This window comes from Cydia pomonella, unplaced genomic scaffold, assembly GCF_033807575.1.
Source record: "Cydia pomonella isolate Wapato2018A unplaced genomic scaffold, ilCydPomo1 PGA_scaffold_31, whole genome shotgun sequence".
In the NCBI taxonomy this organism is placed as follows: Eukaryota; Metazoa; Arthropoda; class Insecta; order Lepidoptera; family Tortricidae; genus Cydia; species Cydia pomonella.
This window is the reverse complement of record NW_026907866.1, coordinates 61,929-134,017: the sequence shown is the minus strand read 5'-3', so window position 1 is coordinate 134,017 and position 72,089 is coordinate 61,929. Positions and strand designations below refer to the sequence as shown.

The following is a 72,089-nucleotide window of genomic DNA, read 5'->3' as shown; positions in this document are numbered from 1 at the left end:
CGATCTTGAGGCAAGTTGTTGGTTGACTTGGTATCTTAAATAAGTGACGATGGCATCTGCGACTAAAAGGTGATCAGAAGAGCTCATATGGCTAAAGCTGCGGTGAAACGACTCGCCAGGATATGCATATGGAATAACATAAAACAAGGATCAGACTAATGCGGGCGCCTTGGTTTCTCGATTATATTCTTTACATGTCCGAAACCTAGACCATTGAAACTGAAACCCATCATAGGACAGATGCATTTGAGATATGGTGCTGGCGAAGAATGCTTGAACGTTACTACGGTACAACTGCTTCAACTCTTGACAAACTCGACATCACCGAGGTTATCCACTGTTTGTACCCATAGCGTTCTTAGTTTCTTCGGCTATCGAGGCCGAACCAAGAAAGGAAGAGCCAAGGAAGCGTAGGGATGGACGTATGGTCACACGTCGTTGGGCGAACAGAATAACATTAAAGATAAATCCACATTACAGGCTAGCATACACCGCCCAAGAAAGAGCGGCTTCGAGTGCACTGGTGAAGAACCACACAGGACAGGTGTCCACAGTGACTTATGACGATACGGCAACGAATAAATCTGTCTTGTGACTATTGCTACTGTAGGAGTCGTACATAAAACAATTACGGCTCCTCTTCCCGCCAAATACCGTAAAACTAAGTTACTCAGAACCATATTTTATATTAAAGATTGATACTTTCTGAGCAGCAAAAAATATATAACAATCTACAAGATATGACCAACGATATATTTTTCTGGAAATCTATTTTAATTTACACAAATATATTTCTTTCAGTTAGATCGGTATTACTTCTGCAAAAATATGGAACTTTACAATCATTCTCACAAGACACTATAAAATGATTTGGTTTTCTTGCTTTTTGCAATTTCATAAAACTATGCCTCAATTCCTAAAAACAATAAGCCTAAATCCGCCTAGATTCCTACCATTAGCCCCCTCTGCGGAGGCAGTGCGAGGCAAGTCGTATTGCTAGACGGACCTGTGCTGCATTTCACGCGCGAGCAAGCGATATTCTATTTCGAACGCATAGCTCTGCGCGCTCGATCTTTTGCAGCGGGTGGTGCGGTGAGGGGTATATAGCTCCGCCCACACGCGCGAGGTCATTGGCGTCGAGTGCAGCCTTAACACTACGATATTTCACGGCAATATTAAAATGAATCAAGAAAGATATCGAACTTCCTTATATGACATCTGATTCTAATTGTGATTATGATTCTTGGGATCATAGTGTAGCTCCAGTCTGCATTTCAATCCGATTAAATCTGATAAACAAACTAACAAGCTGAGGTGTCCCGATCAATAATTATCAATAATTATTTGGCTTATGATTAATCTCTTCCTTTTAAAGGTTTAATGGTCTGAGCTTTTGCATACTAAAATAATTAATAATAAAGTCTTTTTTATTGCTTCTAAAGATGATATTATACAACATAGATGATATTATATCTGAATTCCTTCTGTCATTACATTTATGAAAATAACACAATACTTGAGAAATTCTGATCTTATTCAGAAATGTATCCACCATGGTCTTCTACCGCCTTTGTAATTATTACTATGAGTATGTAGGTTGAAGGTACTTAATATTTACATCTACGACGAGTAGACTCGTTTGAGTTGGCGACATCAATTAACATCTACTGCTCGATTCCACTTTCATTTAACAAAATTAAAATAGTTATGCATGGCTAGTGACTATTCTTTAAATTATCTACCACTCCCTTACCTGTTTTTGTTCGAATAAAATAGATAATAAAGAAACCACTAGCCCATTCAATTAGTATGCCTTTCATTTGAAGTCTTCTCAATAATAATATATTTTAATATTTTTAACCCTAGGTTTGGGTCATCGCATGTACATGACATATATACATACACAATTCAGAAGTTAAGTTAGTATGTATCTAATTAGTTTATACCAAATCGCTAATCTGTGACTGTTCACACTATGAATCAATGGTTGAATAATAATAGGAAGTCATGCTTAGGTGCAAACATATTATAATAGCCTGGTGGCTTATACTAAACAGTTTTGCCTTTGCAATTTACTGTTATACAAGTTGATATTTACTGATTCTGATACTGGTTGAAATGTTAATTGGGATTGAATCAAGATACTGTGCTGAGTTACATGAACAGAAAAAGTAAGTGAATATTATTTAAACATAATATATTCGGCAGTTCTTTATTCGTTTACAATCCTTTTAACCGTTTATTTTTCAGGACAGCAATATCATGCATGCCAACTGTTAAATCTAGCGAGAGCCCCATTATTGGCAGTTTGCTGGTGCCATTGGAGTGGCTGCGCGATTCTGATTGGGTCTGATGGTCCTGGTCCTTTGAGTTGAGCCATGTACATATTATGACATCAAATTGTAATCTGATTTCAAGTGCCTCCTGCATTTTCACTAAGGCACGTTACAGGTTACTACATCTAAATGATACCTATAACTTCTAAGAAACCAACCCGTACCAATACCTTACAACTGTAACAACAAACAACAATGAGGCAAGGCATTCCTTAACATCTCTTATGTTATGAGTGGTTCTAGTCCTTCAAACGAAGTGAAAGAGTTAATTTCGAATTTTGAATTACACGCAATGCGAATGCTTCTGATTTTAGCTTAGTGAAGATATGGATGCGCAAAACATACGATTATAATAGCCTAGTTTGGTTGTTTGGGAGATATTGCTCTTCAGCGATAAGACCGCTTGTTGTGCACCATAGTTTGAGTTATGTGCTTAATCTGTATGTTATTTTCGTTTTTATATTGATGAGCAACAAATAATATTTGTACTGTATTATACTTCGTATCCAAATCCAAGACAACATATATAATTTACTAGCAGCAGTACACGTTATCGTGCAGTCCAAGTCACACATTTTAGAGATTATAGTATTTAAAAAACAAGTTCGCGCTGTCCCTCTCACTCGCTACGCTGCGTTCCTGCTTCGACATCGCTCCTCCAGTACTCATTACATGTTTTTGTGTTAGTCCGAGTCACACGTATTTTCGCCAAAATAGTGTTCCTCTAAATATGTGTACCTAATTGTGTTTCGATTAATGTTTATTGTGCGCTGAATAAGAAGTATAGAATCAAAACATTATTTGAACTGCCGACCGCCGTACCCTCGAACGAAAAATTGATGTTTATTCAGCTCGGCAAGTCTAGTCTCGTTTGCCATACTTACATGGCAGTTAAACTTTCAATTTAAAATTGTAGGTATATTCGTTTAGCGTAATAAACTTATTACCTAAGAAATCAAGTAAGTAATTTTTACGTTCATACGAAATCACTTACTACAACTACCTTCTTTTTTGAATAAATAAATTACGGAAAAAATAAGTATGAGGCTACAAATAGATTACAATTTGAACTTTAAATAATTGTAATACGTACTATTATAGTATTATTTACTAATATAATATTATTTAGATTTCATTTTATGATTGCATAAAATGCAATGTTCACTCACAATTTTTTTTTTTTTTTACGAGATGCTTTCGCGTACAGATTTAAATATACAAACCATATCTAAATAAAGTTAATATATACTAGGTAATCGTTTCACGAAAGCGGCTTTTACCATGTCCGATCTACCCTACCATACAATAAAACAGAAAACAATGGTAATCCTTGCCGATTGGTAATAAGTGCCTATGAATGATAACAAAACGCGTCTTTATGCAAATGTACATACACAGTACCAACAAGTTTAATGAGCGTCTTATGAGGATACATATAGGTATAAATATACAGGAGTAATGTCAATCAATACACAATCTATAAGACATTGGAAGACTATTTAGTCTGATGACAGTTTAAAGTGTTTAATGCCATTAATCGACGTATACAAACGGGACGTGCTATGCGTGCTCCGATACCGTGCGCCCCATGCCCCTTATGAGGGCCATAGTGAATCTATCGCATGGATCATGACGGATTAGGTAGTAGGCTTTAATCGGACATCGCGGTATCGTCGAGTCTTGGGTCCAATCGATGTGGTCGCCTCCTAAATTTGATCATCAGTTAGTTACCCGCTTTGTTATTATTAGACAGCTTTGATTAACATAATATAATATAATTTTAAAATGAAATATATTATGGAAAGATATACTTGATTTGTGTAATATTGTGGACTCCGTCTAATAATAATTCTCCTTTCCGTGAGTACTTAGAAGCTTAGGTTTACTGTGCAACAAGATATTCATCAAACAGAAAATCGGTATTAACTGTGTTGATTAAAGTTTTAATGTAATTTTATAATGCACATTAATTAATAGTTCAAAATTAAAACACATATTAAATAAATATTTTCTTATAAATGAGATGTCGACATGGTACTATATTTGCCCCACTTTAATAGTGAAGAGGCTATCATTACTCCACAATCATTGTGTCGAGGGCTCCGCTTTCACAGCGTCGAGGTTATATTTGCCCCACTTTAATAGTGAAGAGGCTATCATTACTCCACAACCATTGTGTCGAGGGCTCCGCTTTCACAGCGTCGAAGCTATATTTGCCCCACTTTAATAGTGATGAGGCTATCATTACTCCACAATCATTGTGTCGAGGGCTCCGCTTTAACAGCGTTGAAGCTATATTTGCCCCACTTTAATAGTGATGAGGCTATCATTACTCCACAATCATTGTGTCGAGGGCTCCGCTTTAACAGCGTCGAAGCTATATTTGCCCCACTTTAATAGTGATGAGGCTATCATTACTCCACAACCATTGTGTCGAGGGCTCCGCTTTAACAGCGTCGAAGCTATATTTGCCCCACTTTAATAGTGAAGAGGCTATCATTTCTCCACAATCATTGTGTCGAGGGCTCCGCTTTAACAGCGTTGAAGCTATATTTGCCCCACTTTAATAGTGATGAGGCTATCATTACTCCACAACCATTGTGTCGAGGGCTCCGCTTTAACAGCGTCGAAGCTATATTTGCCCCACTTTAATAGTGATGAGGCTATCATTACTCCACAATCACGGTGTCGAGGGCTCCGCTTTAACAGCGTTGAAGCTATATTTGCCCCACTTTAATAGTGATGAGGCTATCATTACTCCACAACCATTGTGTCGAATGCTCCGCTTTCACAGCGTCGAAGCTATATTTGCCCCACTTTAATAGTGAAGAGGCTATCATTACTCCACAGTCATTGTGTCGAGGGCTCCGCTTTCACAGCGTTGAAGCCATATTTACCCCACTTTAATAGTAAAGAGGCTATCATTACTCCACAAATATTGTGTCGAGGGCTCCGCTTTCACAGCGTCGAGGCTATATGTACCCCACTTTAATAGTGAGGAGGCTATCATTACTCCACAATCATTGTGTCGAGGGCTCTGCTGTCGTAGTGTTGAGGCTAAGTTTGCCCCACGTCATAGTGAGGATGCTATCATTACTCCACAATAATTGTGTCAAGGGGTCCGCTGTCGCAGCTGTCGCAGTGACGAAGATATATGCCGCACTTTAAGTTATATGTACTATACAATTCCACAATAATCGTATCGAGGCCTCCATTTCCGCAGCGTCGAGGCTATATGTGCTTCATTTTAAGTGTCGAGGTTATAATGCTTCGGTCATTTGGTTCTTCGGTTGCTTTGCTCCTTTTGGTCGCTTCGCTCTTCGGTCGCTTCGCACTTCGGTCGCTACGCTCTTCGGTCACTTCGCTCTTCGGTCTACAGTCGGTCATTATACATATCTCAAAATGATATCGTCAAAGATATATAACGTTGCTCTACTATAACAGTGTTGATGCCAATGTAATGATTGAAGACTTTAATAGTATTGGAAGTAGCTTTACGCATGTAAATATAAGGCACTAAAGAGCAAAAATATTTAAGGTTGAGCTAAAGTTTACAGCACTTGTAAAAATAATGAAATATAAAGGAGGTTCTTGTTACGCTGAGGTAATTTAATAGGTGTTAATGCGGCCTAAAATACCTTAAACAAAATGTACGCAATGTCATTGCCCTTACAGACAAAGAAATGCTGTATGTAAACAACATATAGGAAAAAATATATCTGTAAACCCTTTAACCCAAATTTATGATTCGTACTCATATCACGCTGTTATATACTCCTAATAACTTCAAACGTCAGCTTTGATATGCTGTCAAAGAATATACCATATCAACGAGCCTAATGTAATAAATCCGGTACAATTTACTTACGGATTCTCAGCTCCAAACTTCAGGGGAACATCGCCGCATCAAACAAGAGGTGAACCGCCGTTGAATGCACTATCCCGCGACGCGAAATAAGTGCTGTAAATTGTGCAACCATGCAACTAGAGTTATGCTGCCACGTGTTGCAGTCGCTTGCGCTAAGTAGCTAGATTAATAATCGCAATAAAGGGTTGAAATCCTTTAACAATAACATTATTATTGTCTGAAATGTAAATGCTCGGGTTGTCATATTGTCTTGCTGTAAAAGAAAGCTTAAATAGTTTTCATTTTTCGTCGCAATGCACACTGTACAGTTTTATTGTAGGTAACGTTAAAAAAATGTTACTCCTTAAAATGAAGTACAAGTACAAGTCATGCCAGATATTTTGTTCACAAATATATCATAACTCAACACATAATCTACCTAAGTTCCTTGCCACTGGTTAGCGTAGTAGCCATCATCGTTCAGATACGCATAAGCAGATGAGATTAGCTATTTAGTTATTAATAATATCATATTACTATTTCTTGATCTGTGGTAATAACTAAAATTAGTCCATCTATATTTTCAAAGTGATAAGTTTCAAATACTTAATACCTACAGGATACTCTACTAGTAATTGTCCAGACTTAGTTTTAAAGTACTTACATATAGCCTTGATATTTATGGTAGCTTACAATGAAGAAAATTCTCCTTTATCTACCTCACTCAAAGGCTATTTACCGAGGAAAGTATTGATTGCTGTATTCAAAATTAACTTTAAAGTGTCGTAACATAAAATTAGATTATATTTTAGGGTCAGTAACGCGCATGTAATATACCTCTGCAGTAGCGGGCATTCATTACGGTGATTGTTTACCATCAGGCAGGCCGTATGCTTGTTTGTCTCCGTTGTAATTACATCCAGAGAATGGTTGGTAAATTCTAAATTATACAAAATGGTTTGTTTATATGGTTACAGACAGAAAATACCCATCTAAAACTTATTTAGAGCCAACTAAAGCTTGAAAACACATTTACACTTAATGGCGTCCTGGCTTGTAAATGACATAAAAATAGTTGTACCTTGTGAATATTAAGATATATACAACTTTATCAATATACTACAGTGAAATCAAAGAAAGTTTTATACTTTTTTAATATTAACGAAATGAAATACCAAGAGCAATTTCACTCCTTAATTTTATTATGCTATACATACATTTTACATTTATACTATGTGGATACATAAATAATTATTTAAATTGGATATAAATTAATAACTTCTAGGTGGTACGTTGTTCTTTTTAGTCAAAATCAATAATATCAGTATGTTCGTAACATACTGATTTGATATCGATATTTTATTTTATTTTCGCATTCAGGATTTGAATTTAATACAAAGCTCTGAACATCTGCTAGTAAATTATATTTGTTGTCTTGGATTTGGATACGAAGTATAATTAATAATCAAACGAACTTACCTGTGAAGTTTGATTACAATTATGCGAGTATCCAAATCCAAGACAACAAAGACCCGCCCCCATCCCCAAAAATGAAAATAAAATAGTCTCTGTTAATAACACAAAATAACTCTGAAATAATGAGTACTGGAGGAGCGATGTCGAAGCAGGAACGCAGCGTAGCGAGTGAGAGGGACAGCGCGAACTTGTTTTTTAAATACTATAATCTCTAAAATGTGTGACTTGGACTGCACGATAACGTGTACTGCTGCTAGTAAATTATATTTGTTGTCTTGGATTTGGATACTCGCATAATTGTAATCAAACTTCACAGGTAAGTTCGTTTGATTATTAATTATTTTATTAATCTTGATAAAATAAATTTTGTTTCATTCTAAGAGAATATTTATGGATCATATAAGTATAACGAACGAATGTTAAATCTGGTTCCTACCTAATACGTTAAACATGATACATTCGTTTTCTAAAAAGACATACAGTATAAATTGTTTCCATACACCACGCACACTTGCGCGCACGACGAGTCAAATCAGGGCTGAGCTGATAATTTGTGATAAAGCGGATATTCTGCAAGCAATGCGTGTTATACAAAAGCATCATGATTCATAAGAGATTATGGTCCTTTTCACAAAATATTATAAACACCAATATAACTAGATCCCGAAGTTACAGAAAATATACCAAATCGGAGGTCAGACCTAAACTGGTTTGTAAGCAACAACAGTCGGCAAGGCATTATATTAACTATCCGCATGATAAATAAACTTTAAATTTGATACTATTAACTATAACAACTATTCCGCCAAACAGAACAATGAATGTGAGATTTTGATTCTTATTATTTTAATTCAAAATGTCGTAAATGTTTATTAGTGCATGATTTTATTTTATTTATATCAAAGATTGGTCAGGCAACTAAATCTAAACACGTAGGTAAAGTACCTTGTCCCCTACATAATCAAATATAAATATCAAAATTAACATAACGTATAGGTACCTAAATATAGATTATAGTTAAACCTCTTGTTCAACTAAAACTTAGGTTTGAGCATTTTGACCTGTTAGGTATGAGCAGGTATGTTAATGGCACCATTCATTCATAGGACATTTAAGAGAACAATTGGATAATAGCTGACACTTCACTGATAATTGAAAAAAATTGAGTTGAATGTCCTTTCACCTTTTATTATTTTCGACATGTTTAATGAAATATGTAGTTAGGTACTTGGTTTCAATATAATGAAATGTGAGACTTAAGAGTTCTAAGGCTCTTGTTGAAGGTAAAATGTTACTAAGTCAGTGTTTAAAAACTGATGATAAATACTTGTTTTATAGGATTTATAGTAAACACGAATTACGAATGTTTACTGAGACCTACCTGATTCATAAATGATTACTGATTACCTTTTATTATTCAGTAGAGATAACTATATTTTCTGATGTGACAATCTTTGCCACTCTCTCATTCTTTTAACATAGAAATGTTGAATCTGTTTAGTAACGTCACATATAATCATGAGCGTAAAAGTAAAATCTTGAGCGTTGCGAGTGTTTCAAGGCACGTGAGTTGAAAACAAACTTTGCTGCTCTGGTAAAACACAAACATTTTTATCACATCAATTAGTGACAAATACTGGTTCTAAAACATAAAAATTTAAATATTTATATCATTCAAAACCATAACTTGAAATTCCATTCCACTGCTTATAGCTGCTATAGGGCTAATAAACACACTGTTTTCAAAGATTAAAGAGAGCTTTTTAATTCAGACTACCCTTTGTCGCAAAATATTAATAATCGTGAAAGTATGTATTTATATATCTGCTTTTTATAAACTATATTATGATACCTACTGACACTTGCAATCTCTTGTATATCAAAGAGCAAGAATGTTCAGTTAAAATGTATGTAGGTACTCACTCAATTGCCTATGTGCTCAGGTGAACCACTAACATTCGCCTGCTGAATACCTTTTTGGTAGAAATAATATAAATATGGGCTTCATGGTTGAAATAAAACATTAAATTGAATTAAACAAACCAAATATTGTAGCTCTTTAGTTGTACGCGCGTAAATAGATTGACTTTTCATATGTTAGAGATAAACTTATGTTACTTTTGATGATGATAACAGTGCATGTGAATAAAAATTCCCAGCATGCTCCACCATGTCGTCAAGCTCACCATACTTATTAACCTATCGAATGAGCTAATGCTTTTACGGATACTGGAAAGCGATATGTAAATGTACTACATACCTATACGAGGCCTGGATGTTAGTGAGATGACGATATGAGTTGTGCTGGTGTCCGACTTTATTACCTACATATAACATGAGTATCACATGATTATCCACCTGGTTTCTTGAGCTTAATAGTCGCCTCCAAACCTCCCCTTATAGCGACCCCATTCCTCACACAAAGTTTACCTTAAGTTCATATTAGCCTCACTGGATCACTGTTCACTCTGAGTACTGATAACGTTGGTCACAATATACCAGAGACACATCATTATTCTAATAACACCATAAGAACGTTCTTGACTTGATCTAAAAGCGAATATCACTGCCGCGTCGATCTGTTCGCACACAACCTCCTTTTTCCTACTGTCGTTCTCATCTACCCTCTCAACTTCCCTCAAAAAATCCCAATAACCTAGAAGCGGCTACTTAACTTAAACGTGACTACTAGCGCCATCTACTCCATGACGTTGGCAAATATTAGCTGGTTCGCAATACGTTCGCGACAGTGTGCTATCTCATTGTAAATATTGCAAACTTAAGCATAATACTATTTTGCATAAACATGTTGATAAAGCATCTTCTAGCAGTGACGTTCCGGTGCCAGATGTTCACTTTAACGGCAATATACAAACAAAAGTGTTTACCCCTACTGAGACTTCCGGACTACTGTCCACAGCGTTGGTGCACGTGAGTGACGCGAACGGAGTGCTTCGTGAGGCGCGTCTGCTTCTGGACAACGGTGCTTCCTCCAACTTCGTGACGCGAGATCTGTGCGGACAACTTGGGTTAGCGACACGCAGCGCGGGAGCTACGATCACAGGTATCAATGAGCAGCTTTCACATTGTCCGGAGTCTTGCAATATTACAATTCAGTCACTCAATAGTAACTATACGACGACCGTAAACTGTTATGTTGCCGAAGTAATAAATAAATCTCTGCCGCCATGTCGCATAGATCTTACCAATATACCTATTCCTGCCGGCATCACATTGGCAGACCCATCATTTTATGAGCCTTCCGCTATTGATCTTTTGGTCGGGGCGGAAGTAGTTTGGGACGTCTTAGGTTCCGCGAATATAAAATTAGGTAAAAATAAACCTCAATTACGTGAAACATCGTTAGGTTGGATCGTGTGCGGTTCCATACCTGCCTACAATATAAATACAAACGAATCTTATTTTTGTTCGTTCCTCACACATAATGAGGAAACTAATCTTACTCGATTTTGGGAATTAGACTCGGTGTCTTCTAAACATTGCATGTCTCAAGAAGAGCAAGCGTGCGAAAAAAGTTTCTTAGATAATACCATTCGCGATCAAGATGGCCGCTTTGTTGTGACGTTACCTTTAAAAGAGTCATCGGATGTACTTGGCGACTCATATCAAATGACCAAGCGCCGTTTTTTGGCATTGGAGAAACGGCTCGCACGCGATCCTGTCTTAAAAGCCTTATATATTTTGATTTTATTCGCGAATACATCGACTTAGGCCACATGAGCGACAATCAATCACCATCATCATTTAACTCACCTATAGAACGACGACCGGTTGGCCTAGTGGGTAGTGACCCTGCCTATGAAGCTGATGGTCCCGGGTTCAAATCCTGGTAAGGGCATTTATTCGTGTGATGAGCATGGATATTTGTTCCTGAGTCATGGGTGTTTTCTATGTATTTAAGTATTTATAAATATTTATATATATTATATCGTTGTCTAAGTACCCTCAACACAAGCCTTATTGAGCTTACTGTGGGACTTAGTCAATTTGTGTAATAATGGCCTATAATATTTATTATTTATTATTATTATTATAGAAGTTCATGTGCACGTATTTACAGATGTGTTCTGACACATGCATACGGCACCTCTGTCTATGTCAGGACTGTGGACGGTAGCGGAGCAGTTTGCGTTCGCCTTATGGCGTCAAAAAATAAGGTCTCCCCCCTTAAACCCTTCACAATACCAAGGCTGCAAATTTGCGGCGCGTTGCTTGGTGCAAGACTCTGGGCAAAGGTCATTTCGTCACTGACCGTGAAGGTTGATCATAGTTACTTTTGGTCTGACTCTATGATCGTGCTGGGCTGGCTCGCAGGGCCGTCTAATCGACTGAAACCGTTCGTTCGCAACCGTGTGAATGAGATTCAAGAGAACACTCGTGGACAAAACTTGGAGCTATGTACCTTCAAAGCTGAACCCGGCAGATCTAGTGTCACGAGGAATGAAGGCTGATGACCTCAGCATCTCCACACTTTGGTGGACAGGTCCAGATTTTTTGCATCATTCCATTATTCAATTTCCTATGACACCTAATACAAACGCAGATAATGTTTGTTGTTAGTAGTAAAAATAAATGGATATTAATAATTATAAGCAAAAAAATTATGACAAATGATCATTCTGATCACAAATCGTTATTATAAACAATAATATGACAACTAATTTTATGTGAGCCAATATGGACAGTGACAGGATTTTCCAATCATTTTTGTTTAAAATTAAAATCAGTATGTAAAATTTTATGAAAAAAATTTTCGGAGATTCAATAATCGAATTTCCAATTTTATTACTTTAAATCGATATGTCGAACAATAATATATGCATCAATTTTAGCAATAGAGATATTTATGAAGAATGACATTATGAATATAATAAATTCGAAGTTGCAATCATTATTGTTTAAAATAAATACGTGTAATGATCATTAGAATGTAAAATTTTATTAGAAACATTTTCGGAGTTTCAATAATCGAATTTGCAATTTTATATGAACTTTGGCGCACCCATCGTGAGGAAACCGGACTAATCCTACCAAGGCCTAGTTTACCCTCTGGGTTGGAAGGTCAGATGGCAGTCGCTTTCGTAAAAACTAGTGCCTACGCCAAATCTTGGGATTAGTTGTCAAGCGGACCCCAGGCTCTCATGAGCCGTGGCAAAATGCCGGGACAACGCGAGGAAGAAGAAGAAGAGCACAGGCAAACATTAACGAAAATGACAATTTTATAACTAACCTTATCACTAACAATTCAAAACTTACAAAACTAATACGAATCGTAGCATATATTTACAGATTTATACATAATTGCAAAAATAAAAATAATAAAACCACATTAAATTTAACATATACAGAAATAAAATCAAGTAAAACTAAACTTCTACAATTCGCACAACAGGAATCATTTCCTGAAGATTACAAACTCTTATCTTTGGGCAAGCCCTTACAGTCGAAAAGTAGACTGCTTACGTTAACACCCTTCTTAGACGATCAGAAATTAATACGTGTCGGTGGTCGTCTTAATAATGCTTATTATAGTTACGACATTAAGCATCCAATCTTATCGTGTAGCAGGCATCACCTTACCAAACTGCTGTTTAACATGCAACATATGGCATTAATGCACGCCCCACCTCAGCTGTTGCTAGCAAGCGTTCGGCACAAATACTACCCACTCGTTGGAAGAAACCTGGCGCGCCACTTAGTGTATAAATGAGTTCGCTGCATCAGGTTCAAGGCTAGCCTTTCAAGTGTCAATGGGCAACTTGCCTATCGATAGGACACAGTTGGAATATCCCTTTTTGCACACGGGAATGGATTTTGCCGGACCAGTGCTGATAGTTGACCGTAAGGGTAGGGGTAACAAAACAATTAAATCATATATATTGGTATTTGTTTGTCTTGCAGTCAAAGCTCTTCACTTGGAACTTGTCACTAGTCTAACGACAGAGTCGTTCCTTGCTGCTCTCCGCCGCTTCATGAGTCGTCGGGGAAAGCCTCAAACTCTTTATTGTGATAACGGAACTTCATTTGTCGGGGCATCAAACGAACTCAGTAACTTTTAAAAACATAACCATGATAAGCTGCAGTGAGGTATGGCAGAAAACCTTATTAACTTTAAATTTAGCCCGGCTTACTCACCACACTTCGGCGGACTTTGGGAAGCCGCAGTAAAGTCAACCAAATATCATCTCAAACGCATTTTATCTCTAACACATTTAACGTATGAAGAATTAAATTGTTGCCTGATTCAGATTGAAGCCATTCTGAATTCTAGACCCCTTATCCCTTTATCTTCTGATCCATCTGATCTTACCTACCTATCGCCCTCTCACTTCCTTATTGGACGTTCTCTTCTGTCAGTCCCACAAGAACCTCTGACTGAAGAAAACATCTCACGCACGAAGAAAGGAGTCATCCGTCGGGCGTATAACAACTTGTGCCCCCTGTAACAGGCTGACATCTACATTTATTTATTTACTCTCTTAGAAATTATTGAATTTGTTTGGAGTGAATTTCGCGCATAATATTCGCACTTGTAATGTGACAGTGGCATCCGGTGACATCTGGCGGTGAATGACAAAACTAGTAGGTAGTTTACTCATGATAATATTGCATAGTACAATATTTGTTTATAATATATTTTTCAATATAAATTCTTAAGTAATGTTTATTGAATAATCGATTAAACACAATAAACTACTTCGTAAGCTTTTAATTTATTTATGTTATCTTTAGAGATGCCATCTGTTGTAAGGCAGATCAATCTAAATACGCGGGAATAAAAGTGACCAATCATAGACGAGGATAGTAAATATTATCCAATCAAAACTCTGCATTCTGGTTGGGCTTAGGAGTAGGATTAACATGGCGGTTGAGGGGTTCTCATGGGGGAACGAGGTTATTTAAGGACCTGCAAAGTGGATTCGTGATCTTTTGCCTTCAGCAGAGCGTCGAGTCAAGAAGGAATCCTGTGAGTGTTAGGTTGTAAGGAAAACCATGTGTCTAAGCTTGTTTGCAGATACGTCTATTAGCGGCCATCTTCAGGAGATATGAAAAAGAACAGCGACTGCAATGGGCGACGCGCGGGTCGTATTGACCTTGAACCATCGGTTGTGAGGAACTGCGTGAGCCTACCACGGGCAGCTGCCGAAAGGGCTACATTTCACGAGCATCGGGTCTTAAAGGTTCTTAAATTGTCACTGTGAGTGGCAAATCATAAGAAAACCGTGTATTAGAACTTGTTCGCAGATACGAGTATAAGCTGCCACCTTCGATGGAAGCTTAGCGTGTGGATACGGCCAACATGGGCGGGACGCTGTAGGAGCTTCATCCGGACCATGGGCGTGTTGAAAAACACAAAACCATCATGGGTCAGCTGCCAAACAACTACGTGTTACGGTGCGGTAATTTCATATAAGTACCTACTTAATTATTTGCATATCATTTTATATCTTGAGGAAACCTAAAATACATATTTCGTTCATTCATAGGCTCCAATGTTTGCTTAATATCAGTAGGATTGTAGGCTTGGTTGATACCGATGAGTTGCCTATAAATAAAATCATTATTTCTATATATGAATAGCGGGTAGGTTGAATAGATCGCGTTGGGTACCCTTCATTGTGGAACGAGATGACAATTCTTGTGCTCTGTGAATGTAAGTCGGATTCTTGTACGAGAGTGTTATTTTAAATACGACGTCAAAATGGATTGAGATATTTAATTTCATTTGTTCAGTGAATTCCTAAATCGTGTATATGCTTTTTAAATATAATCAATTTTGAGGATAGGTAAATCAGCGTTCGTGTGTGATATGATTATAGGGTAGGTAGATGCATTCAATTACTATAAGTACTTGATTTGAGTTGTGAAATCATTAGCAACTAAATGAATGTGTGTTTAGTAGTAAATGAGCGCGTTTATTATTGTGGATTAACCGTTTACGAAAAGAAGTGGAACGTATGTATTTTCCATGTTTTAATTCAATGGCAAGGGTGGAATGTGTCTCGATTTAGATATAGATGGCATAAGTAGATGTGTTCAATTAGGTTGATAAATAACTTTAGTTGGGTTACACTCGGCGGTCATTTCTTTATCGTTTTATGTAGGTTTAGCCGTCAATATCAGTCATTATTACCATATATAGTATAACATGTAAAGTCAACGAACGGTGTAGGTAATTTAATTCATGAAATGTTTTAACATATATTTAAAATTATTTATTTCTGAATTCTCGGTTCATGTACGAGGAATATCGAGTCCTGTCAGCGGATCCTAAGGGCGCCTGCTTCGTGTCTCGCCATCAATTCCTGGGGTGTTCTGCCTTCGAGAGCTTCAACGCTTCAAATCAAGATGCGGACCTCGCAGATGTGGGCGAAGGTGAAGATTCACTCCGGTGCAAGCTAGTAGACACGGTGCGTTGGTTCTGAGTTATATGTTATCTCAATCTTGACCTGACATATCTATATATCACATACTTTCATGTTTCAGTGTTAGTGAATTACAGCACTTTGATTGAAAATGTAGGTTGATAGGTTGAGTGTATTAATTATGATGTAATACATAATTCACCTTTTACAATACTACAAAAATAATTGGTTGTGTAATTATTTGTGCGCGCGTATATAGGTATACGGCCACGTTTGTTTAATTAGCAACCAAGTTCATAAACTAGATTGATATAATTGTTTGGTGAATGAGTTTTACAAAATACTTATTTATTTAGAATGTTATACAAATGGCTAATGACGTAATATTATGTCGCAATACATTATAGGTTTTATTCAACGACTTCTTACAGTAGCTTAATTACTGTGGCTACTGTTATAGGTATTCTGTACGTCACTAAGTTTAGATCCTTTGACTTCCACTATTATAGTTTGATTATCATAATTGAAATAATTCTTCCTTCGAATGCCTAGTTGTCTTTATTCATATAGATACTTAGCTTCATATATTCCGTAGGGCGTAAATGTTTAACTCGATTAGAATATTAAGCACTATTTTTGTCTCAAATTTCCGGTTCACGGTGGTTGCGGAGCGAGTCTTGTTCCATCAGCGGCTTTCGAGTGTCTCGGTGTCTCCGAGCATCCTCGTCGGTACCTGATCAACCCCACTGCCACGGGCGCCCAGATGCAAGACCTACCTTCCACATGAAGAGGCTGGCTGCACTACGCCGCATCTGTATCTCACGCCTGCACATTGTATCCAGTGCGCCGTCCATTTGCGTGGAACGAGAATTGATCCTGCCTTGCCTTGTCTTCTCATCATGATGTGAGAGCATCGAAGCTCCATCAAGCAGATCTTAATACCTAGCGGTGACGTAACCTTTCAATAAATTATACAAAAGGTTTTAATTTCATAGTCTTGTTATGATAGGAGTATACAAGCGGTTTAAATAATATTCACGATCCCTAACTGCTTACTTATTTGTAGGTAGATAATTGGTGCCTATTTGATACTTATTTTATGATCATGATTCCGTTTTATAGGTACATACCTAAGTATATTACGTATGTTGAAATGTTATTGTGGGTGTATATATTTTGATCATTTGGCATATAGTTTGATCTGTATTTGCCAATGTATTATACCTGCCCTAATTTATTTGTCATATTGAATCAAATCATATGACTAGAATGTGGTTATTACATTTTGGATTATGTCCAATTGAGAGGATATTATATATATTTACTAATCAATTGTAGTTGTTGAAACCTGTCACAGTGGTATTATAAGTGGCTGTTTTAACAATGCGGTTTTTGGTTATATTTGGGATTGTCGTTGCATTTGATTGATCCCAGTTATGACTAAAGGTATCAAATTCTAAACCGACTGGCTTTTAATTTAATTAACAGTTGTACTCTTTGCGAGATGTCGCATATGATAATTTAGTAAAATGGCTGATCTCATGATATTAGGGGCAACGCTTATATCATTGTCTTGTATATTTTCGTTCTTGGTCACTCATGTCATTTATTTACTATTATCCCGGTTTCAGTACTTGATAGTCTGAACCTTACGTCTAATATTCCATTAGGCTACATGCCTCAGGTACTGCAGACGGTGCAAGGTCTAAGTGACTTACCTATGGAAACATTTCACGTGGGATTTGCGGCTCGACATATTAGGGAGTTGTCCATAGAGCGGTGTATGCATGATAATTTTATGAGATTCAAAAGGTTGCCTTGTAGTTGACTGCAACCAGCTATTTTATTTTACAGTATATTAAGGTGATAAAGTTGTGTGAAGCCAGACTACACCCCGTCGATCCTACCTAATTTTATAGCGTATTTATGAATGTGTTATCATAAGTACTAATATATCTTTACTTATATTTGATCAAAAGGTATCAAATCTTAATCCAACTGGCTTTTAATTTAATTAACAGTCATACTCTTTGCGTGACGTTGCATATGATAATTTAGTAAAATGGCTGATCTCATGATATTAGGGGCAACGCTTATATCATTGTCTTGTATATTTTCGTTCTTGGTCACTCATGTCATTTATTTACTATTATCCCGGTTTCAGTAAGTACTTGATAGTCTGAACCTTACGTGTAATATTCCATTAGGCTACATGCCTCAGGTACTGCAGACGGTGCAAGGTCCAAGTGACTTACCTATGGAAACATTTCACGTGGGATTTGCGGCTTGACATATTAGGGAGTTGTCCATAGAGCGGCGTATGCATGATAATTTTATGAGATCCAAAAGGTTGCCTTATAGTTGACTGCAACCAGCTATTTTACAGTATACTAATTAAAGTAATACAGTTGTGAGAAGCCAGACTTCACCCGGTCGATCTTTATAACACATTTATGAATACGTTATCAATACGTCAATCACAACATAAGTGCTAACATATCTTTATTTATATCTGAGCATATTAGTAAACCGTATATATTATTAATAGAACTTGCTACAACTTCTTGTTTCATAATTTTCTTTATCCTAAAGTAGGAATATTTAGAATACTCCTGATGTATCCCACAATGACATTTTATAGGAAGAAGGTAGGGTTTATTATAGTAGTCTTGTAAATAGTATTCAATAATTTTGATAGGATTTTATAATTTCCTATTGGTTCAATGCATTCAATAGTGCTTGCAATAGTGTTTCATTTTATTGACATGGTTTAATATTCGTCTTTCTTTAAGAACGGATATGTTTTGTGCTTGTTGGAACATATTTCAGATTTTATTTTATCATTTAACATGTCTCACACCTCAGAGAGCTTGGGTTGTTATTTATCATGATGTTGGTCTATATTTACCACTAAATGATCACGCCATACCTAATTTAAATGAGATTTTAATTTGTCTTTATCTGTGACATATTTTGTTATGTTTGTGTACAGGTTAAATTGGGCAGTCAGGTTTTTGTTCCGTCTTGTTTTCCTGACTTAGGTATTTGGCCCTAGTAATCAAGGCGGTATATCCGAATGGGTCCTAATCAGACTTCATTGGATATAGAGCTCATAAATTATTGAATCATATTCAATCAATTTTAATGCAATAAATCAAATTTATTAGCAGTTAATACATTGTTTATTTTATACTTCATCCCTTTTAGCCTAGACCCTTATTTACTAAATTTCAGTATTACTTTCCAAAGGTTTCAATAGAGTTGAGGAAAGTAACAGTATTTCAGCTTACAAAGCTTTTGTAGTAGTTTAGTCAGGCTAAGATATTACAATATGGTTTAAGCCGTAACCAGGATATTAACTTATAATTTATTTTATTTTCGTGCCTTTTAAGGCACAATTTGATGTTCGTGCAATGGTCTGGGGTCGAAAGTGAGACATGTTCTTTATCTGTACTGTGTTCTAACAAGCATTGTTTATATGTAAAACTGAACTTTTAGGCTGTTTCGTTTCGTATACTTTCCTTCCATCTTGATATATTTTACTAGGTATCGTTGTTCACAGATAGTATTACCGTGATTTGTTTTATAATGCTTTGGTTTATTTCAGTATCATGCACCATACACTACAGTTTTCAATTGACGTTTTACAATTTATTCGATTTTTCAGTAGAGTTTTATGATATATTTTGATTTAAATTACAATGAGATTCTTTGGCGGGAATTTAAAAAAAGTACACGGAAAATTTTCGCTCCAACTTTTAAAATTCTTATTTATTAGTGTAAACTAATTTAATTTGTATATATCTTATGTAAAAAATTGTAAATAATTATAGTTAGTGTTTAAACAATGCCAGGTAACGAGGGGGGCGGGGAAAACCCGCCCACCCTTAAGCGCTCCAAAAACGACATCCAAGGCAACACGGACGATGGCGGCGGGGGTGAGCAATTGAACAATGGGTACTTACCGTATTTTAAACCGGACTATAAAAGACTATACCCTGAGAATTCAGGAAAAGTAGAATTTAAAGTGTTTGTTGAGCAAGTGGACCCAAAAGGCAAATTGGGAAACAAAAGCCCAATTTTCCTAAATCACATATTTACTACGGACATAAAAGGTGTAACGGCCATACAGCGTGTAAACGCTAACAAAATTGCAGTCGTTTTCAAGCAGTATAATACGGCTAATAACTTTTTAAACAACACTGCATTTTTGACAAAATATAACATGAAGGCGTACATACCGGCGACTCAAATCGAGAAAACTGGGATAATCAGATTTGTGCCAGCCAATATTTCAAACAAGGATTTATACACAAAATTAAGCTCTATTTATGAGATCATAGCGGTACGACGCTTTACCAAAAAAGTTGGACAGGAACGTGTTCCTTTACAGACGGTGAGCATTACGTTCTTGTCGCATGTGCTACCGGACAATGTACAGTACGACTTATTCTCGTATAGAGTCTTCGAATATGTACCCCCCCTACTGCAATGTTTTAAATGTTTTAAATTTAACCATGCAGCTAAAGTATGTAACGGCAAACAGCGTTGCTCCATGTGCTCGGGTGAACACTTTTATAAGGAGTGTGATAAGCCTAATGATTTATGTTGTGCCAATTGTAGTGGACCACATTTGGCAATTTCGAAACAATGTCCTATAAAACTTAAGAAAATAACAGAAAAGAAGACAAATATCACGTACGCCTCTAAAGCTGAAACTCGAAAAGTCGAGTTTCCGACATTACTTGACCAAACTGTAAGGCTTCCAGAAAAAGCAAGTAAATCTAAATCACAATCGCAAAAAAATGTTCCTTCTACAGCTACACCAGCAGAGACACCGAAATTTGACATTAAAAAAGAATTACTACAGAATGCAGACTTAATGAATGCACTGGTTAGCACTCTCATAGAATTAGCAAACAAGACTGATTCTAATCCAATCACTAGCAGTTCTATTAAAGATATGCTTATTAAAAATATTAAATAATGGATTTTACACTTATTCGTATTGCTCAATTCAATATTCAATCAGTTACAAATAAAAAACCTTTGCTAATTAATTTTTTAAAAGTTCATAATATTGATGTTTGTCTTCTTAATGAAACCTGGTTAAAACCAACTACTGCTTTTAGGATACCTAGTTATAATATTTTCTGTAAATATGCTAACAATGGACATGGCGGAGTTGCTGTACTCGTTAAAAATATATACAAACATACTTTTATACAGACTGACTTTTATGAAAGTATCCAAAATGTAGCTATCTCAATTGTGACTAACCGAGGGCCTTTATCAGTTTTATGTGTGTATTGTCCTCCAAACCGTCCACACATTAGACTAAATAGACTTAAAAATATAATTGAGAAATTACCAACACCTATAATAATATCAGGAGACTTTAATGCGCATCATACAGCATTTGGTTGCGCTACTAATCAATCCAGGGGTAACACCTTGTTTGATATTATAAGTGACTTAGACTTATGTATCTTAAATGACGGAAATCCAACTACAGTTACTTACCCGAATCGAAATCCTTCAGCGATCGATGTTAGCCTCTGTAGTGCAAGTATTGCCCCTCTGTGCGAGTGGCAAGTCCATGATGACCCTATGGGCAGCTATCACTACCCTACTATAGTGAGTATATTGACCTCTCTTGAAAAATATCAAATAAGTGATCCAGTAGATAAATTTATATATACTAAAGCTGACTGGAATAAATATAAAGAGCTTTCAGAAGAGATATTCTCGGATTTTCCTTTAAATGATAACGATCCTATACAATCATATGATAAATTTAGTGCTGAACTCAACCTATTAAAAATACAATGTATCCCAAAACTTACTAAAAATACAAACTTCGTTAGCAGACCTCCGGTTCCTTGGTGGAATAAAAAATGTGAAGATAGTGTCATTAAAGCCTATGAGGCATTAAAATATTACAGGGCCAATCCATCTTTAGAAAATTATATTACGTACAAGAAATTTGTTGCTCTTAAAAAGCGAACAATAGCAGAGGAAAGAACTAGTAGTTGGCGTAGTTTTTGTGCTTCTTTAAATCGATGTACACCTATTGGGTTAATATGGAACAATATTAAACGTTTTAAAGGATTAATAAGTAAGCAAATAATTAAAAATTATGAATTTATAGAACCATTCATAACTAAACTAGCCCAAGGATGTATTAACGATTCTAGCTCTATTGAAAGTTTATTTGAAAATAACAATGATAATAATGAGTCTAAGCACCTTATTGAACCTTTTACTTGGGAGGAATTCAAAGTAAGTCTGCAATCTAGGAAAAATACTACCCCAGGATTAGATGATATACCATACTTACTTTTAAAGAAACTGCATGTTAATGGTCAAAAAGTTTTGCTCAGAATTATGAATTTACTTTGGTTACAGGGGAAAATACCTCTATCATGGAAAACACAATGTGTAATACCTATTTTAAAACCAGACAAACCTCCTAATGAGGCCAATTCTTATAGACCGAATTCTCTATCGTCATGTATTGGTAAAGTTTTTGAGAATATGATAAAGACTAGACTTGATTGGTATGTTGAGGCAAACAACATATTGCCTCCATTTCAAAATGGCTTTCGACGGGGTAGAAGCTGTTCTGACAGCTTCATATCTCTTATATCGGATTTAAAATTAGCTAACTATAACAAGTCACATGCTGTTTGTATATTTTTAGATGTACAAGGAGCATTTGACAATGTTGATCCCGCAATACTTGTAAAAATTCTATCTAATATTAATATACCTGGGAAACTATGCAAGTGGATATTTAATTTTTTGGACAATAGAGAGCTATATGTAAAATTTAATAACATACTTCATGGACCACGACAAGTTTTCAAAGGCACAATGCAAGGAGCAACGCTGTCTCCTCTTCTGTATAACTTGTATACTAGTGATATTAACTCATTTGTAAATAGTTCTAATGTTAATATACTGCAATTTGCAGATGATCTTGTAATATATTCTATTAATTCAAATTTAGATGTAGCTAAAGCACATATTAATAATGCACTAAATGAACTCTATGTCTATTACAATAGCTAATTACTTACACTTAAAGATAAATCCTGACAAAAGCAAGTTACTAATATTGAGCAAGGACACAACAAATGTACATATTGTATATAATAATGAGATTATTAGAGAAGTCCCTTCTCATAAGTTTCTAGGTGTAGTCATAGATAATCATTTAAATTTTGACCTTCATGCTAAGCACATAATTTCAAATTCTGTTAGAGGTTTAAATGTTATGAGATGTCTTGCTGGTATATCTTGGGGTGCTGACCCTCAAGTACTGTCCTTACTGTATAAAACCCTTGTCAGAAGTCACTTTGACTATAGTTTTCTTGTACATATGAATACTGTTCACATACATAAATTAGAAATAATTCAAAATAAGGCTATGCGAATAATATCAGGGGCAATGTGTTCAACCCCAATAAGAGCAATGGAAGTAGAGACTAAAACAATGCCTTTACCTGTCAGATGGGTGTTGTTAGCTTATAGATATTTAATTAAGATATATGCTAAAAATAATCAAAGTGTAATTAGAAGAATAAAGGGTCATCCCAGAATCCCCAAGTTAACAGCACTACTCTTACAGGTGGAAGCTAAGTTTTGTAATATATATAAAAATGAAATTTGGCCATGTTATGAAGATAGCTTTGATAGTAAACTTTTAAACATTACAGTATGCACAAAATCTATCAATAATAATACTGATTTTCTTTGTTTCTTGTCACAAATTCCCGATTATTACAAATTATACACCGATGGTAGTAAAGCAGATTCCCATGTTCGAAGTGCAGTGTATGATCCTCAAACTAAATTTGTACAGAGCTTTAGGTTGCATGATGTATGTTCCATATTTACGGCTGAAGCATATGCTGTATTTGAAGCCCTGAAAGTTATAACCAGAGTGTCAGAATATAAACATTTCTTTATTTTCACTGATTCACTTAGCTTAATTTATGCATTACAGAATAATCAATTGCATTATAAAGATAATTTCATTTTGTACAAAATTAAAAATATCTTATCACTATTTAAAAATAATAATGTAAACATAAATTTTATGTGGATTCCGTCCCATACTGGTATAACAGGGAATGAAGTTGCAGACAAAGCTGCTTATTTAGGTATTAACGAATTAGATGTAAGATGTAGTACTAGAATTCCACTAACTGATTGTCAAGCTTCTGTGAAAACTGATGTTGCTAAGATGTGGATAGATTTCTGGACCAAAGACAGAGAGATAAAAGGAAGATGGTACGCTAGTATTCAAACTGACTTACCTGGAAAGCCTTGGTATGAGAAGATTAAGACGGGAAGTCGTAGCTTTATTACCACCATCAATAGATTGCGGTTTGGTCACAACTGTGCACCAGCGCACTTAGCCAGATTTTCATTTATAGCCGATGGTACATGTCCTCACTGCCAGAATGGTAGCGTTGCAGATGTTGAACACCTTATATTTAAATGCCAAGTGTTTTCATTTGAAAGACTAATCCTTGCAAGTGAATTAAGTGAAGTGTTTAATAATAATGTCCCCCGCCGCCTCACCGACATTCTTAAAAACGTTGACAGTTACGTTCCGTTATACAAGTATATTAAAAACACAGTGTTGAAGATTTAAAGCAAATTTAAAGTGAAGTGTTTTAAGTTTTAACAAAAGTGCATTCTCTGACATACAACTCTTTAAATAATGTGTTTTGAACAAAACAAAGACTTGGCTTAAAGGACTCGCATCCAGGCCATAAATGTAAAAAAAAAAAAAAAAAAATTACAATGATTTAATAATGATTAATTTAATTTAAAAATTTGATTTATTCAAATTTTAATCTACACTATTCGGTTTAGATTTTATGAGCTATATGAAAATGTATTGACAGTTTTAGTATACCAACTTTATTTTGGAAATTTCTTCGTGTTATTATTTCCTTAAGTTTCGTTGTAGTAGAATCGTACAATTTTATTGTTTTGTTGATAAAGGAACAGTAATATCAGTGTTGGAGCGAACGCTATTGATTTTCATTTACTTGTACTGTGTGTGTTTATATAATTTTATAATTTCCAGGATACATTATTTTATTTGGTACGTATAAATACATATGTTTAGTCTTTTACGTGTAATATTTTATTATACTTGTAAATTTTTTGCTAGACAGAAAACAAATCATAGTTTCGAAATGAATTGAGATCACGCCCGTTGCTGACATTAAAGAAATTAATTTTTTTTTAATAAATTAAGTATTTATTAGAAAGGCTTTAAGAGGGGGTATAGATATTTATAAATATATGTATTTAAAGGTAATGAAAAAATTCATTTATCAAATAATCATAACAATTCATAAGCTTTTTGGGTACTGAACGAAAATTCTGATCATAATTTCGTGATAGATACAAGTGAAGCCTCTTCTGAAAATCCTGTGAAAATAATATTTCCAGCATTTCTTTCATGAAAAGCCATCGAAGCATGAGTGACGTTAGATACTATGATCTACCTCAACAAGAAGTGTTTGAGTGCATCATATCTTGAGCTGCACATCAGACTATCATGTGACAGTTCCAGACAGTTGATATCTACGTTAATGCATTTATCTGAGAGGTATTCCCTCGTGTCAAAGGTTATTCTCAAAATATATTGTCAAGAGATATGAACTACTATACGCACTGTTGTTCATTATGATCCATAATGAAATCCTATGAGATTCCGGATAAGGATCTTCAAGTCGTAACCTTTGATTTTAATGAAATTCAACATCATAGTCAAAAACCATCGAGACTGATTGTTCAGTAGAGTTGTTTCCAGCGGAATTACTTTTCAAAGAGACATCTTTATTTTTTAATGCACAAGTAATGAATTATTACTTTGTTTCCTCGTTGAATCGTTAAAATTATTGTGAAAAACAGCTCGCTGGTTATTCATCAACCACAAACGGGTTTAAAAACAATGAGTTATATGCAATCAATCAACTAAATTAACAGAACAATTAACAGATATGACGGGAAAAAACATGTAGTCCATATGGACTGTTGAAAAACAAAGCAATAAAATGACGCGCTGATAATATATTACTCCGATTGCTTGCCAACGTGATAAAATTCACGCGTGTTGAAACTGGTTAGTGTCTATTTGTTTCAATAAATTATGAGCTTTAAAACTATCGTCTATATGGTTGAATCGGGTGGACCAAATCGTTTTAGAAGCTTTGTTAAATCTAATGATGCCGAAGAACCAAAAATTGAAGTTCATTTATTGAGGTATTGAAAATTTTAATGTATTTGGAAATTCAATTTATTGAGGAAGTGAAGAAATATTATTCATTGCATAACTTTGTTGTTGTCATAGGAAACCGATAACAAAAGCGTGTATGTTTGCTGGCGATAAAGTACTGGTACTTCAGTAGATTGTTCGAGTGACGTGATTCATTCCATCGCTCTTTACTTGTTCAGTGGTTATTTGAGCCTCAATATAAATGCACAACGCGTCGCGGCTTTGGTTGTCAGTCGCAGTTTTCCCACCGTGACTGGAACACGTCTTGTAAAAAACTGTTGTGATGTTAATAAATATTTGTGAAGAAAATTTGAATACCATCTCAAGAATGTAGGTACTATTTTTATGTTTTTATACACGGGAATAATGTTTGATTGCTATTTTTTTTTGGTAACTTTACATGGAAAATTTTATTTCCATCCTTAGATAACTCAAGATTAAGTTTTTCCAATTTCTAATTTTTTTGATTGAAGTTTTGTTACCTGTGTCCTGATTAGAATGATCATAGATCGATTCGAAAAGTAAGTCCCGGAGTTGGGGCCGCTGAGGTGAAAACCAACGAGGCATTGACTTTTAACGAGGTCAATTATTTTTAGTCGGTCACTCCAGTGCTTGGTTAATCGGTTTTGTTTATTTCAGATGACAAATAGTGCGAATAATCACAAGAAATTCAGTGTGGTGCAGTTCATCGCATTACCTTTTGAAGGAATTGATGACTACGTGTGCGTGCCGGATGAATGGGTAGTAATACGGAGAAAGCAGGATCAGAAAGTCGCTGTTGCATACCCTAAGGACGAACATCGCTTTGTAACAAGAGATCGGGTTAAGAAAGAAGAAAAATACAGTGACCATTGGAAGTTTTGGACGGCTGAAGTGAAGTATCAATCAGGTGAGTTTGATTCAATGGATTAGTCAGTTATACCTTGTATTGTGAAAGATTATGCAGGAATATCATACCTCAGATATCAATAGGAAGTAATAATTTATATTTTTTCAGATACTTTCGAAGATGCAGATTTTTGGATAGCTACAAGAAATGATTATGGGCCTTTAGTACAAACAAATTCAAGCCTAAATGGTAAGAATCAGACAATTATTCTTTAAATTATTAAGACCTTTTGATTATTTCAATAAATAACCATTGAAATTTTTGTTTCTAGATACGCCATCAACGTCTGCTTTGAATAAGAAATTACGCAGTAGCAAGCAAAAATCTACGTCAAAGTCTGAGAAAGATACAGCTGAAATGACACAAAAGCCGTTTCAAATTGCTCGGAAGCCATTACCGAGAACTACAATCAAGAGACCACCAGTATCTGATAAATCACAGCCACAGCTTGAGATAAAACGTTTTAAACAGCCAACAGCAAAAGATGCTGAACCAACTGGTGCTGTTTCTCAGAGCAAAGATAAAGAGCCTGGATTTTCAAGTGTTCCAGCAATAATTGAAGATGGACCTGAAGTTATCGATATTGATGAAAATGACCACTTGCAACAGGATCAGCAGTCCAGTGAAAATTATGATAACAGCGAAAATCGACTAGTTATTGATATGGGAGCTGCACAAAATCATTTGGAAGACAATGGAAATTCATCCTCGAACTTCCAACCGCAAATAGCAATTGTTCAATCCCTTGCAACAACTTCAAACAATCAAGAACCTCGCGCTGATGACTCCTCCAATAATGGACCACCTACTTCTGGGCATGAACTGGAATCAATTGCGGCTCGACTATATGAGAAGATGAAGGGAAAGCCATCTTTAGTGGCAAAGCACCCTGCAGTTAAAAAGAAAGTGCATTTTGAAAATATTCCGAGAAATGTCGCTATTCTCTTGAAAGATCCTCCGAACTCAATGAACCTGAATCAGCCACGCCAAGAACCGAGAATTCTTCCAACCAATAGGACCAGTCAATTAATTCATCCTGGACACATACCGGTCAGCTCTCAAGAAGTTCAGCACGTGGCAAGAATAAATATCGAAAGAAATCACAACGCGTTTGAGAATCCAAGAGTTGTTCTTCAGAATATTGCCAGTGTTGTATCAGCTCCACAGAACCTTCCAAGCACACCTCTACAGCGTTTCAACTTTGCCCATCAACTGGATGAACTCCAAAATCCCCCGGCTCCAGATCACCATAGGCGGCAAACCAGACGTCGGTCACCTAACGGTTTCAACGTCTCCAACCGAATGCACGAAATATTGTTGAACCAACAGAGAAATATGCCGGGATGGGGTTCTAGAAGACCTGTCATCCCTCCTACTTTACCCAGAAGCAGGAGATCAACTCCTCTCCCTCAAGAAGACACAAGGAATACACCATCACTCCTTTTTCCAAATCTTCCCGACTCCATACAACAAGCACTATTAGCTACTCGTAGTCGGTTTCTATCAGATGAAGAAGAATTGCAAGGACATCTAGCTCAAGGCACACAAATTATTGAAACTCCTCCAGATACACTGAGCTCTGCTGCATCAAAATCAAACTATGGGATTGTTTATCAAAATCCATACCCGCAGACACAGAGAGTTAATCACTTAAACGAAAGGAATCAAGTTTACTTTCAAGATGACATTGACAGGTCACCTTCTGCTTCAGATTCAGCAATTGGTATGGATCATGACGGAATGTTTGACCTTGGAATACCAAGAGAAGAAGCACTTGTTGGGAGAGTGAATAACGTTAACGAGTCTCAAGGTGGTTCAAGTTATATTTCGCAGCAACAAATGAAGGACCAATTCGCTAGTACCTCTGCTCAAATCAGTTCTACTTTGAACTCTATGGTTAATACGTTCGAGAACTTACGGACTTCGATCATCGAAGTTGCTACCTCATACCAAACGTTATTGGAAAATATGGAGAAATTCAACTCGCCGGAAAATTTATCAAGCCAAGCATCGACGTCAAGGAATGTGGCTCAGGAAGTAACCGCAACCAGGAGTGTAAATTTAACCAGTGATCAAAACAGAAATGACATCGTCAACGAAGCACCAGAAAGAAATTCCAATCCCACATCACGGCTGACTTTACCACCGGAGTATGATCCTAACGATACAAGATGGACCTTGAAGCATCATGAACATATGCCCGGGCTCGTAGAACTTATGCCTCACAGCAAGATTTATGTCAACTACTCAGAGCTGAAATTTTCCGAACAAACGTCATCTGATTGCCCATCATTGGCTCGACGAATTTTAGTAGAAGTCTTCAGCAAGAAAGCTCTGAGTGTATGCTCGTCGATGACCGAAAAAGGACACGATTACAGCATTTATCCCGATGAAAGGCCCAAATTGGATGAACACGCATGCTTAGTCCTGCTCAATTACATTCTGGAGCACGGGCTTCAGCGTGGCTGGAAAACTGACATGCAACCTATCCTCAAAGGTTTACACGATGAAATTAAAGAAAAACGATTTAGGTGCGGCGTAATGTCTAGATGTTGAAACCTTTTATTAAGTTTTCTTAGCTATCGATTAAGTTAGTAAATGTTTTCCGATCATTCCCGAATAAGATAAAGTATCCATGTAAATAATAGAGGTTGCTCAAACTATTACTGTTTTCCTTTAGATTCATTACCGATGTAGTATAATTAATTTTTATTTTGGCAGCTTTATAAAAGTATTGTAAATTTGAGGAGTTAAAGTTTACTGATCAGTATAGTAATATGTTAACAATTTTGCTCGATGAAATTCGTCAATTGTTCTAGCCAATTATTGTGACATCGTTTAAAAGTTAGTTTTAGTTTTCGACTGTAGGCAAGATTTAAGTAAGACTGACAGCACTGAAGGCTGCTTAGAATATAAAATCTAGACAATTAAATTTATGTACATATAGTATTGAAAAAAATTATCATAGTGGCATGTAATATATAAGAAATAATAAACTAAATAGATATACATATAATTTCTTTCACTCATGATCTCAAAACACGTATGTTCTTTCAATATATACTCCGAAAATAATAAGTGAACAAACACGGGAAACAGGAATGACTGATATGGTGGGCTCGCAAACATAGATAAGCTCGCACTGATAACTGTTGTACTTTGGCATATATATCTTACATAATAATGTTCTGAAAATAATAACCAAAAATTTCCTCATGCGCATCAATAATTTTATACGATATTCCCACGAAAATTCCAGAAACTCAAACAAAATTAGACGCCCTATTTAAAATTCCGTCCCACCGTGACTTGCTATTTACTCATGCCCAGAGTATTGATTGCTTCGTTGCGCATGACAATGAAGATTCTCATTTGCCACGCACTAAATTGCCAATTCATGCGATTCAAGGTTATAGCAAAAATGTTCTACTTTTGTAACGTTGTACGTATACGTATAACGTACATGTTTTAATTAAGTATAAGTTTTCCCAGCTCTAAATAATATATTTTTTCCTTAACGACTGTACTCGCGGCCGGTCCAGCGACTACGTCATGGAAAGTTCGAGATGCAGCGGGGCGAGCGCCTTGTCCTTCCGTTGACCGCCAGGGCAGCCAGTCCGCGCCACACCCGATAAGATACGCACGTACGGCCGCGCACACGGAGCAGTGTCGTCTCGCGCGCCGTACGATTTTTAAATTCTTAATTTTAATGTTTGTGAGCGCGGACAATTATAATTATTATTCATAAAATTAATCCGCGACGCTTTCGCGCATTATAGTTAATCCCACACCCACGTACTGGTAAGTGCAAAGTGTTGAATGTTTGAGTAGCTTAGTTTTAGCGTTAAGTAGCTCCGTTATTTAAATTCACTTATTTGTTCTTTCTTCTTCTATTTTTCTTTACTCTGTGCTTTCCCTTCGCTTTTGTGACTCCGCTCTGCTTGTGAACACAAACATGCTTTTTGCTCATGGTGCACCGGCTTACACATGGTCCCATCATCATCATCATCACAGGGTGTTCACAATAGCAGAGCGAGCAGGAACACATTAAGCAGAGTAAGACGTGGAAATTTACAGGGTGCGTCGTTATTTTTAAAAATAATCTCCGGTCGAAGAGACCCTCGAGCCTTCACCACCTCGACGGCAGGGCTGGAGCCCTAGTCGTTCGCCCGCCGTCGCCTCGGCTCCTCTTCTGCGCTGTCGTGACACCCACCAGCTGCGGACCTTTCGACCAGCCAGGGCAGTACCACTCCGGGTGCAAATTTAAGACCGGCCATAGAGTTCCACGACCCTTTATTAAATTCTAGTTTTTTTTATATATAATAAAGTATTTTTGTTAACGTAGCTGGTAGTTCTTTTTCTTATCTCTGCCAACTTTCCTAGAGGACATAATCCCTAGGGAGTAACGTTACATTGGCGCCTTAAACGTGGTCTAAATGGTCTAAATTTGCCCCGCAGCATTTATGTGTGTTTGTTGTTTTTTATTTTTGTGAAACGTTGTTTTTTTTTGGTTGCATGTAACTTAGGTGTACCCCAATAATAATAATAATTTTAATTATTTATTTATAATCAAATTTTAATTTTAATATTCATTAATAATATAATTCATTTTGTGTGTCATAATTTATTCAGAATTTTTTACATCATGCTGTGCTAGTACATTGTAGACTAGTACAGTCAGTCAAATTTTTTATGAATATTTTTATCGTGTGATATTTTATTTTGTAGTTTTGTGGTACACACAAGTTGCAATTATTTAATGCTTGTTATTTTTTATTTTTGTGATTGTTTATTTTATTTTTTAATTTGCGCTTGATTTTTTTTGCCAACCAAAACGTTACGTAGTTTATTATTGTAACAGACGGAGTAGTGTTAGTTAAAAACAAGCGTTCAACACTTTCCACGGTTGCCATTTTGCACGTTATTATTATTATTAATTAAATTATCATTATTTTATTTAAAAAAAAAAGATGGAATTTCCTGTGAAATTTTTGTCGCTTCAAAAGCCGGAATTGGAATATGAGGTTAGCATTCGTGGTGAGTCACCGGGTTCAACTGTCCAGGACTTGCGGAAACAAATTTCAAAATTAGGCCCTTTGTTTCCTTCCGAGGATATTTTAGAAAGTAATTTCTCTGTCTCTGCCGATTTGAAGGGGGTTTGTGATGCTCTCGCAAAGGTTCAGTCGAATTTAGATTCACGACCGGATAGGAACGTTTTGCTTCGCACACAAAATCTTTTAAATCACTTGTATCACCGTCTCAATCGTATAGTATGTGATGAAACGACCAAACCCATGTATGACGCTTGCGAGCAGGAATTTCGAGCTCTTACAGCTAGATTTAATTCCGTCAAGGACACGGCTACCGCGACCGTTTTGCCTGTTCCTAACACAGAACCCGTTGTTAGCACGGCGCCGATAAACGTAAATGTCACTTGCGACCGTGGTAGTCACAATGAGCTTTGCAAGATCAAGTTTGATGGCAAGTCTTGCGTCCGTGCCTTCGTGGAACGCATAACGGAATTTTGTCAGGCTAGGTCTATTTCGGACACGAAACTTTTGTCTTATGCCACAGAGTTCTTTACTGGTGATGCGCTACACTGGTACCGTAATGTTAAGGGTCAAGTGTCCAGCTGGGTTGAACTCGCCACGTTGCTAAAACAAGATTTCGGTCAGAGAGACTATGATTATAGGCTCGGTAATGAGATTCGTTCACGCACGCAGGGTGAATCAGAAAACATTACCGTGTATCTATCAATTATGGCTGGTTTATTCTCGCGCCTCTCTAAACCTTTACCTGAGGACGAGAAATTAGAGATACTCCTCCATAACATTAGGCCTTGCTATGCCAGTACTTTAGCGTCAGCAGCCGCGATCACTGACATAGACACTTTACGTAATCACTGTCGTAACTACGAAAGCATTCAGGCACGTCTTGCTGACTTTCGTGAACCACCCAGGCGGACAGCTGACACCTTGGCACCTGAGTTTGCTTATACTGGTATTAATTATAACAAAAACAATAACAACAATTACAACAAGAATTTCACGTACAAGAATAACAACAATAAACAGTATAATCAATTTAATTCTAATCACAATAATAGTAGACCTTATACTAATAACAATAATTTCAATAAATATAACAACAACATGAAGCAAGTACATGCAGTAACTACACCCTCTGCCAAAACCTTATTTTGCCCTAGATGTCGCAACAATAGCCACAACTTGCGTCAGTGTCCAGCAAATAAAGATGAAGTTTATTGTTTTAAGTGTGGTCATAAAGGTGTCAAGTCCCCAGATTGCCCTAGTTGCAAAAAGGATAAACCCTCCACCTCAAAAAACTAAATAGTCGAAATTGTGTCAACCATCTCGTTAATCATTTCGATCCTGTAGATTGGGGCAAATGGCTGAAAACTATTAACATTTTTTTCAGTTCGTATAAGATCGACGCAATTCTGAATGATGATCCCAGTATTGACAATCGTCCTTATGCAACGGTACAAGTTAATGGTATTAATATGACAGGTTTGCTCGATTCTGGTGCTGCCATAACTGTGTTAAAAAGTGAGGCTCATCAAGCACTCCAAGGTTTACCGATTCATAGGGATCAATGTATTTCAGCTATAGGGGCTGGCAATCGTGTTATGCAGAGCCGGGGTTACTTTAACTTGCCTGTACATTTTCAAGATAAGTTCCATTTTATTACTGCACATATTGTACCAGATGTAAACACGGATTTTATATTAGGCGTAGATTTTTGGCGTAAATTTAATATTCTCCCTAACTTAAGTAGCATTACTTTTCCTAATGCCTCAGTAGTTGAAGAGGAACCGAAGCCTTATAATCCTACGTTTATTCATGGTTATGATCATTTAAGCGTTTCGGAGAAGTCCATTGCCGACAACATTATTTCACAGTTCGAGGATATTTCTACCGAACGCAAAGGTTTGGGTAAGACCAGTCTCATTGAACACCGTCTAGATACTGGTGATGCGCAGCCGATCCGGCAACGGTATTATCGTATGTCACCTGAGAAACAACGTATCCTCGTCGAACAGGTTGACGAAATGCTTAGTCTCGACGTCATCGAGCCCTGCGAAAGCGCCTGGTCTTCACCTGTCCTGCTAGTCACAAAGAAGAATGGCCAGCCTCGTTTCTGCCTCGATAGTCGCAAGCTGAATTCAGTTACTCGAAAGGATGCGTATAATTTACCTTATGTCACGGAAATATTGGACAACCTGCGTGACGCTCGCTACCTTACGAGTATCGATTTGTCCAAAGCCTTTTGGCAGATTCCAATTGCTGTCGAGGACAGAGACAAAACTGCTTTTTATGTCCCTGGACGTGGTACATTCCGTTTTAAAAGAACCGCATTTGGCCTCACAAATGCGCCAGCAACGCAGCAACGTTTAGTTGATCTGCTCTTTAGAGAATTTGACTTAAAGGTCTTTGCCTACTTGGATGACATAATTATAGTTTCTGAAGACTTTAATTCTCATGTGTCACTTCTTCTGCGGGTATTGGATAAACTTCGCCAAGCGAACCTGACAGTAAACTTGGAGAAATGTCAATTCTTTAGAAGTCAGCTTAAATACTTAGGATATGTTGTTGACAGCCATGGTCTTCGCACGGACCCAGGTAAGGTTGACGCCATCTTAAACTATCCGACACCTACTAGTGTCAAGGACATAAAGAAATTTTTAGGAACTGCCACCTGGTACCGTAGGTTTGTGCCACAGTTCAGTACGATAGCGGGTCCCCTTAATCAGTTGACATCCACCAGGAAGGGTAGACCGCCTTTCAAGTGGACTCCTGAAGCCGATGCTGCCTTTAGCAAGCTGAAGGAATGCTTAGTTTCAGCACCAGTGCTGTCTTGCCCCGATTATAACAAGCAATTCGAGGTACATACTGATGCGAGTAACTATGGCGTAGGAGGTTTGCTGACTCAAACAATTGACGGTAAGGAGCACCCGGTAGCTTACATGAGCAAATCATTGACACCGGCTGAACGTAATTACAGCATAACTGAGCGTGAAACACTCGCGGTAATTATAGCTCTGGAGCATTGGAGGTGTTACTTGGAGAATGGACAGCCGTTCACTGTCTTTACAGACCACAGTGCCTTAAAGTGGTTCCTTTCTCTAAGTAACCCTACCGGTCGTCTGGCTCGCTGGGGCGTGCGTTTGTCGTGTTTTAACTTCGAACTCAAACATCGTAGAGGCGTGGATAATGTGATTCCCGACGCTCTTTCCAGAGCAGTCCCTATTAGCGCTATTGATTTGTCTAATTCTTACCTTAATACATCTGATGCATGGTATAAAAATATTTATAACTCTTGCCTAACAAAACCTCAAAATTTTCCTAATTTTTTAATTAAAAACGGTTCTTTGTATAGACTGTGTAAAAACAAACACGAGCAAACCTCCGAGTTCTCTTGGAAGGAAGTCGTCCCAAGCGAATTTCGTCACGATGTTTTGGAACAAAATCATTCCGAACCCATGGCTGGACATCTAGGTATCTTTAAAACGTATCGTCGATTGGCGTTGAGATATTTCTGGCCAGGGATGCATAACGACGTCGTAAAATTTGTAGGCTCGTGCAATAAGTGTTTACAGTATAAACATCAAAACCATCTGGTGCTTGGTGAAATGGGTCGTCCCAAACAATGTTGTCGTCCCCTTCAAATGGTTTTGATTGACCTCATGGGCCCTCTGCCTATCACTCGGAAACAAAACCAATATATCCTGGTCATAACTTGTTGTTTTTCAAAATTTTGCTTGATTTTCCCTATTCGTAATGCCACTTCAATTATAATCACCAAAATAATAGAGGACCAACTCTTTTTAGTTCATGGGGTTCCTCAAACAATTTTTCTCGACAACGGCAGTCAATTCACAAGCGGCATGACCGTAGATTTGTTTAAAAAATATAATGTACCCAATGTATTCTATACGCCTAGATACACACCGCAGGTTAATCCCGTCGAGCGTCAGAATCGCACAATTGTCACTTGCTTATCAACATTTGTCAATGAAGATCACAGGACCTGGGACTTGTTTATACCAAAGGTACAATTTGCCATAAATAATTCTGCAAATGAAGTAACGGGTTACACTCCTTCGTTCCTTGTATATGCCAGAGACCTTGTGACTTGCGGTACGCATTATGTGGATAGTGACCTCGGTAGGAACTTAATGTTCTTACCACGTGACATTTACGCCGAAAACCTAGGTTGTATGTCTGAAATATTTGATAATGTACAGGCAAAGTTATATCAAGCTCATGCAAAGAATACCGCTCATTATAATCTACGTCGTAAGCATGTCGAATTTAATGTGGGAGATATAGTCATGAAACGTGCTTATGTTTTAAGTGACAAAGATAAGTTCTTTAGTAAAAAACTAGCCCCGAAGTTTCTACAATGTCGTATTGTTGAGAAAAAGTCGCCTTTGGTTTATGTTTTGGAGGACATGTCTGGTAGGAATTTAGGGACTTGGCACATAAAAGATTTAAAATTATCAAGCTTGAATAAATAATGTTAGTAAAAAAAAAAAAAATGTTGCATTAATTCCCAAATCGCGCTGTTAACACCTATCTTAGTGCATGAAATGTATTTGTATTGGTTTCCAGTTGAATGACAACTGATTACCTACAAAAGTCTGGGCGCATTAGCATCTGTAGTTGAAAACTAGGTACTAATGTTTTTTTATGATTGCGTGATGTATTTATGATAGATAGATTGAAAGAGTAAATGCAAATACGCAAACGTATATTGCGCGGATTTTATTCTGAGGAACAAAATCCTTTTCCGGCGCGAGGGGGTAATGTAACGTTGTACGTATACGTATAACGTACATGTTTTAATTAAGTATAAGTTTTCCCAGCTCTAAATAATATATTTTTTCCTTAACGACTGTACTCGCGGCCGGTCCAGCGACTACGTCATGGAAAGCTCGAGATGCAGCGGGGCGAGCGCCTTGTCCTTCCGTTGACCGCCAGGGCAGCCAGTCCGCGCCACACCCGATAAGATACGCACGTACGGCCGCGCACACGGAGCAGTGTCGTCTCGCGCGCCGTACGATTTTTAAATTCTTAATTTTAATGTTTGTGAGCGCGGACAATTATAATTATTATTCATAAAATTAATCCGCGACGCTTTCGCGCATTATAGTTAATCCCACACCCACGTACTGGTAAGTGCAAAGTGTTGAATGTTTGAGTAGCTTAGTTTTAGCGTTAAGTAGCTCCGTTATTTAAATTCACTTATTTGTTCTTTCTTCTTCTATTTTTCTTTACTCTGTGCTTTCCCTTCGCTTTTGTGACTCCGCTCTGCTTGTGAACACAAACATGCTTTTTGCTCATGGTGCACCGGCTTACACATGGTCCCATCATCATCATCATCATCACAGGGTGTTCACAATAGCAGAGCGAGCAGGAACACATTTGTAAGACGTGGAAATTTACAGGGTGCGTCGTTATTTTTAAAAATAATCTCCGGTCGAAGAGACCCTCGAGCCTTCACCACCTCGACGGCAGGGCTGGAGCCCTAGTCGTTCGCCCGCCGTCGCCTCGGCTCCTCTTCTGCGCTGTCGTGACACCCACCAGCTGCGGACCTTTCGACCAGCCAGGGCAGTACCACTCCGGGTGCAAATTTAAGACCGGCCATAGAGTTCCACGACCCTTTATTAAATTCTAGTTTTTTTTATATATAATAAAGTATTTTTGTTAACGTAGCTGGTAGTTCTTTTTCTTATCTCTGCCAACTTTCCTAGAGGATATAATCCCTAGGGATTAACGTTACACTTTACCGATCGAAACCATCAACGTTATCGACCGCCAGTCATTGAACTCGATACCACTGCGATTATATTAACGATTCCATTCGTGTTGTTGTTACAGCTATTAAATAAAACGTTGCTATTAATTTGAACTAATGAGCAAAAAAACAGGAAAATTGGCAGCTTGCCGTTGGTACTTCGCTAAAATTAGTCACTCATTTAGAAGCTTCATCTGGTTTTCGAACCAGCGATGTTTGTCTGAGCATCATTATTTTCAACTGAAAATACTCTGCTCCGTGCGTCATGCATGAATAAACACATGTGTAGCAGATGTTACCATGCGAGCCAAAAGGGTTATCGGCCACGTGACTGTTATATATTCTACAGCTTGTACCTCGCTTAAAAATCATTCGCGTTGTATTAGCATTTGGACAAGCTATTAGGGCCAATTGTGCCAATTCAATTGATGGCTGATGAATCTTCGACTCATGAAGAAGCAAGTTTTTGTTCTAATTCGCTTGAATACTTCAAACAACTACTTGGTCGTATTTCACAATGTTCTTCACTTGTAAATGATTAAATCGTTACTATGTTCAAACTTTAAAAGACCAATGAGGAAAATACATAGCAGAAAAATCAACAGGAACGTTCAGTACTTCATAATGTATAATGCATACAAGCAGATGTGCTCATCGGTTAACAGCGGAAAATTCCTTGAATTCCGTTTTACAGCAAACAAAGCAGAGTTCAGATTATACTGGGCGGAAAACCACATATCCTGCCTATTCCAGTTATCATCGGTGCCACGTGTCAGAGGGTATTGCTCTTATCGCAAATAAACAACTTCTTGCGTAAGCATAGTAGGTATTTATTGGTAACTGCGCAATTATATCAATCAACACAACCAAGAGTCATACAGCAGCGCTGGAAAATGAACATCTAGAAAGGTCTGATTGGCATCAGAATATTCTGATACCATGAGCTGTTTCAAGTCTAAACGTTTGAAGGTATCAAATCTTGAGCTGCATATCGAGACTATCACAGATGATAGTTCAGAACAGTTTATCTCTGTGGAAATTCATTTGTCTGAGTTATTCTTTCGTGTGAAAAGTTATTCTTATTATCAAGTGTTATCAAATCTGAGCTACGCACTGTTGCTCATAATGGACCATAATGAACTCATATGAGATTTTATTGGAATGAATAGGGTTTGTTGAATCCATAAAAAAAAATAAAAACTTAAAGAATAAAGTACCTTTATTGTCTGAAGTTACAAAATAGTATACAAAAGATTACATTTATAAAAAGCAGATTCTTTTAAGCCTTAAAAAATAATATATATGGTGATCATTTTCTATTCCACAAAAAACATGTCACATTTTATCTTAAATCCCGAAGTACCTTAATTGAACGGACAGTTGATGAGGGACTGAAACTGCCACTTGGTTTGGCATAAATTGATACCACTGCCCATCAATTTTATACTGCCCCAGCAGTGGTGAGTCGCACGGAATTTCGCTGGCATCGTTAGAGATCAAACGGGTCCGTGGCTTCAGAAACACCGTGTCATTCCCCTTAAAGATTGGCATTTGATTGTAGCACTTGTCCACTTGGCGGACTTTCATCACGACTGGGATACACTGCATGATGATGATAACCTCTCCTGCCAAATAGGCCTTATATCCTGAGCCTCCCATGTGGTGCATTGCGAACTCATCAGGGTTTTTAAGAGCGAGGGTAAGCGCATTTTCCCTTGACTTCACCTTGAGCTCACAATGATGTTTTATTACGTCTCGATAGATGGATTTTACCTGCGAGTGTTTGAGTTTTTCGAGAGGGAGATTTTCATATTCCTGATTTTTAAAATCAACACGGGATTCTACAAGATTATTACTTTCTAGGTGCACCGAATCCTCAAATTTCACAATAAACAACTCGGGATATTGTGTTGTGTAGAGTTCTACTCCACATGAAGATTCAGATCCAAGTACTATTAAGGAAGAAAAGCGCTCATTGTCATTTACTGAGTACACTGTTCCTTGTTCAGATTCTGACTTAACGGCTGGTCCCTGGAATAATTTGGAGTACACTGTGCCAGAACAGTTGCTTCTCGGGATAACGTCCCAAAATACATACCCTCCGAGAGAATCCATACATTGGTTTTTGCTTAGTTTGCAATGGTCTCCAGATGGTAAAATTATTATATTATTCATTGCATCAACCCTCGCTAAATTCGATTGCAAGGTAATTTTTACCTTTCCTGACACAACGGCATTATTCCAAGTTCCAAAGGCGTCTGAATAATCTTCGCCGGTACAAGAGCCATTAGCATCAATGGTACCCGCCAGTTGGAAAGTACGTGAAGTACTCGTATTCACTTGTAGATCATCAAAGAAAGTGTTCCCGACAGTTATTATCCCATCGTTATGCGCGCTCTTGCACTCCTCTCGTGACATGTGGTGTATATATTCATCGAATCTGACCATCGGGGTATGTGAGAACATTCCACACATAACGACCGTTCGAGAGATCTCAACCTTGCATTCGAATACTTCAAGATGCTCGTAAGTATTCCTTTGTAACAGTACTACATCTTCGATAGACGATTGTACATGATCAATATTAAGATTGCAGTCTTCAGTATCGACGAGAGATATTTTTTTGGTATTCGTTATTGGGATGTCACAATCATATATATATAGATTTTTTTCCTGTTGTGCGCATCAATTAGCTATCGCAAAATATTTGGTAAATTCCTTACATAGTAAAGCTGGAATTCAAACCTTAGGATTTCAAATCGATTTGGCAGACAATTGATAATCTGAGTCTCTAAGCTGGTAGGATTTCCGGAAACTATCAGAGTGGGTTTATCGTACAGCTTCCTTGCCCAATCAACAAGTGAATCATAATCATTAGCGATGAAAGAACTCATGAAAAAATTGTTATGAGTTAGTAATATAAACTTCAAGTTCAGTTATCGCAGAACTGACCTCATGACCCTCGATCACGCAATTGGAGCGAACTTGGAAATTCAGCGAAATAATTATTAGAAAAAACCGCAGCGATAAACTTATCGGCGACTAGTTAAGCAGAGAGATAGGCTCTTACAGTTACTAAACAAGTATAAACATTGCTTCGCGTCTAGTTTAGGAGAGTTAGGATGTACAAATGTCACTCAAATGACTATTGAATTAAATGATCAACGCCCTATAGCTTCTCGACCATATAGGCTGTCCCACCATGAAAGAGAGCAAGTTCGTGGCATGGTTGATGAAATGCTGGCAGCTGGTATAATCCGAGAGTCTGTATCGGAATATGCCAGTCCTATCATTCTTGTACGGAAACCCGATGGTAGTCTACGAATGTGCATTGATTACAGAAAGTTAAACTCGTCCACAATAAAGGAAAGATATCCAATGCCAATCATTGATGACGAAATTGCTCGCTTATCTGGTCAGGCCTACTTTATAACATTGGACCTTGCCTCGGGATATTATCAAGTACCCATAGCAGAACAAAGCAAATATCTAACTTCGTTCGTTACACCCGACGGCCAGTTTGAATTTAATAGAATGCCATTCGGGCTGGCCAATGCACCGGCTGTCTTTCAGCGGATGATGAACCGCATTCTAGGCTCTGCTCGTTATACCAAGGCAACGGTGTATATCGATGATTTATTAATATTTGGTAGGAATCCAGATGAATGCCTAGATAGACTAGAGCAGGTCCTACAAATGCTAGATGTTCACGCCAGCACTGCGTGAAGGACGATTTCGGGCTGCGGGACGCGGGGCGCGGCGGGCAGCGGCGCCGGAGCGGCGCGGCCGCGGCCGCCTCCCACTCCACCAACGACGCGCATGGCAATATGTCGCGTCCGCGCATCAAGCGCCTTTATTTTACATTTTATTAATATACAACTTTTACTGTGTTCAGGGTTGTTTTGTTGCTGCTCCCTCATCAGCCCCAATCCTGGACAAGTTGGCGACCAGCAACAGGACCCGGCCTGCAAGCAATGGCCAGTGAAGTCCACAAGATAGAATAAAGAAGCCATCCCAGTGCCTGCGCTATCACACACTCGTCGGGCGAGGCGAACATCACCGGTCCAAAGGTCACGCGTCGGATCTTTCTCGAAGTCTCTCGGACAGCCATCGCTCTGGAAGACCATTCGCAAAGGAAGTAGCCCGTTTCGTGAACCTCCGTTTTGATTCCCTTGCACCCCCTTTCGATTTGTAGTGAATAGTGTCGTGAGTTTGTGGATAGGTATAATTAGTGTTTTAGTGTGATCCAAGTTTGCACTATCAAATCGTAAGTAAAACAAATAGTTAAAGTGAATATAGTTCAGTCGCCGGTAGGTACAGAGAAATCTACCTAACCGGGATTGCAAACTTAAAATATAACATAGATTTGCTAAGATAATAAGCAATAAGGATAGTTTGCTTTAAATTAATACTGCAGAGTTGTTTCCAAGTAACTTGTTATTTACATTTATTATTAGTTAGATTTATCGAATTTTATTGCCTCCGTCAGACATTTAAGGCGCAGTTTAGGCATAGATTCGTTTAGGTATTTAGTCAGTTGTAATTACCTAATATTGCAACGTGACAATTAAAAACCCGGCTAAGGGTACAATATTTGTAGCTTGTTTACGACATATATTTCGTGTTCCATTGTGCGCTAAGTATAAAGAAACGGTCAAGTTTAAGAATAAATACTTAAATTTTCAATAAATAGTCCCACATAAACCTTGTTGCCCACACTTAGTTTTTTCTTAAGAGATTTATTTCATTTACGCATTTTCGTGTTTATTTTAAAGGTGCATTTAACCGCTAAATTTTCGTTTGTGCTCATCGTACATAACTCCAGTTTTTTCTTATTGATTCATTTTGCACTTTATAAAACTTATTTGCGCATTGTGCTTCCCCTATTCATTGCATCCGCTACAGTCATAGCACATCGCTTTAGCCCACGCACCGAACATTCCAGGTGGTTGTGGCGCGGCGCTCGGGCGCTTCGCACCGCGTGCTTGTTGCTAGGCGCTCGGCGGTCGGCGCGCCAGCTCCAGCGCCACGTGTCCGCGCAACAGCGCGCTCGCTTATCTTCTAGCTTCGCCTCGCTGGAATTTGGTTTGCTTGCACATTTTAACCCTTCTCTTCATTTATTTATTTGTGTGCTTTGACTCGGTGAACATAAATAAAATGTCAGACACTGATAGCAGCAAGGACAATGGGGAAGTGGACGCAGTAAAACTGAAAATGTTAGTTCGCAAACGCGGCACTATTAAATCGCGGATTACTAAATTTAAGGAGTTTCTTACCCCGTATGAGCAAATTAATAAGGAAGAGTTGACCACTAAAAATATAAGCGATATTAATTTGAGACTAACAAAGGTCAACGAACTCTTTCAAGAATTTGAATCTGTTCAGACGCGGATAGAATCTAATGACAGTGAAAGTAATTTAGATAAACGTTTGAAAGAAAGATTCGAAATAGAAAATCAGTTTTACTCTGTCATTTCCAGCGCTGAGGAAATAGTCTCCAGTCGTGAGAAGCGAGTCGAAAGCCCCCGGAGGCTTTCAATTGGAAGTAGCTCCAATCATCATTGCGCTGGTCACTCTGGCCAGCTACGTCTCCCGACAATAAAATTGCCCACTTTCGATGGGAACTATACAAAATGGCTCGAATTTCGGGACACGTTTGACTCGCTGATCAATGGAAATGAGACTATTCCCGATATTAGTAAATTTCATTATCTCAGATCCTCCCTAGAGGGCGGTGCTGCAGTCACAATAAAATCAATTGATTTTACGGCCGATAATTATCAAGTAGCGTGGGACCTACTTTGTAATAGATACAATAATAAGAACGTGCTGATAAATAATCATCTCAAATCATTTTTTACACTTGACTCTCTTAACAAAGAATCTCATAAGTCACTAAGATTCATTGTAGACCACGTTTCAAAAAATTTGAGAGCCTTGAATACGCTTGGGGAGCGCACAGACATGTGGGACACTCTTATAATATACATAGTTGTTCAAAAATTAGATAATGTGACTAGCATTAAGTGGGAAGAGTACAAAGCCACTCTTGCGGAGTCTCCAAGTCTTGAAGACTTTTATCAGTTTCTAAGAAATCGTGCTGACGTGTTGGAGACTGTGCAAGGAGGCAGCGCCAAGAGCGCTCAGCCAAATAATAATCATATTAAAAATGATAAGTTTAATCATACAAAATATGGCAAGTTTAATTACAACAAAGAACATAGTCAGGGTGTAGGGGGGAGTAGTCACGCGGGTTCAGGTGTGCGGCGCTGAGCCAGCGGGCTCACTCCCTCAAGTCTATCATACGCGTCCCCGTCGTCTATGGCTCTGCCGCCGCAGGCCATGGACGAACCCATCCCACTTGTGGGGTGGGTCGCACACCCTGGTAATGCTGGTGGTCGGTCGGGCGTCGCACGTTCCATCTGCCCCGGACCACCAGTAGCCGAGTATGAAGGCGACGTCATAACCCACGAGGACCTAAAAACCCGAATGGGGTATGACACACTCTGGAGTTTCCTGTAGAACATGGCTGGCAATTTGGTTTCGATCTAATTGCCAGTTATGTTTTTACGGATCTCCCGGTTCCGCTTAGGGTGTAGGTGACCTAGGCGGACTACACTCACCTACCTGCGTTTGTCCTGCGCAGTAGAGCGCCGTCAGCGGGGATGCAGGAGTCCTAGGGGCCGAGGCCCGCAGGGGGTCGGGGTTAGTTATCCCCTGTGGGCCAATATGCCCTTTTTGGTCCGAATTTCCGGCGAAACGGTGGCCCTGCAACTAGCCACTGCAGGGTAATGGACACGCGTCCCGTACGGTCGAGGTGGTACGGTCCGCAGGCGAGGTGTGGGGAGGGGTGTCCTCTGGGAGGATGCCTGGGGCTCGGCCATGCTGACGGGGCAAGGGCGCGTGGAACCACTGGGGGAGATGGGATCGTCTCTTCCAGCCACGTGTCTGCAGCTCCCGATGTCGCGCAGGAGAACCAACTCAACACACCTATACCTCTTGGGTATTCCTGGTGTCCATAGTGACATCCCCAAAGGTGCGGGCTCCATGGAGGGTGGGAAGCTCGAGAGGTGAAATCAACCTAAAGGAATCATGGATGAACCAAGATCCCAAACCCCAACACCGGAGGGAGACGGAGCAGCTTCGGCTGTACCGGGAACCTCCACCCAACACACAACACCACAGGGTCAAGGAGCTGTTTCGACAGTTCCTCCCTCCCTAACACGTGCCTACAGGGAAGCACAAGCAACCCTGGCAGGCAACAACACACTCGATGGTGGAGCTGTTCCGACAGTTCCGCCACACACCACACACCAGAGGGGCACTGTCTCGACAGCACCCCCACACAACACACACACACATCGTGGCGGCGCAGTCTCGACAGTACCGCCATGCAAGGGACAGTCCGCACCAGGTGGGAGAGCCGCCGGGAAACCGAAGGCACGTAAACCTGATGCGTTGACGCCCAGAGCAGCAGGCCCGGTGCTCCAGAGTACTGCGCCTCCACTACCGACACCGGGGACATCCAAGGGTGCCATACCGAAGGGAGGGAAACCCCCCGCCAAGGTAAAGCGCACCCAGCCCCTACTACCAACACCGGGGACATCCACGGGTACCATTCCAACGGGAGGGAAACCCCCCGTAACGGAAAAGCGTACCCGGCCCCTACCTCCAGCACCGGGGACATCCAGGGTTGCTGTTCCGGCAGGGGGAAAACCCCCTGTTACGGAGCAGGACCCGGTGATTGAACCGGTGCAGGTGGTGTTGGACCCTATCTCTGCCCAGCTGGAGGCCGGATGGACCGTACACGAGTCCAGGAAGGCGCGGAAGCGAAAGCCCGGTAAACGGGCTGAACTTCCTGTGCCCCCGCCTCCGCCTGTTACAGCCGCGGCTAAGCCGCATAAGCGTAACAGGAAGCAACGGCAAAGATACAGAAGGGCCCAAGCGGCCCTGAACAACGCCGCCCCGGAGCCCCAACAAGGCGCTCCTGGAAAGGATGGGGAGCGGGTAGCAGCTGGCCCACCAGCAGCAAACCGCGCCCCCCTCCAGGGGAAAGGGGCGAAAGGAACCAGGGCCGAGGGTGGGAGTAACCAAGGGGCCCGGTCGTCTGCCAAGAGGGCTCGTCTTGACGAGACTATATCCCCCAGGGGCGAGCCTAAGAGGCAGAAGACTGGACCGCGAGGTGAAACCCCCCATGCCGACTATGCGGAGGCTGCAAAGGCGGACCTACTGATGGCAGTGACCACTGCCTCGGGACACCTGAGCCCGCAACAGTCGGAGGAGGTCCAGAGGCAACTGCTAGCCCTGCTCTCGCAGGAGGCAAAGCAGCCGACCGAAAGCCTTCCCGCGGGACCGATCTTCAGGGGCAAGCCTACCTGGGCTAATGGCTCCTTGAGATTGTGGTGCGAGGATCAGGCTACGCTAGCATGGCTCAAGCGCAGCGTGGCCACCATCACCCTCGATAAGGGGGAGAAGGTGGTGGTCAGGCGCCTCAGCGAGGTGCCAAAGAGAGTACGATGCGGCATCCTGTTCCCGGGCGTCTGGAAGGACTTTGGCGAAGTAGGCCGAGCTCTTCGGTACCAGAACCCGTGGGCGGAAATAGACCGCTGGCTACTCAACCGGCGCGAGGTGCAGGGAACGGAAACGTTCGCTGTCGTCAGCGTGCCGGAGACAGTGGTGCAACCCTTGGTGGACCGCGGACGCCGACTTGGCTTTATGCTGGGGTCGGTGTACGTGAAGTTCGAGGGGGCACGAGGGAAATTCAGGGAGCAGCCGCCCCCTGTTAGCACTGTCGCCACTGGAGGCGAAGCCGCTGCACCGTCCGAGCCCATGGACACTTCCGGGGCGACGCAGGAACCCATGGACGAAGTCCAGGTGCCTGAGTCGCAAGCTCCAGCGCAACCTCCCTCCGTCTCCGAGGAGAACGAAGAAGAACTTCTTCGTGACTCCTCGGAGAGTGAGGGGGAATGCGCGCAGGGGCTAGGGAAGCTGGCCATCGACAAGGAGGAGGAGGAGCCGATGTCGGCGGAGGAGGGTGATCCTTGTGAAGGAACTCCCTTCGCCCATTGGTAAATTCCTCCAAGCCAACCTCCACCACAGCGAAACGGCGACGGCGCAGATCCGGAAGTGGTTGGAGGTCAACACAACAGCCGTTATTCTGATCCAGGAGCCGTGGGTCAGAAGGGGCTCTGTCTGCGGACTCCGCAACTTAGGAGGTAAGCTAACAGTCTACTCGGGCCCGGACAACCCCCGGGCTTGCATCTACACAACCAATGACATACATGCGCAGCCTCTAACGAGCTTCTGTTCCAGAGACCTGTGCGCTATAAGACTGCACGGGGCGCAAGACTCCAGCCTGCAGGAGGTGGTAGTAGCCTCTGTGTATATGCCGGAGGCGGAAGAACCACCACCGCACGATATGGCAAGGCTGGTCAACTACTGCGAAGAGGCAGGGCTCGAGCTCATCGTGGCCACCGACTCGAACGCGCATCACCCCCTATGGGGGATGGAGGCAGGTAACGAGAGAGGTAAGAAGCTCGTCGAGTACCTATTCACTACAAACCTCAACCTCCTTAACACAGGTTCAGAACCGACATTTGTAAACAGACGCAGCAGGACAATCATTGACCTGACCCTAGCAACCGAAAAAGCATCGAGACTAATCTCGGGCTGGCATGTATCGAAGGAGGTATCGAGCTCAGACCACAGGTGGATTCGATTTGACATTCAGGTAGAAACACGAGCAGCAGTGCCCAGGCGGAACCCACGCAAGATGAATCGTGACCTTTACACGGTGCGATTAACTACAAAATTGAAACAGCTGGAGGGTCCCCTTAGAATAGAAGGCACAGCGGGCATAGAGGAACAGGTAAGCATTCTCACGAGTACCATTCTGGATTGCTACCATCAAGCATGCCCCTTATCGACCCCACCGACCAGAAGCAGAGGGAAAAACAACTGGTGGGGACCTGAGCTGGAGAGACTCAGGGGCAAGATGAGGAGGCAACTGAACAGAGCTATGAACACAGGCGCTGACGAGGACTGGGACAACTATAAGTCCACCAAGGCCAAGTACAAAAAAACGTCTCAGGTACAGAAGCACAAACTCTTGGCGCAAATTCTGTACAGACATCGAGACCACCACGCAGGCCAACAGGGTAAGGAAGGTCCTCTCCACCAACTCGACCATAACCTTAGGATCCCTGCGTAAGCCAGACAACTCTCTCACAAACTCACCGGAGGAGGCGGAACGGGTCCTAGTGCAAACGCACTTCCCGGACTGCGTGATATCGCACCCAGTAAGTTGGAACGAGATGGAAACAACCACCCCGACGGAAGGTGAGTGGCTACAGACATATGAGGTAATCAGCCCGCAGCGCACGCAGTGGGCCCTAAACAGCTTTGACTCCTTCAAATCTCCAGGAATGGATGGGATCTTCCCTGCGCTTCTCAAATGGGGCGGGAAGCATCTCACTCTGAAGCTGACCATCGTTCTGTGCGCCTGTCTGGCACACAGATACGTGCCGAAGCAATGGAGGGAGGTCAAGGTTATCTTCATACCGAAACCAGGTAAAAGCGACTACTCGGACCCCAAATCCTTCAGACCCATCAGTCTGACCTCTTTCATGCTGAAAACATTAGAGAGGTTGTGTGACAGGTACCTTAGGGAGAGGGTGCTAAGTAATGTGCCCTTGCATCCAAACCAACATGCCTATAGCCCTGGCAAATCTACAGAATCGGCACTTCATGCAGTGGTAAGTAAGATTGAGGTGGCGATCAAAAACAGATCCATGTGCTTAGGAACCTTCATAGACATAGAAGGGGCTTTCGACAGGACCAGGTTCAGCAGCATTACAGCAGCACTGGTAAGACACGGCGCGAATGCAGTTATGATAGAATGGATAAACAACATGTTGAGCCAACGAACCATCAAACTCGGGACGGGCGAAACACAACAAGCATTAGTGGCAAAAGGATGCCCCCAAGGAGGAGTCCTATCACCACTACTATGGAACCTGGTGGTGAATGACCTGATCACCACACTAAACAATAATCACTATTACACAATCGGCTATGCTGACGACATAGTGATACTGACGAGCGGCAATCATTCAGGTACGGTATGCGATGTTACCCGCTCTGCACTAGCCATCGTGGAGCGCTGGTGTATTAACAACGAACTCTCAGTCAATCCCAACAAAACTGAGCTGGTTATGTTCACCAACAAACGCAACTTGGGAAACTTCTGCCTTCCCAAACTGTTCGACACTGAACTCCAACTATCTGCGGAGGTAAAGTATTTAGGGGTAATACTTGACAGCAAATTGAATTGGAGTAATCACTTAAACGGCAAAATTGACAAAGCCACAGTCGTATTCTGGCAATGTCGTAGAATGGTGGGTAGAACCTGGGGGCTAACCCCAAAGATAACTCTATGGCTTTACCAGGCAGTCATACGACCAATAATAAGCTACGGTGCAATAGTTTGGTGGCCACGCACCAAACTATCCACAGTTGAAGCAAAACTACAACGACTCCAGAGGTTGGCCTGTTTGGCGACTACGGGCTGCATGAGGACAACACCAACCGCGGCCCTGGAAGCTTTACTGGGCCTGCCGCCGCTGCACCTCTTTATACAACAGGAAGCGCTAGCTTCGGCGGTACGTCTCAAAAAATCGAATCTCTGGAGACCACCTAGGGTACCACACACCGAGATCCTCTACGAGGCGATAGGTAAGGAACCGCTAATAGAAGCGGTGACTGACAGGATACCCAGGCAATACATCTTCGACAAGAAATACAAGATACAGTTACACGAGGAACCTCGTGAAGGACTTAACCCGAGAGAGCTGAGAATCTTCACGGATGGATCAAAGACAAGGTCAGGCACTGGCGCGGGAGTATTCTCAGAGGACCTAAACATACATATCTCAACACCACTAGGCGCCCACAACACAGTCTTCCAGGCAGAATGTATGGGCATCATAATGGCAGCACACGCAATCGTCTCAAGGAAAGTAGAGGACTACCCCATCCGCATACTCTCTGACAGTCGGTCAGTACTGCAAGCTCTGCAAGGTTATACTTTGACCTCAGGGCTAGTCTACGAATGCCACAAGGCTCTATCAGAGGTAAGCACCACCACCAGCGTAACTCTGCAGTGGATTAAGGGACACAGCAACTCGCGAGGGAACGATGCAGCCGACGTATTGGCGAGAGGTGGCTCGGAACTGAGGGTGGCAGGACCGGAGCCAATCATACCTCTGCCTTATGCCTGGCTCCGGAACATGCTGAGATGCAACACCAAGGTAAAACACCAACAGTACTGGTCTAACCTAGGCACGTGCAGGCAGGCGAAGGAGGCCCTCCCGACAATCGACCCCGGTTTGTCGAGGAGGCTGAGACAGCTGAAGAGGCCACAGCTCCGGCTTTTGACTGGGGCCATAACCGGCCACGCCCCACTAAACAAACACCTACTAACCCTACGTGTTACAGATAGCCCCCTCTGCAGAGCGTGCATGGAGGAGGAGGAAACAGCCGCCCACGTCATTCTTGAATGCCCAGGGGTGGCAGAATACCGGGCACAATACCTCGGTTCTCCGGGGTCTCTCCCAGAAGTCGTCGGCAACATCAAGGGTCTGCTAGGCTTCCTGGTAGAGCTGGGTTGGCAGGAGTAGTGCCGTCAACCCACCATCACGCAAAATAGGCGCGAATTGCGACGTCGAGTTGCGGAAACCCAGCCCGCGAATACGAATAACGAATAACGAATAGTCAGGTTAAGTCCTTCTTTTCATCAGCGTCAAACAACAGATCATGCTTCATGTGTAATCAGAATCATAGATTGTTTGAATGTAAAATGTTTGCAGAGATGTCACCTGAGGCGAGGGAAGTTGAGATCACCAAGCGGAAGTTATGCCTCAACTGCCTTTGCCCCGGCCATCTAACACAGAACTGTCGTCTTAGCTCCTGCAGGGCCTGTAATCAAAAGCATAATAGTTTATTATGTAGAAAAAATAATAATCAAAGTAAACATGAGCCTTACCATGAAAACAAAAATATCAACTGTGACAAACCTGGTCCTAGTAGCGAAGGGCCAAATAACCATAACTCAGCTACTGCTAGCACTTCGGTAACGTCACTTACATCACGCTTGGACGATAGCGAGGTTCTTTTGGGCACCGCGATCGTTGAAGTCACTGATGATCATGGTATTACTCACCTTGCACGAGCTATGATTGACTGTGGTAGCCAAAGATGTTTCATAACTGAAAACCTGAAAAGGAAACTTAACATTAAAAGTAACAGTTCAAAAAGACAAGTATCTTTACTTAATAACTTAACATCATGTGCCTCTGATAGCTGCACAATTAAAATTAAATCAAGAATAAATTCATATACTGTTGACGTAAATTGTATGATTATTCAAACGGTTTCTGACAACATTCCCAGTGTGGATCTGAATCTAAACGAATTGAACTTACCCAACAATATACGATTAGCGGATCCTCAGTTTCATAAAAGTAACAAAATTGATATTTTGATCGGATCCGACATAATGTGGAATATTGTTAAGGGTGGGTATCAAAAGACGCTAGGCAAAAACGGGCCTACGCTAATTTTCTCAAAGTTTGGTTGGTTGGTAGCGGGACCCATGTGCCCTACCACTCCTATTTTGCCGCGAGGTAAAATATTGTGTAATTTTAGCCAAGAAATCAAAGATTCACTTTCCAAATTCTGGGAGTTGGAAACATTTACCGCACCCACTAAAATATATTCCACTGATGATCAAATATGTGAAGAATTATTTGTAAAAAACACAATCCGGTTAGACTCCGGTCGATTTCAGGTTTCAATGCCATTGAAAGAGTCCCCAGAGGTCCTGGGAGACTCATTTGCTTTAGCTAAAAGATGTTTTTTCAATTTAGAGAGGCGTTTCCGAAAACAGCCTACTTTAAAACAAATGTATAGTGAATTTATTCAAGAATATGCAACACCGGGCCACTTGACTGAAATAGAAAGGCCACCAAATGGCAATTTTCTCCCCCATCACCCAGTGTTACGGGAAAAAAGTGAAACTACTAAATTGCGGACTGTCTTTAATGGATCAGCACGCACCACATCAGGTAAATCTTTAAATGATATTCAGTACGTGGGCCCAGTGGTGCAAAATGACCTTTTATCTATTTTGTTGAGATTTCGTCAACATAAGTTTGTTCTTACTGGCGACATAGCCAAAATGTATCGTCAGATCTCATTGGACGAATCTCAACGTCATTTACAGTTGATATTATGGAGAGATAACGAATCTCAACCATTAAGAACATTGCAACTCAACACTGTCACGTATGGCACGGCATCAGCAACATTTTTAGCCTTCAGATGTTTAGTTCAGCTTTCAAAGGAATGTGCAGATCCAAAAATTGCAAATGTAATCAAAAATGACTTTTATTGCGATGACCTCATTACGGGCAGTGATGATTTGTCTGAATTAAAATACATACGTGATTCAGTGGTTGACAAGTTAGCCGAAGCTTGTTTCCCGCTAAGAAAATTTCGAACAAATGCACCATGCATATTTGCGAACGACCCCACTTCAAACATAAGTGATGAGAAGAATTTATCACAAGTGAATGACCAATATTCAAATTTACAAAACCAGTCATCAGTGCTCGGTCTGAATTGGTGTCCTTCGCAAGATAATTTCAATTTCTTAGTTGATTTCCAGAATGAGCCTACGTCCACAAAGAGAAATATTCTGTCAGCTACGTGCAAGATATTTGACCCACTTGGCTTGCTAAGCCCTTGCACGATAGTACCCAAAATGTTGCTGCAGAAACTTTGGCTTTCTGGACTCGGGTGGGATGATCCGGTGCCTTGCGACATAAACAAAGAGTGGAATAATTTCATATCTAATATACATCAAATTGCAGCCATAAATATTCCACGATTTGTCATGCAAGACTCACCGGCATCGATACAACTTCATTGCTTTGCGGACGCATCCCAAAATGCATTCGCAACTTGCATTTATATACGTTGTGTGGACTCAAAGGGCAATGTTTCAGTAAAGTTGCTCTGTGCTAAAGCCCGGGTCACGCAAATAAAAAAATCGACTATCCCAAGGTACGAACTGGCTGCTGCTTTGATTGGGGCTCAATTGAGTGCGAAGGTATGTCAGTCGCTCACATGCAATATTGACAAAAAATACTTTTGGAGTGATAGTACTATTGTATTAGCTTGGATAAAAAATGTGAACCCAAGTAATCTCAAACAGTTTGTTTACAATCGAATAAATGAAATACACGAGCTGACTGACAAATCTTCGTGGAACCATGTGCCTACGGATATGAATCCGGCAGATATTGCCTCGCGAGGCATCAGCCCGAGTCATTTGCAAAATGCTAATATGTGGTTCAACGGTCCTTCATTCTTGATGAAACCCGAGAATGAGTGGCCTAGCACTGAAATAAGTAGCGTCGAGCTACCTGAATTAAAGGTTTATACTTGCTTAGTCTCAAAGCAGCCGTCATTCGACTTTGATCGGTTTTCCAAGTTCCACCGAATGATTCGCGTGGTAGGATATATTTTAAGGTTTATTTTTAACTGTAAACAAGCGAGAAATGAGCGCCAAAGCGGCTTTTTATCGAATGACGAAATAAATGAGTCGACTCAAACTCTCATCAGGGCTAGCCAAAGAGATTCTTTCGCAGACGACCTACAGTGTCTCAAGCAAAGTCGGCCTGTGCATCGTAAGTCTAAAATTTTAGCACTCAATCCATTCTTGGATGAACATGACCTGATCAGAGTTGGAGGACGTATACAAGGATCGATTTGTGATTATTCTAAAAAACACCCAATATTGTTGTGTTCAAAACACACCTTTACTAAACTTTTATTTAGAAAGGAGCATGAGAGCCACATGCACTGTGGTCCTCAATTGTTATTAAATATTGTTAGAGACCAATATTGGCCTATAGGGGGTAGAAATCTTGCGCGTAGCACTTTTAGAAAATGTGTAGTGTGCGTGCGTATTCAAGGCAACTCAATCCAGCCCATGATGGGCAACTTGCCTCCTCCTCGAGTTACACTAACTTACGCTTTTACCGTTACAGGTATGGATTTTGCAGGTCCCTTTTTAATTGCAAATCGCCAAGGCAGGGGCTGCAAGTTGTCCAAATGTTGGCTATGTCTATTTGTATGTCTTAGTACCAAGGCTGTTCACTTGGAAGTAGTGAGTAGTCTGAGTACTGAGGCCTTTCTTATGACTTTCCGTCGATTCATATCACGCCGCGGCAGGCCTCATGACCTTTATTGTGATAATGGCACCAACTTCGTGGGAGCATGTAATGAGTTGGGTAAAAAGTTGCGAGCAAGCCAAAAGGCCATGACTGAGGCCGCCCATGATAAGGGCATCAAATTTCATTTTAGTCCGGCATATTCGCCTCACTTTGGAGGTATTTTTGAAGCAGGCATAAAATCGGCAAAGTCACTTTTAAAACGTGTAATTGGTAATTCTAGTCTGACGTTCGAAGGGCTAATGACGCTATTCACTCAAATCGAAAGTATCCTGAACTCTCGGCCGTTGACCCCTCTGACGTCAGATCCCTCTGATCTGTCTCCTCTGACTCCAGGGCACTTCCTGATAGGGCGTCCACTCACCGCCTTACCAGAGCCACCTGTTACTACAAATTGTCCGAACAGATATCAGAAAATAGAACAGATGAGACAACACTTTTGGACCCGCTTTCACGATGAGTATCTGAGCGAGCTACAGCAGCGGACCAAATGGAGGGAGAAGCGGAACGAGCTGAAGGAGGGTGACCTCGTCGTGATAAAGGATGACAACGTTCCACCGATGCGGTGGCGCTTAGGACGAGTGCACCAACTATATAAAGGCCGGGATGGCATCACCAGAGTGGCTGACTTTAAAACTGCCAAAGGCATGGTGAAGAGGGCAGTAAACCGAGTCTGCCTCCTGCCAGTCCGAGACACCGAAGTGGATGGTTCTCTTGCAAGCCAGGGCTTCCAAGGCGGGGACCCTGTTCACGCCAGCACTGCGTGAAGGACGATTTCGGGCTGCGGGACGCGGGGCGCGGCGGGCAGCGGCGCCGGAGCGGCGCGGCCGCGGCCGCCTCCCACTCCACCAACGACGCGCATGGCAATATGTCGCGTCCGCGCATCAAGCGCCTTTATTTTACATTTTATTAATATACAACTTTTACTGTGTTCAGGGTTGTTTTGTTGCTGCTCCCTCATCAGCCCCAATCCTGGACACTAGATGAAGCCAATTTGACCCTAAATCTTTCTAAATGCAGTTTTCTTCGCGAGAAGATCGATTATTTAGGATATGAAATTAGTGCCGAGGGAGTCAAACCGGGAGAAAAGAAGATCCAGTCTGTGCAAAGTTTTCCGCGTCCAAGCGATATTCACAAGGTTAGGCAGTTTCTAGGTCTAGTTGGGTTTTTCCGAAAATTTATAGGAGGTTTTGCCCAAATTGCACATCCCCTTACGAAGCTATTAAAGAAAGACTCTGTTTGGGAATGGACAAGTGCACAGGAAGAGGCTTTTGAGACTCTCAAGGCTAAATTGATTAGTAGGCTCGTCTTAGCTATTTATGATCACACAGCTGAGCTGGAACTACATACAGATGCCAGCAAGCACGGCATTGGAGGTATTCTGCTACAAAGGACTCTTGGCACTAATGATCTAAAGCCGATCGCCTATTACAGTCGGCAGACGTCACCCGAGGAAAAGAGTTTCCATTCATACGAATTGGAAACTCTAGCTGTTGTCTGTTCCTTAAAGAAGTTTCGGGTATATTTGCTCGGAAAGGACTTCAAAATTATGACTGATTGCAGCGCGTTGCGTTCCACGTTCTCAAAGCGAGATTTAATACCACGTATTGCCCGTTGGTGGCTTATGCTACAAGAGTACAATTGTTCTATAGAGTACAGGGCGGGAATAAAAATGTCACATGTCGATGCGCTTTCCCGAAATCCAGCAGCTGGCCCTGTCTCTAATTTTGAGCCCTTTCCGGCCATTATGAATATAACCAATGAGGATTGGTTACTTACGCTCCAATTAGGGGATTCGGAAATCCTTAGGATCCGTAACACTCTCATGAGTAAAGTTGACCCTACAGATCTGCAACATATTAGGGATAATTATGTCGTCAAAGACAACAAGTTGTTTAGGTGTCTCGACGGTGACAAAAATAACCTTCGATGGGTGGTTCCCAAGGGCGCAAGGTGGCAGGTTTGCAAAATGAACCACGATGATATTGGACACTTTGGTATTGAGAAAATGTTGGAAAAAATAAAGAAACAGTATTGGTTTCCGAAAATGTCGCGATTCATAAAGAAGTATGTTACTGCATGCATTGAGTGTGCATATGCAAAGCAAACCAAAAGCAATCAGGAAGGCTTGTTACATCCCATTACAAAAATAGAAATTCCATTTCACACGTTGCATGCCGACCACCTTGGGCCCTTTGTCAAATCAAAGAGGGGAAATTCTTACCTGTTAGTAGTTGTTGATGCCTTTACGAAATTTACATTTGCACGACCTGTGAGAAATACCAAGACCTTGAACGTTATTAAGGTTTTGAGCGATATATTTTATACTTTTAAAGTTCCGGTTCGTTTAGTGACAGATCGGGGTAGTTGCTTCACTTCCCATTCCTTCCAACGGTATTGCGCTGAGAAAGGAATCAAGCATATATTGAATGCGGTAGCTAGTCCACAATCAAATGGACAAGTGGAGCGCTACAATCGAACCATTTTAAATTCCTTAATAGCGCTAAACTTAAACCAGAACGAGAGGGACTGGGATAATGAAGTGGGGAATATACAGTGGGGTATGAACAATACAATAAATAAAACAACAGGAAGGATGCCCTCAGAAGTATTATTTGGTACGTTCATGAGCGGTGAAATTAACCCCGCGCTCGACGAGATCTCCTAGTCAACACGCGAAACTAATAATTTAGATTCAATTAGAAAAGAGGTCAAGGACAAGATTGATAGAGAACAAATAAAACAAAAGGCATACTACGATAAAGGTAGACGACCTGCTCACTGTTACAATGAGGGTGACCTTGTTAAAATAACGAAAACTTCTTTTAACAACGATGGTAAAAGTAAGAAATTACTGCCTGCATATGTAGGGCCATTCCGGGTATCAAAAGTGCTAGGAAATGACCGCTATAGAATAACGTCAGTACCGGGGTTCAGTAACATGAAAACAGGGTATAATTCTACTGTAGCCGCTGAGCGTATGAAACCCTGGGTTCATGTTGCTGCCCTTGAAATCCATGACGATACTGATACTGAAGATGATACAGATACTCATTGATGAATTGTTAATTTGATTTAATGTTGAAGAGGCTATTCTAGACTATGTATAAATATAATTATAATTAAAGTTTATTAACTAGGCCATAGGGATTTAAAATAAGTTCTTAATAAATCTTGCATGTTATAGAATAAGCATGTTTTGTTAAATGGGTGAATCCAAACTATACCTAAAGAGTATATTTATATTGTCTTCTACAGTGAGAACAGTTTAGCTCACTGGAGTAAATAAGAAAGTGAGAACAGTTTAGCTCACTCCAAGTAAATAAGGTAAATAAGAAAGTGAGAACAGTTTAGCTCACTATATGTACAAAATATGAAAATAACTTTCATTAGTTAGAGAGAGAGTATGAGCAAATCTGGTCCCATAACCCTACACGTTATGGGACCAGATTTGCTCATATCCCAACACATAAAGTTAGTAATAAATACACTGTGGGAACAGGTTTGCTCACATAAATATAATGTATTGCAAAATTATTATTATTATTTTTTTGTCCAGAAAGATTTGGATTATAATATTTGAAATATTATGTTTATCGTAGTTATAGTAAAATGAATTATGTACTTAGGTATTTTATTTACATACTGTCAGCCGATTGTTGGGTTTCACATGATGCGTGCATGGGGACATACACGTTATCAGGATGGACGATTGTTGGGTTTCGTGATTAATGTTGATGTATTTTGTGGTAATATTAACAAAACGCGTCAATTTAATGTCAATATCGGTAACATTGAGTACACGCCGAGAGATGGCGTGACCGAGCGGAGGTTTTAAAAGGACCGAACAGTGGGCTGACAGGTCATTCTTTGCTTGACTGCGGTAGTGTTAACAACTGGTTGTATTCTATGGTACCAAAAAGTATGTATACCTTAGTGGAAGTGCTAGTTTAAGTGGCAGTTGAATAAAGTGTAATTCCAGTATTGAGTTGTTTTTCTGAATATATGGTGTGATATATTACAATATGTAGATAGGAAATAATTTATAGGATATTATGTTAAGATTCCACCTCCAGCAAAACACCGTAAAACTACGTTACTCTAAACCATTTTTATATGAAGTAAAACACCTTATGAGTAGAGAGAAAATATAGGTATAATAAACTAAAAGTTGTGAGCAATGTCATGGTTAAGGATATATAGGCTCCGCCCGCACGCGCGAGGCGTTGGCGTCGAGTGTAGCCTTAAGTTACAGATACAGAAACGTCAATGTGATTTTAGATGTAATGTTAAATATATTTTTATTAAATCATTAGAAAAGTATTGCAGCATGTAAGATAAAATAAATATAAAAAATAGTATTGCAGCATATATGATGATATAAATATAAAAATATTTTTGGTATAATCCTGCTACTCCTATTAAGTCTTCGGGGTAACATTGAAGCAGCACTCCAGGGATAAGCCCATTTACACACTATTATAATCAGATTAAATATTATTACCTATCATCTTCTAAACGAGGTATGAATATATCACACGTGCTGCCTCTAATGCTAGATGCAGGTCTGAAGACTCTTACTCCGATTAGCAATATCAATCGGGCCACCTACTCCTACCCTATTAGCCAGACGGGCTATGACCAACGCTTCGAAACCTATGCAAACCTAGGGGCTGACGAAAAGAAGCGATAAGTATTCGTCAGACACCATTTACTTATCTTTTTCATATCCAAAAACTAAGGCTACTAAGCCATTACCCAGTCCCCATAGCTAAAAGTAGGCTGAATTCCCAGGCCTTTTAAAAGTATAAACGAAGTACAAGTATTATTGTACTTTATGATATCGAAATATCAAGATGAGCATTATTCCACTCAAAGATTCCAATGGACTGCGCTCGCCTGCCAAAAAAACCAAACCATTCCTCAATTCCAGAATAGTCTGTGTTTCCAAGCCCAGCTTGATATTTGAGAATTGATTTTGTAAATACCTTGGAACCTGATCGCAATACTCTGTACTTCGTCTTTACACTAAAAACCCAGAAATGAAAATAAATTGATATAAGATGTTACAGGTAACCTTCGATTTTCCACTCAGGGTAAGTAACAGTCTGGAAGATTAAGTAATTGGACTCCATTACCAGTATTCCACTCAATATTAGCATTAGTACAAGATATAAAACCATAGCTTCACGTCATTAGAACCTTTAAAAGAGAAATATACACCAACTAATCAAATCTCTAGACCAAACCTAAGAGAGACCCTATAACAGTGTGTGTGACTCTACCCTATTCCTACCCTTAGTCCCTAATCTAGTATGTCCAGATCACAGATCGTACTTACCATTGATCTAGTGGTTTGGGACATACACAAGTGTATCCCTAAGTCTAAGCTGTAAGCATTCGGCCGACAAAACCGAGGTATATCAAACCCTAGTGTCTGTGTGATTGGCCCCCTCCTCATCGCCACGTGGGCACGGTGGATGAGAATAGACCGCCCTAGCATGTATATAAAACCATCGGCATCCTAGCCCACACCCGCATTAGCCACATGGGAAACGCTGCCATGACTAAGACTTTGTTTGTGTTTGGTATCAATCACGACAGAAGTTTTCCCTGCAACCAGCGCAAGCACGAACCAGAGCACCGAAATATATAAATATATTTAATACGAGACCTAGCCTCAATTACTGCAGACTTCAGTGAGCAGAGATTACTCTCAATGGCACGCACGTGATGCCCTCACTTTCATCTAACAGTTGGACCTTGAGACCAAGGAGAGTATGCTCGCCTCTTATGTTGGTAAAGAAGAGACGCCAAGTCCTCTCAACTTGGAGCAAAAGACTTCTAAACGGCTTCAATTTGGCACCGTTAGGGAGAAACCGCTTAGATGGACAAACTGTTAGTCCAAACAGTGATCTGGCTTTATAAAATATCAAACCAACACCATAGAAAGATAGTAAATAACGAAGTTAGATTTTGCTAACAGAAAAATCACAATATAGTAACACAAATAAGGAAGTAAAGTATCTCCACCATAGCCCAAGTTTAGCATTACGATGAAATCGCAAAACCAAACACAGACACAATCCTACAAGTTTAAATTTACCAGGATAATTCCCAGCAAACACAAACAAATAGAAAGTATAGTAGAGAAACTTCACTTACCCAAAGCCAGAGATACTGCTAGTCCGATGGTCAAAGAATGAATCCCCTCCCACAGCTCTCACCGCCCCTTTTATATGACTTTACTAGCGACACAATGGGGACATAACGGGGACATACTGGATACCTAGTAGCTACTGGATACACAATGGATACATAGTAGCTACTGGGGACATGAAAAAATGAAAAATATCTTTATTATCTACTTACAAACATATAGTAAGCATTTGCTGGGGCCTCTCTTTAGGCTTACAAAGCCTGTGTTGAGACGTCCCGCTCTTCCACAACCGTAATTACTTGTAGTTACATTATATTACAAAATTACAGACTTTTTTTTTTTTTTTAGGTATTTATATATATTTATTACATATATTTTTAATGTTTAGGATAGGAGTGTGTTCATGTGTGTATATGTGTGTGTGTGTGTGTGTGTGTGTGTGTGTGTGTGTGTGTGTGTGTGTGTGTGTGTGTGTGTGTGTGTGTGTGTGTGTGTGTGTGTGTGTGTGTGTGTGTGTGTGTGTGTGTGTGTGTGTGTAAGCGTGCGTGCGCTTGGGAATACACTCTTTACAGTTGGAGTAGTCGCTCCGTCTCATGATAATTTTTTGCCTGAAGCTATTTTGGAATAACTGTTTTACAGTGATGGTAATTTTTTCCATATATGTTGAGATACCTATTTATTACATTATACAGGTGATTTGATAATTTGTAAAATTGTCTTCTTGCAAATATGGTTCTAGTCTTATTATTCACAACAACATCTTTCCTTCTTCTATTTTCTGTACTAGAATCATATGGCAAGGATCTATGTACTTTTAAAACTGTGGACATTATATATAGTTGCCTAACAGTTAGGAGGTTAGATATGGTGTACAAATATCAAATATCAAATATCAAACATTTATTCAGCAAATAGGCCACAGGGGCACTTTTACATGTCCATTTTTACAAACATTAAATTAAAAAAAAAAACAATTACAAATATCGAATCTATGAAATAATAAATACTTTATTAGAGATGTATACTGTCTCTAAATGTCAAATTACACAAAAAAAACTATGATAAAAAAATAAAACCATAAAATACTAAAATTCTTTAGAGATGTATAAGTCTCTACGTGTCTGAGATAAAATATAAAAATATATATTAAATTATCCTTAGAGATGTAGAGGGTCGCCAAGGCTTGAATTCTTATATAAATAATTAAAAGACAAAAAAAATTAAAACAGACAAGAACCGAATGAAGTGTCTCACGTTAATGTCACTCAAAAGTAAAGTTACATACTTTAACATAACCTGTACCCCGTGTAAGCTTAAACAGACCGGTCTCCACAAACAGCACCCGTTCACGAGTATGACGTGTATCTCAGCCATCGCCTCCCTCAACCTTCATTCGGGAAAGTGGCGACCCGATCAACGACGCCACCGTAAGTAAAGACTTTTAAGCGAGCATGACATGTTCAAGCTGCCGGGTTGTATTAATATAAATATAATAAAAAAAAATGTGAGATACAACATTTGTGCTTGTAAGTTACATTAAAGACGGCATAGCGCTACATAAACGCGACTACATATTATTCATAAGGAGTGCCTACCTATAAAACTAAATTATAAATTTAAATTGACTTAGAGATGTACAGGTCTCTAAGTGTCCAAATCATTAAAATAGGTATTAAAATAAAATGAAATTTAAAATAAAATAAAATTTAAAATAAAATAAAATCTTAGAGGTGTATAAGGTCTCTAAGTGTCCAAAACTAAAATAATACAATCAAACGAGAACATGATGTTCTCTTGTGTCAGTTCTACTGGACGCTAGTATGGTTATTTCACAGGAAGAAAACGAAAACACTATTACTGACATTTTTATCATACTATCAAGATCAAGCTACTGGCTTAAAGGCATCCTTATCATCTATGAAATCATTCACAGCATAATACGCCTTACTTAACAAAGAGCTCTTAACGTGTGACTTAAATTTGTTAAGAGGCAAATTCACTATATCAGTGGGAACTTTGTTATAAAAACGTGTACAGTTCCCGACGAAAGACGTACTAACCTTACGGAGGCGGTGGGCGGGCACAGCAAGTTTATGCTTGTTTCTAGTGTTATAGTTATGGATATCACTGTTAAGCTTGAATTCGTTAATGTTTTTCCGAACATACATAATATTCTCAAGTATGTATTGAGATGCAACGGTAAGAATGCTTGCATCTTTAAATTTCTCTCTTAGGGATACTCGAGCGCCCAGTCCATAGATGGAACGTACAGCTCGCTTTTGCAGTACAAATATTGTCTGAATGTCTGCCGCTTTTCCCCACAACAGAATTCCATACGACATAACACTATGGAAGTAACTAAAGTATACCAGCCTGGCCGTCTCTACGTTTGTTAGCTGTCGGATTCTCCTCACTGCATAGGCTGCTGAACTAAGTTTGCCGGCTAAAGTGGCTATATGTGCATGCCATTGCAGTTTTGAGTCTAAAGTGACTCCCAGGAAAACAGTTCGATCTTCAAATTCCAGCGTATCACCTTTTATTTTAATCTTGCTGTTATTTACCTGCTTGACGTTAGGTAGCGTAAATTTGATGCATTTGGTTTTCTTTGCGTTCAAAAGCAAATTGTTTGCCGTAAACCAGTTTAATACGGTAGATAGCGCGTCATTAATGCTCTCGAATCTATTTTCCTTTCTGTTCACTTTAAATATAAAGGAAGTGTCATCTGCAAACAACACTATATCATGTCTTTCTTGCACAACTTTTGGTAGGTCATTGATGTATACCAAAAACAGGAAGGGACCAAGAATTGAACCTTGCGGCACTCCGAGGGCTACCGGGGACCCAGCCGATTGAGTTCCATTAATAACTACTCGCTGAGTTCTATTCGAAAGGTACGATGAGACAAGGTCAAGGGCACTAGCTTTTATCCCATAGTGGCTTAATTTTCTCTTTAAATTTTCGTGATCAACGCAATCAAATGCCTTCGACAGATCACAGAAAATTCCAATAGCATCTTGAGCTTTTTCCCAAGCGTCAAAGATGTGTTTTAGAAGTACCACACCGGCGTCAGTAGTTGATCGACCTCTGGTAAAACCAAATTGATTGCTATCAAGCAGTTTATTTCTGTTGAAATGTGACGATAATTGATTTAGAATAAGTTTCTCGAACACTTTGCTTAATGCCGGTAGTATTGAAATAGGTCTAAAGTTTGTGGAGTCGGTTCTTGTTCCTGATTTAAACAACGGGATAATTTTGCTATGTTTCATAATATCTGGAAAAATTCCAGCATCAATGCATCTGTTGAAAATCTCAGCTAAGTATGGTGCAATCGATTCAATAATGGAATGTAATACTTTGACTGACAGACCCCATAGGTCTTCTGTTTTCTTTATATTTAATGACCTAAAAGTCTTAAGAACTATGTTCGGAGTGACATACGAAAATTTGAAAATTTCTGTACATTCCGCCACATTTGTCTTCAAAATTTCTTCAGCGACGTCTGGCGATGAATTAAGAGACTTTGTTGTTTCTACCGGTATATTCGAGAAAAACCGCTCAAAATGATCTGCCACTTCACGGTCAGAACTTACTAAAGTGTCAGCAATTCGTACGGTGTAGTGCGGATCCTTCATCTTACGTTTTCCAGTTTCATTGCCGATTATATTACAGATTACAGTCAGATTACAGTTAGATATTACAGTCTTTCTGTGGAGAATCTTCGTTTTTTTAAATACATTACTTTAATCAAGCCACGCTGTGATCGTTCTACCTGAATATATTTGGTTTTTGCTGCCCCTCCCCAAACCGGTATGCAATATCTCAATACTGATTGAACCAAAGATATATAAATTTCTTTTAAAAGGTCTCTACTGGATATCTTTGATTCAGAGTTCGTTCTTGGTACAACCTCTCTTAATGTTTTGAAAATCCAAGTCAGTTTACGTAGTCGTCCAGAAACATGTTCGAGGTGTGGATACCAGGAGAGGCGCTGGTCTAGAAATATACCTAGATATTTGGTGGTCGTTACCTTTTTGATAATAGGACAGGTACAGTTTCCTATGCTAGGGGTATTGCAACAGCTGTGGATTTTGATGGTAAAGTCTTCATTTGGCTGAGAATCATTGTAGATGCCAAAACATATATAATTGGTTTTATCAGTATTAAGGGTAAGTAAATTATTGTTAAGGTATTTTCCTATTTGCTGTAATCCCTCCTCAGCGTTAGCTCTTACATCATCCCATGTTTTACCAGTAAAAGTAACAGTTGTGTCATCGGCATAAGAGTAAATTTTAGCATTTTTTAATTGCATATTACACAAATCATTGATATAAATGAGAAAAAGCGTCGGACCGAGTACGCTACCTTGAGGAACACCACAGGTCACTTCTTTGGCTACACTTATATAATTTTCTAATTTAGTTTGCTGACTTCTGTTTTTAAGGTAGTCTTCGAATAGAGCCAGTGGGGTTCCTCTTACTCCAACTTTTTCCAATTTATGTAAAAGGATGGGGAGAGAGACAGTGTCGAAGGCTTTTTTTAAATCTAAGAAGACCGCCATGCACTTCTCACGTCTGTCTATTTGTTCAACTATTTAACATATTAGATACATAGTAGGGATTTAGACTTAAATAAGACAATTGTCAATCTAAAAGTACCAGGGTACCAGAATTCAGAAGGAGGTTGCTCTCCTCGTGGCACGTAGGGACATACGATTCATGAAGAAAGGTCATAAGTTTCATCTTGTTTACCAAACCATACGCCCTATACAATAACGTTCACATTAACACCGATTACCAACTGTGTCCCTATCGCACACAAGGCTCAAAGAAAGACGGAGATATTTTCAATGACGTTTACTCACACAATGTAATTTACGCACACAGTGACAGCAGTCGCTTAGTAGTCAGTTTAAGTAAACCAAAACAATGATAAAAAGTGAACGTTCCAAAACCTGTCAAGCATGAATATGCAAGCATTATTATTTACTCTCAGACATTATAGTTTTGTTTTCTGAAAGTAACATCTGTATTGTAATACTTCACGTTTATTATCAAATAAGTAAGTCAATGGTTTTTTATTACACCAATAATTGCATGTAAGACTACAAATATTCTTTTAAAAGAAAACTAATAGATTTAAGAATAGATTTTGACTTCGCAAATCTACCCAGTTGTTCAGCACAACAGAATGAACTGTCACTGTCAATGATATTATTCCACATTTTAGGTTAACTTCAATTAATCATTATTATTTCGCGCATTATTTTAAAACAAATTAATGAATATTTACTGTGTGTTACGTATTTAAACGAAATCACGACTGGTGAAATATGGAAACGTGTCCATCAAGTTGTAATTGTTAGAATAAGGGGTGAAATCATGAACGAAAAATGCAAACGAAGAGGACTGTAGTATTTGTAAGGTATTTCGTTATTTTTCTATGTGTTTTGATACAAAACTGAGGCTAATATTACGCAATAGGCATATGGCTAGTAACAATAAGTCATTTGCGGGCAATCAAAACAGATTTGCCAGAAAAAAATAATACTTGAAAACTTTAATATTCCAACATATGCTCCTAGGTCGAAGGCTGCAAAAAATAGTCAGAGTCGGGTCCTTACAATGCCACTTGCAAAATATCGTCGTGGGATTATGTTTATTCAAGAGAGATAAGTCATTTGCGGGCGTACAAAACAGATTTGCCAGAAAAAAATAATATTTGAAAACTTTAATAACCCAACATATGCTCCTAGGTCGAAGGCTGAAAAAAATAGTCGGAGTCGGGTCCTTACGATGCCACTTGCAGAATATCGTCACTGGATCATTTTTATTCAAGGTAATAAGTCACTTGCGGGCGTTCAAAACAGATTTGCCAGAAAAAAAATATATTTTCAAACTTTAATAACCCAACATATGCTCCCAAGTCGAAGGCTGCAAAAAATAGTCAGAGTCGGGTCCTTACGATGCCACTTGCAAAATATGATCACTAGATTATGCTTATTCAAGGCAGGTAAGTCATTTGCAGGCGCTCAAAACAGATTTGCCAGAAAAAAATAATATTTGGAAACTTTAATAGCCCAACATATGCTCCTAGGTCAAAGGCTGCAAAAAATAGTCAGAGTCGGGTCCTTACAATGCCACTTGCAAAACATCGTCGTTGGATTATGTATATTCAAGAGAGATACGTCATTTGCGGGCGTTCAAAACAGATTTGCCAGAAAAAAATAATATTTGAAAACTTTAATAACCCGACATATGCTCCTAGGTCGAAGGCTGAAAAAAATAGACAGAGTAGGGTTCTTACGATGCCACTTGCAGAATATGATCACTGAATTATGCTTATTCAAGGCAGACAAGTCATTTGCGGGCGTTGAAAACAGATTTGCCAGAAAAAAATATATTTGAAAACTTTAATAACCCAGCATATGCTCCTAGGTCGAAGGCTGAAAAAAATAGTCAGAGTCAGGTCCTTACGATGCTACTTGCAGAATATCGTCACTAGATTATGCTTATTTAAGGAAGATAAGTCATTTGCGGGCGCTCAAAACAGATTTGCCATAAAAAAATTATATTTGAAAACTTTAATAATCCAACATATGCTCCTAGGTCGAAGGCTGAAAAAAATAGTCAGAGTCGGGTCCTTACGATGCTACTTGCAGAATATTGTCACTAGATTATGCTTATTCAAGAAAGATATGTCATTTGCGGGCGTTCAATAGAGATTTGCCAGAAAACAATAATATTTGAAAACTTTAATAACCCAACATATGCTCCTAGGACGAAGGCTGAAAAAAATAAGTCAGAGTTGGGTCCTTACGATGCCACTCGCAAAATATCGTCACTAAATCATGCTTATTCAAGATAGATAAGTCATTTGCGGGCGCTCAAAAGTCTCAAAACAGATTTCCCAGACAAAAAATATATTTGAAAACTCTAATAACCCAACATATGCTCCCAGGTCGAAGGCTGCAAAAATAGTCAGAGTCTGGTCCTTACGATGATACTTGCAGAATATCGTCACTGGATCATGCTTTTTTAAGGTAGATAAGTCATTTGCGGGCGTTCAAAACCGATTTGCCAGAAAAAAATATATTTGAAAACTTTAATAACCCAACATATGCTCCTGGGTCGAAGGCTGAAAAAAATAGCCAGAGTTGGGTCCTTACGATGCCACTCACATAATATCGTCAGTAGATCATGGTTATTCAAGGCAGATAAGTCATTTGCGGGCGCTCAAAACAGATTTGCCAGAAAAAAATAATATTTGAAAACTTTAATAACCCAGCATATGCTCCTAGGTCGAAGGCTGAAAAAAATAGTCGGAGTCGGGTCCTTACGATGCCACTTGCAGAATATCGTCACTAGAACATGCTTATTCAAGTCAGATAAGTCATTTGCGGGCAATCAAAACAGATTTGCCAGAAAAAAATAATACTTGAAAACTTTAATATTCCAACATATGCTCCTAGGTCGAAGGCTGCAAAAAATAGTCATAGTCGGGTCCTTACAATGCCACTTGCAAAATATCGTCGTGGGATTATGTTTATTCAAGAAAGATAAGTCATTTGCGGGCGTACAAAACAGATTTGCCAGAAAAAAATAATATTTGAAAACTTTAATAACCCAACATATGCTCCTAGGTCGAAGGCTGAAAAAAATAGTCGGAGTCGGGTCCTTACGATGCTACTTGCAGAATATCGTCACTGGATCATGTTTATTCAAGGTAATAAGTCACTTGCGGGCGTTCAAAACAGATTTGCCAGAAAAAAATTATATTTTCAAACTTTAATAACCCAACATATGCTCCCAAGTCGAAGGCTGCAAAAAATAGTCAGAGTCGGGTCCTTACGATGCCACTTGCAAAATATGATCAGTAGATTATGCTTATTCAAGGCAGGTAAGTCATTTGCAGGCGCTCAAAACAGATTTGCCAGAAAAAAATAATATTTGGAAACTTTAATAGCCCAACATATGCTCCTAGGTCAAAGGCAGTAAAAAATAGTCAGAGTCGGGTCCTTACGATGCCACTTGCAAAATATCGTCACTAGAATATTCTTATTTAAGCCAGATAAGTCATTTGCGGGCAATCAAAACAAATTTGCCAGAAAAAAATAATACTTGAAAACTTTAATATTCCAACATATGCTCCTAGGTCGAAGGCTGCAAAAAATAGTCAGAGTCGGGTCCTTACAATGCCACTTGCAAAACATCGTCGTGGGATTATGTATATTCAAGAGAGATAAGTCATTTGCGGGCGTTCAAAACAGATTTGCCAGAAAAAAATAATATTTGAAAACTTTAATAACCCGACATATGCTCCTAGGTCGAAGGCTGAAAAAAATAGTTGGAGTCGGGTCCTTACGATGCCACTTGCAAAATATTGTCACTGGATCATGCTTATTCAAGGTAATAAGTCACTTGCGGGCGTTCAAAACAGATTTGCCAGAAAAAAATTATATTTTAAAACTTTAATAACCCAACATATGCTCCCAAGTCGAAGGCTGCAAAAACTAGTCAGAGTCGGGTTCTTACGATGCCACTTACAGGATATGATCACTGAATTATGCTTATTCAAGGCAGACAAGTCATTTGCGGGCGTTGAAAACAGATTTGCCAGAAAAAATATATATTTGAAAACTTTAATAACCCAGCAGTATGCTCCTAGGTCGAAGGCTGAAAAAAATAGTCAGAGTCAGGTCCTTACGATGCTACTTGCAGAATATCGTCACTGAATTATGCTTATTTAAGGAAGATAAGTCATTTGCGGGCGCTCAAAACAGATTTGCCATAAAAAAATTATATTTGAAAACTTTAATAACCCAACATATGCTCCTAGGTCGAAGGCTGAAAAAAATAGTCAGAGTCGGGTCCTTACGATGCTACTTGCAGAATATTGTCACTAGATTATGCTTATTCAAGAAAGATATGTCATTTGCGGGCGTTCAATAGAGATTTGCCAGAAAACAATAATATTTGAAAACTTTAATAACCCAACATATGCTCCTAGGACGAAGGCTGAAAAAAATAGTCAGAGTTGGGTCCTTACGATGCCACTCGCAAAATATCGTCACTAAATCATGCTTATTCAAGATAGATAAGTCATTTGCGGGCGCTCAAAAGTCTCAAAACAGATTTCCCAGACAAAAAATATATTTGAAAACTCTAATAACCCAACATATGCTCCTAGGTCGAAGGCTGAAAAAAATAGTCAGAGTCGGGTCCTTACGATGCTACTTGCAGAATATTGTCACTAGATTATGCTTATTCAAGAAAGATATGTCATTTGCGGGCGTTCAATAGAGATTTGCCAGAAAACAATAATATTTGAAAACTTTAATAACCCAACATATGCTCCTAGGACGAAGGCTGAAAAAAATAGTCAGAGTCGGGTCCTTACGATGCTACTTGCAGAATATTGTCGCTAGATTATGCTTATTTAAGGAAGATATGTCATTTGCGGGCGTTCAATAGAGATTTGCCAGAAAAAAATAATATTTGAAAACTTTAATAACCCAACATATGCTCCTAGGTCGAAGGCTGAAAAAAATAGTCAGAGTCGGGTCCTTACGAGAGTTACGATGCTACTTGCAGAATACCTAAAGGAGGCCCACCCTTAATTGGCCGTGGCTTATGGCTAAATTCGGCATCAAATTTACTACTGAGGAATATTATAATAATAATAGTATAGCCATTGACCATTACGCCGGGGAGGTCCGGCAATTATTACATTCTTATGCGGATTTGTTCAGCGAGGGATTGGGGAAATTTAAGAAATTTAAAATTTCACTTCGCCTTAAGGAAAATGTTGTACCAGGTTTTTTTAAGCCCCGGCCAGTCCCCTTTGCCCTTAAGCACAAAGTTGATGAGGAACTCGAACGTCTTGTTAGTTTAGGTATACTGGTACCAGTTAACTTTTCGAAGTACGCGACTCCAATTGTTCCGGTTTTGAAGGAGAACGGGAAAATTAAAATTGCAGGCGATTATTCGGTAACACTAAACAAAGACTTGATTATAGACAAATATCCTATGCCGCGCATAGAAGAAGTATTTGCGAAGTTGGGGGGCGGCGAACGTTTTACAAAGCTGGATTTGAGCAATGCGTATAACCAATTCGTATTGAGTGACGAGTCTCGGGAGCTCACTACCATCAGCACCACGCGGGGGTTGTTTCAATATACCAGGCTCGTATATGGTCTGGCCAATGCGCCGGCTATATTTCAGAGAACAATGGAAACCCTGCTGGTAGGAATAGACGGAGTGAGCATCTGGCTGGATGACGTGTGTATCACAGGCCCGGATAAGGCGACTCATTTGGAAAGGTTGCGTGAAGTATTATTTCGAATTAAGGACGCCGGTTTAAAATTACAAAAGGATAAGTGCGAGTTCTTTAAATCGAGCGTCACATATTTAGGTTACGTTATTGATAAAAACGGCCTTCGAACGTGCCTGAGAAAGATTGAGGCAATAGTTAATGCCCCTCGTCCAAATAATGTTTTAGATGTAAAGCGGTTTTTAGGGTTTATTAATTATTATCGGAAGTTTATACCGCGTGCCTCAAGCGTACTTAATCCCTTGCACGCATTACTTAAGGTCGATGCTGTATGGAGATGGGGCCCCTAGCAGGAGGAGGCATTTACCGCGATTAAGCGGGAGATGGCTTCGGGGCGAGTCCTAACTCATTTTGACCCGGAAGCGCGACTGGTTTTGAGTGTTGACGCTGGAGTCGCTGGACCCGCCGGCCTGGGTGCCGTGATATCGCTTGGGCCGGAAGGTCACGAGCGACCCCTGGCTTTCGCCTCCCGGGCACTTACACCCAGCGAGATAAATTACAGCCAGGTCCACAAAGACCTTTACGGGCGAAGTGAACCATTTGTACTCAAAACTGACCACCGACCCCTACTTGCCATATTTGGCAAGAAAAATGGCATATCCGTTATGGCGGCATCGCGTTTACAACGGTACGCTATTTACTTATCAGCCTACAACTACGTCATTAGTTACATTACTAGTGAAAAAAATGTTGTGGCCGACTATTTCTCTAGGGCACCGCCGAAAGTAGTAAATCCGTCTGAGTTAAACATTGACGAGGGAAGTTCATACTTAAACTTTTTAGACGAGAATACTTTGCCAATATCGTTTGAAGATATTAGTGCGGCGACGGCCTTAGACAAAACAATGAAAATTGTTATGAAGTACATTAAAAACGGGTGGCCGCGTAAAATTAAATGCAAAAATATGCAACCATATTTTAGATGTAAAACCGATTTAGAAGTCGAAAAGGGTTGTATTTTACGCGGTCATCGAATAGTTGTCCCTCCGGCTTATAGGGCACGCGTGTTAGAGGAATTGCATTGGGGACACTTAGGAATCGTAAAAACTAAGAGTATTGCGCGCGGTAAGCTTTGGTGGCCAGGTTTGGACTCCGATATAGAACGCATTGTGCAAAATTGCACCGTATGCAGTAAGCTGCGGACCGCCCCACCCCGCTCGCCCCTTCCGTAGCCACGCACGCGCGCATGCTGGGAACGTATTCATATTGACTACGTGCAGGTTGGGCAAAGGATGTACTTGGT

The 72,089-nt window shown here is 39.7% G+C and overlaps 3 protein-coding genes across 3 annotated transcripts; all 3 read left to right on the top strand.

Moving 5' to 3' along the window:
* The first annotated feature begins 30,683 nt into the window (after positions 1–30,683).
* On the top strand, positions 30,684–37,979 carry LOC133533999 (uncharacterized). The gene is made up of 3 exons (XM_061873089.1): positions 30,684–31,042; positions 31,319–37,439; positions 37,713–37,979. The coding sequence occupies exon 2, from the start codon at positions 32,212–32,214 to the stop codon at positions 33,589–33,591; it is 1,380 nt and encodes a 459-aa protein (XP_061729073.1). The 5' UTR covers positions 30,684–31,042; positions 31,319–32,211; the 3' UTR covers positions 33,592–37,439; positions 37,713–37,979.
* Positions 37,980–43,166: 5,187 nt separating this feature from the next.
* LOC133534002 (uncharacterized) lies at positions 43,167–44,335 on the top strand. Its single transcript, XM_061873092.1, has one exon. It carries the CDS (start codon positions 43,220–43,222, stop codon positions 44,333–44,335), a length of 1,116 nt encoding a protein of 371 aa, XP_061729076.1. The 5' UTR covers positions 43,167–43,219.
* A 6,500-nt stretch (positions 44,336–50,835) lies between these two features.
* Positions 50,836–55,124, top strand: LOC133534001 (uncharacterized). The gene has a single exon (XM_061873091.1). It carries the CDS (start codon positions 50,883–50,885, stop codon positions 55,122–55,124), a length of 4,242 nt encoding a protein of 1,413 aa, XP_061729075.1. The 5' UTR covers positions 50,836–50,882.
* The last annotated feature ends 16,965 nt before the right edge of the window (positions 55,125–72,089 follow it).

Coding starts and splice junctions, on each gene's coding strand:
- LOC133533999 (XM_061873089.1), top strand. CDS start 32,212: ATGGAATTTCCTGTGAAATTTTTGTCGCTTCAAAAGCCGGAATTGGAA.
- LOC133534002 (XM_061873092.1), top strand. CDS start 43,220: ATGTCAGACACTGATAGCAGCAAGGACAATGGGGAAGTGGACGCAGTA.
- LOC133534001 (XM_061873091.1), top strand. CDS start 50,883: ATGTGTAATCAGAATCATAGATTGTTTGAATGTAAAATGTTTGCAGAG.